At 44.8% G+C, this 72,089-nt stretch overlaps 1 protein-coding gene, 2 long non-coding RNA genes and 2 pseudogenes across 3 annotated transcripts; all 5 read right to left on the bottom strand.

Annotated features, from left to right (window-relative positions):
- Positions 1-11,797: 11,797 nt before the first annotated feature.
- Positions 11,798-13,336, bottom strand: LOC136551479 (uncharacterized). Its single transcript, XR_010782577.1, has 3 exons — positions 13,281-13,336; positions 12,857-12,973; positions 11,798-11,839 (listed from the first exon to the last, which is right to left on the bottom strand). It is a non-coding gene; the product is annotated as an uncharacterized lncRNA (long non-coding RNA).
- Positions 13,337-37,146: 23,810 nt separating this feature from the next.
- On the bottom strand, positions 37,147-42,141 carry LOC136549677 (protein HESO1-like). Its single transcript, XM_066541054.1, has 10 exons — positions 41,910-42,141; positions 41,689-41,720; positions 41,189-41,377; positions 40,396-40,575; positions 40,115-40,299; positions 39,915-40,010; positions 39,478-39,523; positions 39,267-39,373; positions 37,993-38,094; positions 37,147-37,895 (listed from the first exon to the last, which is right to left on the bottom strand). The coding sequence occupies exons 1-10, from the start codon at positions 41,972-41,974 to the stop codon at positions 37,299-37,301; spliced, it is 1,599 nt and encodes a 532-aa protein (XP_066397151.1). The 5' UTR covers positions 41,975-42,141; the 3' UTR covers positions 37,147-37,298.
- Positions 42,142-44,361: 2,220 nt separating this feature from the next.
- On the bottom strand, positions 44,362-49,199 carry LOC136549676 (uncharacterized; annotated as a pseudogene).
- A 530-nt stretch (positions 49,200-49,729) lies between these two features.
- On the bottom strand, positions 49,730-51,921 carry LOC136549678 (uncharacterized). The gene is made up of 3 exons (XR_010781994.1): positions 50,522-51,921; positions 50,127-50,269; positions 49,730-50,009 (listed from the first exon to the last, which is right to left on the bottom strand). It is a non-coding gene; the product is annotated as an uncharacterized lncRNA (long non-coding RNA).
- Positions 51,922-66,185: 14,264 nt separating this feature from the next.
- Positions 66,186-70,357, bottom strand: LOC136548487 (sialyltransferase-like protein 2; annotated as a pseudogene).
- Between the last annotated feature and the right edge of the window lie 1,732 nt (positions 70,358-72,089).

The following is a 72,089-nucleotide window of genomic DNA, read 5'->3' as shown; positions in this document are numbered from 1 at the left end:
TCGTTTGGTGATGACTTCATTGTGTACCTTGTAGATGACACTCCAAAAACCATCGCTGAGGCTTATGGATCTCCTGATGCTGGCTATTGGAAGGAAGCAATCAGAAGTGAGATGGATTCCATAATGTCTAATGGGACTTGAGAGGTTGTTGATCGTCTGTACGGGTGCAAACCTGTAGGATGCAAGTGGGTGTTTAAGAAAAAGCTTAGGACTGATGGTACAATTGAAAAGTACAAGGCGAGGCTTGTGGCCAAGGGTTACACCTAGAAAGAAGGCAAAGATTACTTTGATACTTACTCACCAGTTGCTAGATTGACCATGATTCAAGTACTACTATCCTTAGCTGCCTCACAAGGTCTTCTCGTCCATCAGATGGATGTTAAGACAGCTTTCCTTAATGGAGAGTTGGATGAGGAAATTTATATGGATCAGCCTAATGGTTATGTAGTAGAAGGTCATGAAGGAAAGGTGTGCAAGTTGTTAAAATCTTTGTATGGCCTAAAACAAGCTCCTAAGCAATGGCATGAGAAATTTGACAAGACTCTCACATCAGTCCGGCTTTGTTGTGAACGTGTGTACTACCATTTTGGTGGGGGAGAAGGAGTGATCTTGTGTTTGTATGTTGATGACATATTGATCTTTGGTACTAATCTCAATGTGATTGAGGAGGTTAAGATATTTTTGTCTCAAAGGTTTGAGATGAAAGATATGGGAGTGGCTGATGTGATTTTGAACATAAAGCTACTGAGAGAAGGCAATGGTGGGGTTACACTTCTGCAATCCCATTATGTGGAGAAGATCTTGAGTCGCTTTGGTTATAGTGACTAAAGCCAGCTCCCACGCCTTACGATTCCAGTGTGATATTGTGGAAAAATCGTAGAATCACAAGGGATCAATTGAGATATTCTCAAATCATTGGCTCGCTGATGTATCTAGCTAGCGCTACGAGGCCTGACATCTCATTTGTTGTGAGCAAACTCAGTAGATTTGTCTCAAATCCTGGAGATGATCACTGGCATGCTCTTGAGAGAGTAATGCGCTATTTAATAGGCACAAGCGAATTATGGAATTCACTATGCTAGGTATCCTAGGGTACTGGAAGGGTATAGTGACCCAAACTGGATATCAGATGTTGATGAGATAAAAGCCACAAGTGGATATGTGTTCACACTTGGAGTTGACGCTTGTTTCTTGGAAGTCTTGCAAGCAGACCATCTTAACGAGGTCAACAATGGAAGCAAAACTCACAACACTAGATACCGCCACTGTTGAGGCTGAATGGCTTCATGATCTCTTGTCGGATTTGCCGGTAGTTGAGAAACCTATACTGGCTATTCTAATGAACTGTGACAATCAAACAGTGATTGCCAAGGTGAACAGTTCCAAGGATAATATGAAGTCATCAAGACATGTGAAGAGGCGGCTGAAGTCTGTCAGAAAAATGAGAAACTCCGGAGTGATAGCACTGGACTATGTCCAAACAGCTAAAAATCTGGCAGATCAATTCACTAAAGGTCTTTCATGAAATGTGATAGACGAGGCATCGAGGGAGATGGAAATGAGACCCACATGAGAGTTAAGTCATAGTGGTAACCTACTCTATTTGATCAGAGATCCTGTGAACTAGAGTGGTGAAACAAGCTATTTGACTAACTGAGAAGGAGAGTACTATTGTAATAACCCACTCCGTTGGAGATGCAATCTCTCCTAAATCAGCATGGCAGGTTGGTAAACACCTTAATGTGATCCGAGTGGCTTAGGCAAAGATGTTAACCTGCAGAAACATCTTTTGAGGAACACACCTATATGAGTTTGACTGCTAGTCACAATCTATGAGATTGGGTAATCTCTAAAGACTCATGAAAGGCCAAGAAGTATGACTTATATGCTTCAATCAGAGGAGATGCATTTTGCAACATAGTATCGGTAAAGGACTTAAGTGAAACTTGTTCGCACAAAACTGACAATTCAAGGCATAGTCCATTGTTTAGTTGTGGACAAATGTAGCTTATGTTCTAGGTGGATGTTCAACCTTATTCAGGTCTCCATCGAAACACCGGTATATCCAACAGCAGTGGTACAAATTCCCAAATAAGCCTTGGAATTTGGTGGGGATTGTTAGAATAATTGGGCTGGCCCAATTATTTAATTAATCAAATAAATCCCAAGGCCCATTAGTTGTGGTAGTTACAAATAAAATAAAATAAAACCAACTTGGAAGTTGAAAGGGTCTCTAACCAACTTATAGGGTGGAGTTGTGCCGAACCTGTTGAGAAGTTGAGAGAGGGATAGCAGGATGCCACACGCGCGCTCACTCGCCGAGCCATGCCGAGACACGGCGACGTGATGTGTGGGCTGGGCGTCAGGTTTTGCAGTTATTTTTATCACAGTTTATGACTAGTGACTGAATACTCTTTTAGTGACAAATAACCAGTAACAGACAATTGCTAATGGCTAGCAGTTACCAGAAACTGACCATTTGATTGCTGCATTAACCTGGGCATCCAAGGGTCATCTGGTGCCTATAAGAGAGGTGCTATCTCTCATTCTTTCGCGTGAGAAAACACTTACCACCAGAGCTTTTGTCCACTGCTGCGCTGCATTTTTTACACCTCCGTTCCGGCAATCTGTGTGCACTGGACTTCGCCGCAAGAGCAGGCCTCCGAAGCTGCGCTCTTCACCAGAGACTCTGCACCCGAGGAGTAGAAGGGCGATCAAGTTTTTGGGGGAGCGCGACTGCTCACTGTTCGTCTACGACTACTTTCCGATGACGCATCTGCACTGCCTCAGCTCTACACTGCGTCAACTCTCGAACGGCTACATCGAATAGGCTCGACTACCAATGTCGGGTAACGGCGCATTCGGTTCCTCCGGAACTGGATCTGCCTCAGGGTATTTTCTAATGAACTTTCTTGTTCATTGCGTATTTTCTGTTGTTTCCATCACATGCTTTATGTTGGTCGCTACAAACACAAATGTTTTTGTTTCTGCTCATGCTATCGTTTATGTCATGTTTTATTCTATGTTTCGGATTAAACTGAACCGTAAAATGCCTCTAATTCCATCATCTCTAATATCGATACCCGACAGTAGATAATTGTAACATTTCACTACTCAAACAAGATATATATGTTTTGCATCTAAGAAAAAGATACTAAGGGGTTGTTCGGTTAATCATCAATTCCCCTCAATCCCATCTAATCTGTCTGAGTTGGGATTAATCAAACGAGCCTATGTATTTAATTGTTTTGCTTAGTGCATTAGTTAGATGCAAATACGTATAATAGCGTGGTACACTATTAGCGCGGGCTGCTTGAGGTGCCCTTTGGAACGCGAGAAATTTTCTGTTTTCTGTATTTTTTATGAAAATAAGCTGATTTCTTTGAAAATCCTGTATTTTTCTATGAAAATAAGCTGATTTCTTTGAAAATCCTGCATTTTTCTATGAAAATAAGCTGCTTGAGGTGCCCTTTGGAACGTGGGATGGAATAGTCTACAAGGGAGCAAGGTGCCGGCCGATCTAGATCTTCTTGTAAGCTTAACTTGTTCAAAGCTGAGCATGCGTTCATCATTACCATATGCATGCATGCGTTGGTGTTGACGCAAGGTCAAGTCAAAATTCTAGAGACGAAGACTTCTTGCATGTACGAAACCATCAAAGACTCGAACTCCATAGTCGGTCGATCGACCAGACCAGCACGTTACAGTTGCTCCACGGAGGAGAGTCTACGTGAGCGTGATTTCCTATTTCCTGCTGAGCCGAGGCATCATCCCGACACAGGCAGGGCCGCAGGGGTAGCACGTGCCAAGAGGTCAATACTAGTCCCCGGCCGAGTGATGAAGGGACGAGAGCTAGCTGCCATGCATGCAAAGACCACATCAATTCCATATTTTTTCGCATTCAAAGTCACCAACCATACTTTTTTTCTACATAGTACTGAGCGTGCATTCAAACGAGAAACGACGTGCTCCTAATACCACATCAATTTCTCTCTCAAGCTAGCGATTGTTTATGGGATGGCCGGATGGGGTTTTTTTTTATAACTGGCTTGCATTAAATTTAACAGCAGTTTATTGAGGACTCCCAGAGTACAGAAGAGAGTGCCAATTTTGTTGGGCACTGAGCAAGGTGTCTATGCTGAGCAACAATACAAGTGAATTCAGTTGATACTGCATCAGAAACTGAAAGCTTGATGAGCAAGAGAGTTTGCCGTGCTGTTCATTGCTCTTGGGATCTTGTGGACCTTGAACTAGGGTGTTGTAATGCTTTTGATATTCCAGTGAGGAGGGTTGGACAAGTCCTTGGAGCTGAAGAAGTTCGTCATATTCTGGTTGTCAGTGAGGACACTGAGTTCATGTTCAATTGCTCTGTCAGCAAGGCAGCGAGTGTGAGTGCTGTACTACGTTGCTTCCTCCATTAACACTGATTCTGCTTTGGGAAGTTGTGCTTTGATATAAAGACTAAGAGATCCAAGTTTGATGTTGCCTGTGGATGTAGAATTAAGACTCCTACCCCTGCATGCACATCTTACGGTGTAGGTTCATGGCTATATAGCGCCAATGTAGACAAATTTTCACTGGCGATTTGTATAAAGACACCGCCAGTATAGATATACCTATTTGTACCGGCGGTTCACCTAACCTACCACCATGGGCGACCAGCTCAGACAACCACCAGCAGAAATATAGGTATTTGTACTGGCAACAACTTAAGGAAACCACAGTGTAAATGATTTTAGGCTGACGGTTTTCTTAAGCTGTCTTGGTTGGCAGTTTTCTTAAACCGCCGCCAGTATTATTCCATAAATACATTCTTCTTCTTCGAGCAGCACTGTTCAGACCAAGCCACCTTCCATGGTGATGTCCATAGAGATCAAAAATTGCAAAATACAAGAGTGAGGTTTTGATCTTCATTTCTTTCAAGGATGTTGCTCAATCATGCCTAACCTATGCCTTTTAGATAATTAGATCTAGGTTTTCATAGTTAGCATGGAGAGAGAATGCATGTGTTTGGGTATTTTAACACCATATTAGGTAGCTTCAAATGTTGCTTCAATTATATATCATCGATTTCATAATTTATGGATCCTAGGACCACCATACATGAATACTCCTTCTGTCCTCAAATATAGTGTATTCTGACCATTCTCAGACAAAATAAGGGAGAGTGTATCAACAAAATCTGGTCAGCAGTCTACCGAGGGGTATGTCCATGGTAGTAGATGAATCGGTGGATGTGCGCGAGATACGAACTAGATGGTAATACAAGCACCGAGACACAAGATTTAGACAAGTTTGGCCATTAGTGTGATGTAATATATCATATGTTCCGATGTATTGCATTGAGATATGTGTAGATGTCCACCAGGGGATCCATGTCTCTCCTTATATACTTTGGAGGGGTAGGGTTATAAGGAAAATATCCTATTTGATATTACAATATCTTCTTGTAGCCTTGCGGTGCACGCCGACCAGTGTCGTGCGCCGCACGTCTTGATCTTATGGGTTGTGTCACCTCTGATGGTGCAGCACATGTCTTGTCCTGTGGATACTGGGGGGTCATGCCCCCACAACTAGTCCCCGAGCGCCTTGTATCCGCTTGGCGACGCCGTCCTTAGCGAAATGTAGCCATTTATACTCCTTAGTCAATAAGGAGGGTAAATTAGAAAAAAAGCACTACATTCACTGTCAGGTGAAGTGTAGCCACTTAGTCCCCGAGCCTGCTAGAAGATAAAGAAATAAATCTTGTAGCAGGATCAAAGAAAATAAATCTAAAAGCTTGACAATGTCATCTGTCATGTACTTATCAAGACCCCAGACGTGTTGCCCAAGATCAGCACCCTGATCTAAACAGCATGGAGCAACTTGAAAGCACAACGATGAGACATAGTAAAATCCAAATGCCAAGGGAGTCCCCAGCTTAGTTGGCGACTATTGCACGATGAATCCAAGCACCGAGGAGTCCCCAGCATAGCTAGCAAGTCCTCAGCGTAGCTGTTGATGAAGCCGAAGCGACAAGCAATCTGATCGGCGGTGAAGTGAATGCCTGAGCGGAAGTGAGCATCAAACAGTCCGACCAACTGATCGGCGATGAAGTCCATGAACCGAACGGGCCGACCAGACCAGTTGGTCGGCGGTGAAGTCCGAGTGCCAGGTGGCGCGACTACCCAGACGATGATCCTCTTGTCCTTCCAGACGGATCCAGTCCCCGAGCGTAAGCTCGTTGACTGAAGCAGGCCCTGAAATAAAAATATGTAGAACAGGGTAGTTCATGATGTAAAATATATGAAACACGGAGAAAAATCAGAAGTGATGGAATAGCGTATGCAGCTTGGCGATTAGTTATAGATGAATATTATGTTCGTTTTTGGATGAAGTGTTTATATTTAATATAAACCATCCGAACAATAGTTTGTAGCTGAGTCTACAACCCTGGTTAGCCCATTAACCATAACACAGAGCGCGGAGCCCGGCGCCCGTGTGCGTGTAGGAAAAATAAAGCGTCGCCAAGGAGCCGCTGCCGATCATGCGTAACGCAGAGAACAGACGTTCGTGCACGTGAAGGAAGAAGCCGGAGACAGGGCCGTCTCTGGGGACATCCGAGCGTCAACATGACTCGGGGATTTATTGAGTCGAAAGCATGTGTCATCTTTAAGATGGTATATGCGGAGAAAAAAGTCGTTTGGAGAAAAATTATGGAGAAAACAGCATGGAGCGATATCGGAGACGTATGAAGATTAGAGAATATTAAAGCGTGACTTAGCTTGATTGACGCTAGGTGGAGTAGAGGAACCGGCAAGTCATGATGTCCGAGTAGATAGGTGTGATTTGGATAGCTCGCTTGACAGCTCGGATGGCTCGCTTGACAGCTTAGACGGCTCGCTTGACAGCTCGGATGGCTCGCTTGCCAGCTCATATGGGTACGCGGAGTTGTAGGCGAACGGGCGTAATCGGAGCCTGACGAAGTCAATCCGCGTGGGGAGGCGAAGCCCTTGAGCGCGTCCGACCGAGGCAAGGGCGCAGTCCGAGATCTTCCTTGCATGCCTGAGATACGTGAGGTTGCTTGCATGGTGGTGTAGATCCAGATGTATATGTGCTTGTATATCTCTTCAACTACTCCAATTAGCTTGCACGGCCGATCAACATCTTTGGGGAAACACTGCTCCACATCGTGTTATCGCCGGCCGCCTTTCCTGATTGCTGGTTGTCGTGATCTGCGGAAACGATCTTGCATATCCGATCAGAAATCACGAGCAACAACAAGATGCGATTAGGTTTCTCCCAACCGAAATCATGTAGACATATAGATATATCTGGAAGTATAATAACAATATTTAATTAGTAAGCGACTTGACTTAGCTTTCTTAGATTGCTTCACTCTGATCTTGTTGTCGCTTGTTGCATCTATTGGAGGCGTATGGCAAGGCATCGGACTCCAGCACGTGCGGCCGTTCGCCAAGGAAAGCAATCCGCTGTGTGCCAGCGTCAAGTTGCCGCCGAATGCCGAGTTGTCGGCGACGTTGGTTGAAGAAAAGATTCCCATCTGGTTCGTCGTAGAATCAACACGCACACCCTCTACCTGGCACGTCAGCTGTCGGGTTACCCAAGACGATGGTTGGTGGGCTTCGGCATATGCAGAACTCAACGGTGAACACAGAGACAACAATTTATACTGGCTCGGTCTGCCGGAATAGCGTCCCTACGTCCAGTCTGGGTGAAAAAATATATTGCACCCTGCGCTTAGCGTTTAGACCGTGAGGTCTATTCCTCTTTGCTATGTCAATCTAGAGAGCCATGCCCTCCTTTATATAGCCTAGGAGGCAGATCTTCTAGTCGGTTATAATATAAGAGTCATAGTAGAATTATAGGATAGTAATGTTATTGGAATTACATATAAAGTATTTTTAGTCGGACTAGATCTTCTCATTTCCTTCCTTGTGGGATCCCGGGGACCAACGTTCATTTACTCCTAGTCAATATCGGTGACTGACATCCTCGATGTACTCAGACCGAACTCATCGTGCTCGGATCGAACTCATCAAATTCAGAAGCAACGCGTGGCTACCTGCACTGGATAGGCTAGTGTCATCTACTCCACCACAATGATTAAAGAAAGCAAGCTCGGGAGTCGTCCAAGTTATGGGAGCAAGCAAGGCAAGGTGCACATGTATGTATATATAGTCATACAAACCACATCGGACTCTCAGACCCTGCTGACTCCATCTCGACGACTGAGTTTGACTCCAACTCGGAGAAGCCGATGGGCTTCTCGCTCGGCTACTATGCACCGACTACGCCTTGATGGGACATGCCCGAAGCCTTCGCCTCTCCACGATCCACGCACTCGTCCGACTATGGCTCCACGTACTCGTTGGACTATGACTCCACACACCGACTAAGCTAGAAGCAAGCCGTCTGACTGATCTTCGGCTACATCAAGCTTTCCGACTGCACCAAGCTGTCCGACTGCATCGAGTTGCAAGCGAGCTGTTCGAGCCACAAGCGAGCCGTCGAGCCCACATCCATCTACTCGGATACTAGGGCTCACCGATCAACTACTCGGCCACAGCGACCGACTACTCGGCCGTGGGTGTCCGGCTACTAATCTATGCTGATCCACTACTCGGCCACGACAACCGACTACTCGGCCACAAAGGTCAAGATGACGCTTGGGGGCTCTCAAGCCCAACACACCAAGATCGCACGCTGATTCCTCCACGTGGCCGTCAATCAAGCTAAGTCATGCTCACTACGTCATATAATATTTGTAGGGGCGGCTCTAGAGGCTTTGTAGGGGCGGTTTATCCAGCCACCCCTACCTAAGCGCCTCTACAAATTATGTATTTGTAGGGGCGGTTCCTAAACCATCCCTATAAATCGATTTGTAGAGGCGGCTGTAGTACCAGCCGTCCCTATAATACCTATTTATAGGGGCGGTTTAGTCTAGAACCACCCCTACAGTACATTTTTCCACCAAAAAAAATTTAAATTTACAATTCAAATTTGACCAGAACTTATATTTTTCATGCACAAATCCATCATGACTTATATTCTTCTGCGATTGAACTAAAACTCAATGACAATACACATTTATTTATACCAGATTATAACAAATATTCCATGGCTTTTAGGTGGACAGTTTAGTCCAGATAAATGAAACAACAAATTTCATCTATTAAACTTTCCAGTAATCATAATAACATTTCATGATGACTATGATTTTTATGTGAAAGACCACAGAATAACAAAATCAATGGCGCTCAGATCTAGCAATCGAACATCACAAAATCAGAAGCTTCTAATAATCCTTCCACTTGCAGAGTTGCAGTCACACATCAGGTCAATGTAGCACTAAAGCAGACTGAAAACGGAATTCGTAATTCAGCATGTCACACATGACATATCTATTTAAGGGCAGCAACAGTAATAATTCAGCTTAAGCTAGAAATCGGATGCATACTGGAGCTGGTGGCTGGACTGAGACAGAAGTACTTTGTTCCCATCATTACTGCATACAAGAAAGATGCTTTTATCAGCAAACCAAGTTATACGGTTGGATTTGGTACTCTCTAGCCAGGTACTCAAGTTACCTGAGAGCAATAGAAAAATAAAATTATAAAATTAGGAATTCAGACCACACTTACGTTGCAGGCAATAGTGCTATTATTTTAGATATCCAATGTAACTAAACAAATAAGGACAGTAATCAAATACCTGAGTACAAGCATAGACCTTTTCTGTACCAAATTTTAAATCGTTGGGAAGTTTTATGGTAAAACAGTACCACTGTATTCAGTATCACTTAAAGTATTCAATTAACCCTATTTGTTTCTGCACTATGCCAACATCAGGGTACAGATAGATAATACTACATGACTAGATTCCACAAGTTGAATCCAGAGTAGGTGGTGAATCTACTAATAATTAAACTTGATCAGGAAAATTTTGAGACCATGAGATGTAAGAAGACAGTTACATAGCAGCCTCTCACATTATTTGCCCTCTATCTACAGTGAAGTTGGTAAAGCATCCCATACCCAGGCTCAAGCCCTCAAGCTCGCAAGTCATGTGAGTATCCCTAAGGCCATGTTAGGTTAATCCCCTCCACAATCCGAACAAGCCCTAAAGCGTTCGGTACTGTCTTGTATTAAGATAAAGCAAAAAACCTGTAACCTGTGGTCAAGTTCCTTTTTCCTACCATGGCGTTATTATATAATGGAATACAATAAGAATTGATATTTCATTCAGTATGCCATCCAAGCATTTTTTTTAGATGCAGACAGCTTGGCAAAACTAGGGGTACCCAAATCCAGCAGCATGAACATATCCAACACTTGCTAGTTTATTGTGTTCACAGGACAGATATGGTTTGCCATGTTTCAGCAGGTCAGGTTGTAATCAGCGGCTCCTTAGCCTGGAATAAGGATTCTCTCTAGCCTTTCCATGTCATCCTTCTCTTATCAGTTTGTGGAGCTCAGGCAGTAGTGCCTGTTTGGTTTACGCCCTGGGAAAGCTGCCTAGCCCATACAACAATCCTAGGCGTCCAAATTTGAGTGCCTGTGGTCAGATCTAGTTGCCTGGCATAGGCAGCTTTTTTTAGGGCTGCAGCCAAAGATGTGTGGGTGCTTGTTTCACCTTTTTAATGGCACGAATCTTACAGCTCTCTAGCGTGTTCACCGCGGGGGGTAATTTAGCATCAATTGGATTCAGTAGAAGTGTGTCCAGTAAACATGTAGTGGGCCATATGTAAATATCCTTCTGTATGAGTTCAAAAGATTAGGTATGATATTTGCCCTTATACAAGTACAGAAATATTGAATTTCACTAGATAAATCCCATCCCCTTACTAGCCACAATACTAGAACAAAAGAGGACCAATAGTGGATAAAACTAGCAAAAACTCTCCAAAAGATTAGTACTTTATCAGAAAAACACATATGGCACGCTGATGTTGCATCTTACAACTCAGACATGAAGACACTCCACATGGTTTTTGTGCTCATTAAAACCAATCGGCGCTGAGATAGGAAATAAAATAGTAAAATAGGAGTGTTCATGTAGCATCTTACCACTTGTACAAGGAGGCATTTCAAGTATGGTTTCTTTGCTCGACGTAACCGCTCAATTGTAATCCTGAGGTAGTGCTCAACCCACTGATCCACGTTACCTTTGCAATTTTGAAAAACCACTTCAATGAGCTTGGGAGCAGGTTCAATATCAGAATCTTCCATGTTTTTGTCCATCATAATCTACAAGCAATGGCGCTTCTCAGCAAAAGTAGTAGCGCTAGTATTGTCCAGAACATCAAAAGTTAATGAATCACTCTAATCAAAACTTACATATTGTAGTGCATTCCACAGGCTTTGCTGGTAAGCAACCAACAGCTGCCAAAGCACCAGAATCATCATCTTCATCATCAGTTTCTGAACTAGCCATACATCTCAGAAGGCAGCAGCCTATCATTTTAAAGCAGCATGTTTTATAAGATGGAAAACATTTACAGAAGAATTTATAGTATAAAATTTATGGAAAAGGACCTTGGAAAGAACATACCAAATTCTGGCACAAACCTAGCGCATAAGGTGCCATCTCTTCACCAAATTTGTCAACAATGGTTTCTAAGGTGAACACAAGATCCTCATTCTCAACTTCATTCATCAGCTTAAAAAAATCTGTTTAACAGACATGATGAGCGAGAAGATTAATTTATAATCAAATTACTAGATTAAACAGATATGTTAATCCAGAAGATTAATTTATCATCAATTTACTAGACCAAAGGTAACTATTTTCATACCATCAAGAAGCTGAGGAAGTATAGGTCGAATCTCATTTAGATCTGCAGAGATGAAAATTATAATCATTATATGAACTGGTGTCCACAATTTAGAACTAGAGATACCTAGATCATATCTGAAGGTCCCAGGAAGGAAAACACCAACCAAGCACCTACTACTGATATAAAAATACATCAAATGCTTTCATTTCATTAATGTGCACCAGGCAATTCTGTTCATTTGATCTAATAGTACTCAATGGTTTTTTATTGATTCACGACACTTACATTGCAGGCAATAGTGCTATTTTTTTAGTGAAACCCTCTTCAACTATCGTATAATACCCCTATGTTGAAAACTTGCATTGTAGGCAATAGTGCTATTATTAGTTAATTACCCGTGTTGCTTCTATCATGCTTTCCAAATTTTGTCTTTCTTAATTTTGCTTTGTTTCACCCTGCTAATAATGTCTAAATGAGCATTCCAATAAAAACTGTAGTTTTCAACAACAGAAAGAAAATTGTAGTTTTCATTGGGTGCTATAAAACAAATACAGTTTTCAAGTTCATAAAAATAGATCAAATAAGAAGACAAGCATTTTATTGCTGTTCACTTGACATGATTTCATTAAGCAGCAGCATATCATTGTTTCTGTAGACAGGAAACGAATATGATACATAAAAAATACATGAATCAATGACAGTAATATTAAAAGACAACAAATTGTGTTCTCTAGGCTGATATTAAATGCATTTTGTTCCATCAAATCAAATGTATTCAGAATGACCATTGCAATCTAATTCGAGTATCAGGGCAGGTATCGTCTAACCCCAACCAATTAGAGCACTCAGGTCTGGATAGATCGTGCATCCTATAGATCTATCATTTACGCATCGATCCATTGTGAAAAGAGAAATATTAACAGAGCATTCTTTCACAACCGAATTGAACATATCCACCAACGTAGGAATCGAACACGATCCAACAACGTATGAAGGGCACATGACTGGGGCCACCGATGGTGGGGATGGTGGTGATGATCTCGCCGAGCTTGAGATTGTAGAGGATGGTGGTTTTACCGGCGGCGTCGAGGCTGACCATGAGGATCCGAATCTCCTTGGCGAAGAGCCGGCTGAAGAGCTTCCCAAACGCGAGCCCCATCTTTCCCTCTACGGTGGCCCCCCTTCCTTCACCACCTGCACAATCATCACCACGTTCATTCATTCATTCATTCCCCACTCAAATCTCTCCCCTTAAACCCTAGCCACACAACGGATCGCGAGCCACATCGGCGCGTCCAGGCGAACGGCGCCGCAGATCTGAACCAACCCGATCCAGCCCCGACCGCGCGGGTTGGTCGGGCAGATCACGTGCTCGCTGGCCCCCTGGAGCGGAGGAGATCGGGAACAGAGAGATCTGAGAGCACGAGGGGGCTCAGATCTGGATCCGCCGAGGACAGGGAGGGAAAGGGGGAGGGAAGGGTGGATCAGGGGGCAGGCTCACCTGCGCTGTGTGCTGAATGCGAAATCCGGAGGAGGAGGAATTGGGGATTGGGGGCGAAGGAGACGTAAAGACGGGAGGGGGAGATATTAACGCCGCGCTTCGTGCCGGTTGGCGGGGTGGGAGGCACACCGGCGGCCACCGGCGAGGCGTGAGCCAGCGGCGAGGGACCGGCCGGCACAAAATGACGCGATGGGGGGAGGAGGAGGTGGAGACAGGCGGCCGCAGCCGCCGCCGCCCTGTCCGCGTCGAGGGAGAGAGGGAGCAAAGAGGAGAGAGACTAAGAGAGGCGGGGGAGACAATTTTCTTGAAGGTGGCCGCTATATACACAGCTAACATTTGTAGGGGCGGTTGGTGATTCAGCCGCCCCTACAAATGGACACAGCAGGGGCAGCTGGTAATACCAAATCGACCCATTTATAGGGGTGGCTCGTATCACTAGCCGCCCCTACTGTGCCATTTGTAGGGACGGCTGGTCTCGTGGGTCCTGAGAACGCCCACTGTAGAGGTGGCTCCATCACCAGCCGCCCCTACAAAAAAATTGTCCCGTTGCTATAAACGTTTTTTTGTAGTAGTGGCTTTAATATTTTCTCAAATATTCTTTACTCTTTATATATCTCCAGATATTATGCATGTGCCTCCACGGCCATATCTTAGTTGCATTTCGACTACCCATACAGCTCCGAGCTTGTAGTCGGAACCAAACCAAACGGATGTATAACATGCACTGAACACACATTCTCTTTTTTCGTGCAGCGCCGACTACTCTAGTCTCCTCTTAACGGTTGTAAAATTACTTGAATAATACGAACTCATATTTGTGACGCATTTACTTACACGGCTCACACGGTCACAGTCATGAACCTCACGACTATAAGCCGGAGGTACAAGTGCTTACACATATGGGCTCAACTACTTGAGAAATTTACGCGGCCTAACAAGAGCAAGATGCAAAAATTTATATGTATTTCATAATACTGGGATCCGCTCCCAACCTATTATTTTACATGCATGAAACCTGCTCCTAACTTAATATCCTAGATATCAATATCTATAAATTTTTGTATATTTATTTTGCAGGGACCAGATCTAAACCATGCTGCTGGGTGAGGTACGCGCCTCGGCAGACTACCTTACTCGGCCACCACGCCGCTGGATGAGACACGCACCCTCCGCGGGCTGCTTTACTCGGACTCGACAGCGGCATCATGTAGCGGCGCCTTACACTCAACCAGCAAGCAAATAAGGAGCACACGCACGTGGGATACAGGGGCATGCCTTATCCTGTTAAACTGACGCCGGAAACGAGACGGGGCTCAGCCGAGCTGCCAACAGCAACGCTACCCTTCCCAATGGGGCTGCATCCAATAGCAAACAAAGGAAGATACACGGCCTACAGCAGCATGTAAGATGACCACAAGATAGCAGCTTATTCGACTTCACTCCAACTACGCTCGAATTCAAGGATAAAAGACCAAATTTACAAGCTTTCAACCACTCGACGACAAGCGGTCGTTGATCATTGCCTTCAGGAGATTACTCGGCTGCACCCTTAAGGACATCGACAAGATCCTATAATCGACTACTGAGTAGTCGGATTGTAGGCTCGGGGCTACGGGATATATATCCTTAGAGGATGCATTCAAATTTCTTCGAAAAGAAATTGCAAATAAGACCCTCCAACTCTTTGTTCCAAACAGCAAGAGGCTCAGGGGCTACACTCAATGAGTGCACTTTTTTGAAAAGTGCACACCACTCGAAGATTTCAAGAAGCACTACATGGTTTCTCTCAGAAAGCACTTGGACGAAGCTTGTTTCTACTCGGCAAGACCTGCAGGAACAAGAAGGCTTCCAAGATCAGCGCTCGGGAGCTTGTGGGACATAGTCTCCGGGTACCCCGTAAGGAAGGGAGAAGATCTAGTTCGACTAGGAATTCTCTACATATAATTCTAGTAACATTGCTATCCTGTGATCCTACTATGACTCTTACATTGTAACCGACTAGGAGACTTGTCTCCTGGGCTATATAAAGAAGGGCAAGGCTCCCTAGATTGACATAGCAAAGAGGAATAGACCTCACGGTCTAAACCCCAAGTGTAGGGTGCAATATATTTTCCATCCAGATTGGACGTAGGGACGCTATTTCGATGGACCAGACCAGTATAAATTATTGTCTCTACGTTCACCGTCGAGATCTGCATATGCCGAAGCCCACCAACCATCGTCCCGGATAACCCCGTGACGAGTTGCAGGTCATCAAACACCGACAGAGTGCAATAGACGCTTGTACCCCTCACTTAACTTCCTAATAATCTATTGAAATCTAATTCTATTATGCATGATTAAAGGGTGAACTCACAGTCCTCTTATACGAAGTATGGCAAGTACATAAATTACTTTTCTTATACAAAATAATCATCTATTTTTATTTAAGTAAACATTATCTTCTTGTTCCCCGAATGCACTATATTTCTGGACAAATTCAAATGCTAGAATGTACTGCTCCCTCCATCCTCAAATATAGTGGATTTTGACTTAAAATTTATACTGAAATATAGTGTATTCTATATAATGACTATGCCTAGATTTGATAAAGTTTGTTTAAAAGGAAACCATAATTCCATGAGAAACTCGTTAATTGGATATAATCTATGGGTACATGTGTCATTGAGTGTTCTCTTAAGTTGTCTTAATTTTTTTAGAATGTACTATATTACAGGATGATGGAGTATATTTTAGGATGGAGGGAGTAGGGAAAAGGTCGTAAGATGATGAGTTTCTTTATTAAAATAGATTAATTAGTTATCCGTATCTATATATTAAATTATGTGTTGTGATTGTAATATCTATTCATATAGAATATTATTTGAGACAATTGAGCAAATATTTTTTCTTATGCATCACTCTTTCTTACGTCAATCATTTGAATAATTTAGGGCTAGCTTGGCAGAGCTCCACTCCCAGCTACTTCAGATCCCTACTAAAGGCTTAAAATGCAACTGGATGATAGTGGAGAGCTTATGAGAATCACTTCTTCATTTACACTACAACCTTAGAGCTAAAAAATCTGCTCTCCACCACTCTCCATTGCTCCCCATTTAATCACCACTAGAATCACTTTAGAATGGATTCTCACCTACTCTCCACTCTGCTCCCACACCCGAATTAAGACGTGAAATTCAAAAATCAGGAAGAAGAGCAATGCCAAACTAGTTCTTAAGCTAATTAATGTTATTTTTGGATTTGAATTAATTAATCATCGCGAGTGGACTCTTTTTGCAATTTAAGATGTAAAGGTCATGGATGTACAATTTTATCAAACTTGATTCAACCTATCGGTTGGAGGTTGATAGACTTATTAATATCGCAAGAGGCCTACGTGAAGACAGAAGATAAAGCATATACATTGTTCGTGCATTGGCTGTAAGAACATTGTTGTATTTACTGACGCAGAACAGTTCATTGCCCAATTGGTTTGCCGATGTTTTGATTTGGACCAACCACGGAGAGGGTAGTTCTATTTCTTATGCAATTGGCAACCCAGACAATACCGCCATTGAGAGACGAGCTAAAGGGGAGCCCATGCAGCCTATGCGTCAGCTAAGTTTCGGAATGCCATCAGGTTCCTGGTTAGGGACGAACTAGACATTACAATCTCTATTATTGGAAGATGGTGCTTAAGGGGGGAAAGTCTTCCTTATGGAGTCAGCCGAGGAGAAAATTTGTTTCCCCAGAGGTTCTGAATGACCTCTTAAAGGAATATTCGATGAGGCAGTTGGCAATCAGCTTCCATAACCGGAGATCCAAACTGAATACCAAGTTCGTGAAGAAAGGACTACACGCTACAAAGATGTACGACAAGATACAGAAGTTCAGTGGCAGGTCTTTGTTTGGCAGAAGAGCTCAGATGAGTTCTTATGTATTAGTCAAGCCAACTCCTAGGTTGTAAAGAAGAAAGTATCACCATCGCCTTGTCATGAGTGGTTACAAGCTCCAAATTCCGAAATGAAGGCACGAGAAGAGGCAATGAAGGCAGCCGAGTTGTCGGTGCTATTTGATGGCCTTGAAGAAAGGAGCTCCAACTATCTACGTGCTTGAAAAGCACAAGAAAGTGATGCTGGTTTGTCATGAATAAATCCATTGACTAAGGAAGCAACCAATAATATAATGGCGATAGCCGCTAAGGAGAAGGAAGGATCATTGGAGCCCTAAAACGGGAGAGGGACATCCTTAGTCAACAGCTTGGCAACCTTGAGCACCCCAGTCACGTCCAACGCATCTCCTCGAGGTTGAGTTGTTAAGAAGTGTTCCCTAGGTGGACAGACATGTAAACAAACGTGATCGTTATAAGGAAGCTATGGGAGAGTATTTTAAGGACGATGCTAGGGAAGACTTTAAACAAATGAGGATGTCTCGTCAATAGAGCACGCAGCAGCAGTAGCCACAGTAGCAGTTGGTCATCTGACAACCCTTGGAATCTTCTATCAATCCGAGCAATATCGGACTTACGGCAAACAAGGAGCGATATCTAGATGATGACATTGTTGGGTTAACAGCTTGCTCGCTAGTTATAGCATATGGTATATGGTATCACCAATGTTCAGACGTTAGAAGTTTCCACTAGCTTGGCGATTCCAGGCCGCACGTTTCATTTTCAACCTAGTACTGATGAGTATGCCAGGGTACAAGTGCTGACAGTCGTGTCAAGCCATCAAAACGACTTGTTAGACATTCTTACTTTAGAGAGGATCATGAACCTCGGACAAGCTATCAACAAGTTCATACTCTGCCCTCAATGAGATATCAGGTTAAATGACCCCATTCCTTCGACGTCGCTTCTCAGATCGTTAGAGTAAAGGCTACTGTGTCTTGAAGAGCGAGAACAAAATCGACCCTCGTCACCAACTCAAAAGGCACCGACCATAACCGAGAGGTAAGAAGCATCGAAACCCAAAGAGCCAATACCTAACCCACCATCACCGACCAAGAATCCACTCTCCCTAAGCGAGGGACAAGGGGCTCAAGAACCTAAAAGCCCAGAACCCAAAGGAAAAAAGATCCTATTGTGCCCCCAAAGGGTTATGATATATAGCTTATAGGCTATCTATGGAGTTACCGTACTGAAAGGATCAAGATGTCCAAAGGGGAGTGAATTGAGCTAATTCTAAATTTTCTTGCAATAAATAAATCATACGGTTAGTCCAATTAACCTCTTGTGCCTAGAAAAGTGTTTCTATTAATCTAACGCACAAAGGACTTGCAACCTATGTTTCAAACTTACTCTAGCATGGCAATTCTATGAATGTAAAAACAAGTATTGAATTGCTCAAAGTAAATGCTCAAAGTAAATAGAGAGAGAGAAACGCGGCGATGTTTTGCCGAGGTATCGGAGAGTCGCCACTCCCCACTAGTCCTCGTTGGAGCACCCGCGCAAGGGTGTAGCTCCCCCTTGATCTGCGCAAGGATCAAGTGCTCTCTACAGGTTGATTCTTCGACACTCCGTCGCGGTGAATCACCCAAAACCGCTCACAACTTGAGTTGGATCACCCACAAGCTCTGTCGGGTGATCACCAAGCTCCCAATCACCACCAAGCTGTCTAGGTGATGGCGATCACCAAGAGTAACAAGCACGAACTCTCACTTGACCATGCGAAGTCTAATGAGAAGATGAATGCATATTTTGCTACTCTTGATTCACTAATGAGGCTACTCTCTTGGATTCTCAAATCTTAATCACCTCACTAGGACCTTGCTCTTCTTGGCACTCACAAACGTGTTTCTCAGCTGTTGGAATGAGCAAAAGTAACTCCACACACGAGTGGAGCTTCTATTTATAAGGCAGCCTGAAAAACGAACCGTTATGTGCCTCTGCGGGGTGACCGGACGCTCCGGTCATGTTGACTGGATGCTCCGGTCAGTTCAACCTGCACACCAGTGATTAAGTGTTGACTGGACGCTGACAGGGTCCGATCACCACTGACCGGACGCGTCCAATCGCATTAAACCCTCACTGGAACCTTACTGTACTCAACCAGATGCTGAACCCCCAAGGTCCGGTCAGTACTGACCGATCGCGTCCGGTCGTAGAATTCCTTCTCTGGAACCTTACTGGAGTCGACTGGACACTGGCCCTCAGCATCTGGTCACTCAACCACTCAGCGTCCGGTCGCGCCGAACGCAATCTGCTTGATCAAATGAACTGACCGGACCCTGCAGCCAGCGTCCGGTCCGACCGAAGCCAGCGTTCGGTCACCATTTGACCCTCCATTCACTTCCAACTCTCGATTATATGTGAATAAAGTTCGCTCCAAAGGATCTTAGGCATATGTAGGAGTTACCTAGTGCTAGTTTTAACAAGTGTGCACCACATCTAACTCACTAGACTCATCTAGGTCAAGCTACCCGTCCATACCCCCCTTAATAGTACGGCCAAAGGAAAAACAAAGTCGTAACTACTCTAAGTGTCTCTCCAACTCCAATCGACACTTAGAACTAGTCATCCTTAACCTTGTCATCCATCCTTTGAAAACTGAAACAATTTCCATCGTAGGGGAATGACCACCTTGATTGCCCAATCGATCTCCATTACCATGACCTAACTTAATTGCCTCTACAAAACACACGTTAGTCATAGTAATCTTGTATTGTCATTAATCACCGAAACCCAATTAGAGGCCTAGATGCTTTCAATCTCCCCCTTTTTGGTGATTGATGACAATACCACCTCGAGTATGTGAAAGAGTGAGCTTTTTGACATGCTTGGTTCATATAAGCTTTTGTCAATAAGAACAAAAGAGTTAGGCAAGCTTATATGACCCAAGCCAACACAATGTACTCAAAGGATATGAAATAAGCATGAGTACAAGTAATAAAGCTCATTTGCATCGGAGTAAAGACGCGGAAGCAAAGGCAAATGAGCATAACACAAGTGATATGACATATAAAGAAATTCAAAGTAGAGAGCACACATGTCAATATCACAATCACGTAGATATCACTATCACATAGATATAATAGTATGCATGAAAGTAAACACACGAATGCATAATAGTAATAGTGTATCACACAAATAAAACTCCAAATGTATATAATAGACTAATAGCTAACTAGGCTCCCCCTGAAAGACGCTCCCATGAGTCTACATACTCGAACCCTGTCCCCCTTTGGCGTCAAACACTAAAACCTAAGGGTCGGTCAACGGGGGCTGCAGCGGATGAGCCGGGCGCTGAGGTATGAGGGGCAAGCTGGAACTAGGCGCCATCATCATCTGTCCCTAAGCTTTGTACTAACTGACCCTCTATGGCTAGAAGCGTCGCTAAAGAGGTCTGGGTCTGAGCTGGGCAGGTGCTGCCTGTGATGCTGCTGGTATGTCTGTCGTAGGATCTGAAGATGCGACAGAAGAAGAGAGCCTCTGAGTAGTCACAGCGACGGGAGCTGCTGTAGAAGGACCTGGGGCATACAAATGTGGCGGTGTAGGCATCCCTATCAACCCGCTAAAAGATGCTCCAAGACTCCTAGAGACTGACATGTTATGCACAAATAGCGAGGGTGACTGATCCGGTGTGAAGCCCGTCTAAAGTGGTGAAAAACGTGGGGCTACCACTAGCGAGGAGAACCACTAGGACACCTGTTCTGTGGTGGAAGCAAACAGAGCTGGAGGCTATCCCTGACTCTGAAGCCCACTGGGCTGTACTGCTAGAGTCGTCATAGTGGTAGTAGGCTAACCAATCTAGGGCAAAGGCTATGGCTGTGGGGCCCCAATGGCTGTCACTACATGCTGCATGAATCCCAAAAGCTCCTACTGCATGAGTAACTGTTGTTGATGCATCTGCTGCTGCTACTGCTGGAGGACCTGCTGCTATCGCTGGAACTCGTCCTGACAAGCCTGAAACTGTGCAAAGTTAGCAACGGTCTCCTAAGCCTATCTAGCCTAATCCTGCTACATCCGCTCAAGGATAGCAATCAAAGCGGGGTCCGTCTATGGTGCAGGTAGAGCTGAGCTGGAACTGCCGGCCTCTGCATCATGTCTGCGTGGAGACATCTAAGGAATAGGCAGATAGTTGTCATCTGAACTATCACTAGACTCACTCCTCTCCTCCTGAGCCTCAAGCGGCTCCTCCTCAGTAGCAGCTATGCCTCTGATAATCTCGTCCTACCGAGCTACGGACTCTGGTACATCTGGATGACGGTGATGCTGAGTGGGTGCCTGTGGTGTGCTATGCCTGATCCTCTATGCCATGTTATATGCTGGAAACTCTGTGGTGGCACCTCTATACTCTGCAACCATCTCTTGTGTCCTAACTTGCACAGCCTTGAGAATAAGGAATGTGATCCAATGTGCATATGGAAGCTACCTACGACCCTTGAAGCCCTCAGCTATAGTATCCTCCATCTCTGATAGAAGGAGGTCTCAAATATCAAACACAGTCTGCTGTATCAGGGCATTGAGGAGCCAAAGCTGGAGGTGAGGTCAAACCCTCTCGGTATCCCATCCTAGGAAGTAGTATCCTAATGATAGCCTCTAGCACTCTAGCTATAGGAGTAAGGTCACTGGGGTTCCTCCTTGACCCCTCACCAAAGGGCTCCTTGAAGCAATGGTGCACAAGATCTATAGGGGGCACCATACCACCATGAGGGTGCCTGGGAGGCTCTTGCTGTCCATAAACATACCTCAAGTAACCTGATAGGTTGCTCCTGCAACCTCAGTATCTCCTTGACCCTATGACTCATCATCCTATAGTCTCTGCCTCTGAATGCAAAGTGTATAAAGTTATGATGCGGGTCAATGTAGAGCGAAGCATAGAACTGTCGAACCCAAGATGGTACATACAATCCTGTCCGTCCAATCAGATCTGTCAGCCCCGGTAGATAAGCAAGGTAGGGGCGAATGTGCTCTCCAGCTACTGCGACTATAGCCTCTATGTTGTAGACTCTCTGAGATCTGAAGACTGCCCCACTGTTCAGATATGCATTATAGAATTCTTCATACAGTGGCATGTAGAAACCCTCTGCTGCTCTCTCATCTCTCCTGGGTGGAAACCACACATCAAACTCCACAAAGCAAAGCTGCCGAACCTACTTGGCCATGGCATCCCTCAAGTCAAGGTGGGTCACTGGAGGCGAACCCTATGGTCTGGGTGGTGGACGTGATCCCCTCCGCTGTGTCGGCGGCCTCGGTGAGACTGGAACACGGGTACGACTAGACCGGCGTAGCTATGGCTGGGGTGCCTGCTCGGTCTCCTCGGCGTCCTCGGCCTGCTGGCCCTCCTGAGTCTGCTGTGACGGCTGTCCCTCCTGTGTCTCCTGAGCTAGCTGAGGCTCTCCTAGTGGGGGCTGCTGCTGTAACTCCTGCTGTGACTCCCCCTGAGGCTGAGGATCCACAATGGCAAGTCGTCATCCTGCCATCATGACAGTCCTAGGTGGACTACCATGAAGACTCTCAATATGCTCAAGTCTACCCTGTGCCTCTGGTGACAAATGATCTGCAATGACAACTCCACTATGGGCACCTCCTCTCTCTGCACGCTCTGCGGCCTCTACAACTGTTGCTGCTCTCGATGTCTCTGCATCAGGGAACTTTCGCTTCTTTGATGCAACCTTCTTCGTCGCCTTGCCTTTAGTACCTATGGGCAAGCGAGGCGGAGGCCTCTGATCATCATCTCCTAGACCACCACCAACATTCTTGGTGCGAGCCAACTAATCTGACTAGAACCACTGCCGCTGACAAGATCAACTGTCCACTAACACTTTCGAGGTTTGGCCTCGATCCATACTCACGAGCTTGGCTCCGAGTTAGCTGTCAACTACAACTGACACCTCAATGACACCGACTCGCTGCACGATGGAATAGAAGGATATACAAGTAAATATGATATATCTAATAGATGTGAAACCCTATGAGAGCAAGCAATTTAGATGCGAAATTGAAGCGAGTGGCTTGCTACCTGATGAATCGGCGATCCGAGAAGAAGAGAAGCGACCCATGGGGAACCATCGACTCGGCTAGGATTAGAGTTCCGACTCGACAAAGATTGGCGACACAAGCGATGAATCGATGGCCAAGAGGATGAAGGACACAAGCTCGGCGATTGGGGCAAGTGCAATGGCAATGCTGCTGTGGTGGAGCTTGGCTCGGTGGAGAGCGGCGCTGGTGAGGCTTGTGGAGACTAGGGCATGGCGCAGCACTAGGACTAGGGTGCTTGTCGGAGAGCAGCGGGCATGGTGGTGGCTCTGGATAGGGTGTTGTGCGGGAGCACGGCGTGGCAGCACGAGGAGCGGTGGTGCGAGGGCATGCTGGCACGGGTGAGTTCGGCGGTGATGCTCGGGCACGGCGGTGCGAGGAGCTCGGCGCGGGCTATCGCAGATGCGGCGGCTAGAGTAGAGGCGAACACGGTGGCGCGGCAGAGAGGTCGGGCGTTGATGATGACGTGAGCAAAAACTAATTAGGTCAGACCACCAGTGATTAAGATTAAATAGGGTGGCCCCACGAGTCAGAAAAGGAAATGGGGAAAGAAATCTGAGTCGCGCACGATTTCTACTGATCGGACGCTCCGGTGGTAGCGACCAGACGCTACCACCCAGCGTCCGGTCAATTCCAGAGAGGTCCAATTCCTCTAGAATCATGACCGGACGCGTCTGGTGGACACCGATTGGATGTAGCTAGAGTCCGGTCAACCTAGCCTTCATCTTCTTCACACGACCAGACGCAAAGACGTCTTCTGACTGGACGCTGAAAGACAGAGTCCGGTCACTCCTTCGCAACGAGTTCACCTCCTGTGAACTGACCGGATGCTGGACTGTAGAGTCCGGTGCAGCGTCCGGTCACTCTTTTCTAGCAAATCTTCAACGTTCCTTCACGCTTCCTGTTCCCAATCAAGTCCCAACTCAAATAAGATCCAAATAAACACCAATTGAGACTGATGTGAGTGACCTCTCTCAAACCCTCATATTTTTCAAAATATTTTGCCTTAGGCTATAATTCTTTTTAAGAAAATAGGCAATAAGAGGGCAAATGGAACAAAACGACAAAACAACATTCATGCATATGCAATACTTGTAAGTAAATCTAGTTGCTTGTCAAGTTTGATCCAAGGTTAAGCTTCTTCACACGCTTTTCGGCGGTTATCTTAACCATGTTAGACAAGCCCTATATGCATTATAAAGCGTTAAACATGTTGTATATTACAATGCAATGCAAGGGACAACACAAGCTCAATTTTTAGTGAAGTTGCTAAAATCAAGCACATTGAGCTCATTCCGCAATCTACAAAATGTAGCCTCATCTAGCGGTTTAGTGAAGATATCCGCTAATTGATCTTCGGTTCTTACACCTTCTAGTGATATATCATTTTTAGCAACATGATCTCTTAGAAAGTGATGGCGGATATCTATGTGCTTGGTGCGAGAGTGTTGAACCGGATTATTTGCAAGTTTTACCGCACTTTCATTGTCGCACAAAAGAGGTACCTTTTCTAGAACTACACCATAGTCTAGCAAAGTTTGTTTCATGTATAATATTTGTGCACAACAAGCACCCGCGGCAATGTATTCCGCTTCGGCGGTGGACAAAGCCACACTATTTTGCTTCTTGGAGGACCAAGACACAAGTGATCTACCAAGCAAATGGCACCCTCCGGATGTGCTTTTTCTATCAACTTTGCAACCGGCATAATCCGAATCGGAATAGCCAACTAATTCAAATATAGCTCCTTTGGGATACCAAAGGCCAATGCTTGGTGTGTGCTTAAGATACCTAAGGATTCTTTTTACGGCAATTAAATGTGTTTCCTTAGGATTAGCTTGAAATCTAGCACACATACACACACTAAACATGATGTCGGGCCTAGATGCGGTTAAATATAACAAGCTACCAATCATGGAACGGTAGAGAGTTTGATCAACCGGGTTACCTCCCTCATCTAGGTCGAGATGTCCATTGGTAGGCATTGGTGTCTTGATTGGCTTACATTCATCCATCTTGAATCTCTTGAGAAGATCTTTTGTGTATTTCTCTTGAGAGATGAAGATGCCTTCTTTCATTTGCTTGACTTGAAAACCAAGAAAGAATGTAAGCTCACCAATCATTGACATCTCGAACTCCTTTGACATCAATTCACCAAATTCTTTGCATGAGTCTTCATTTGATGATCCAAAGATGATATCATCAACATATACTTGACAAATGAAGATATGCCCATCAAGCTTCTTGGTGAATAGTGTGGTGTCGACCTTCCCAATGGTGAAGCCCTTCTCAATGAGGAAGTCCCGAAGGCGCTCATACCAAGCTCTTGGGGCTTGCTTAAGCCCATATAGTGCCTTGGACAACCTATAAACATGATTAGGATATCTAGGGTCTTCAAACCCGGGAGGTTGATCAACATAGACTAGTTCATTAATAAAGCCATTTAAAAATGCACTTTTCACATCCATTTGATATAGTTTCATTTCATGATGTGATGCATATGCAAGTAGGATACGGATGGCTTCTAATCTTGCAACCGGTGCAAAGGTCTCTCCAAAATCCAAACCTTCAACTTGGGAGAACCCCTTTGCAACTAGTCTTGCCTTGTTCCTCACAACAACACCTTGATCATCTTGCTTGTTGCGGAACACCCACTTTGTTCCAATGACTCTTGCACCTTTTGGTCGCTCTTCAAGAGTCCAAACTTCATTGCGAGTGAAGTTGTTCAACTCTTCATGCATGGCATTGATCCAATCCGGATCTTTAAGAGCTTCTTCTATCTTGGTAGGCTCATAGCAAGAGACAAAAGAGTGATGAGCAATAAATGAAGCAAGTTTTTGAGATCGAGTCATTACACCCTTTGATGGACTCCCTATGATGAGATCTTGTGGATGATCTTGTAGGAGAGGTGTATTTCTTCTATTGACCACTTGAGGAGGAGGTTGTGGAGCATCAACATCTTGTGCTTGTACCACCATTTGCTCATGGGAGATATGAGTATCTTCATTTTCTACTCTCCCATCTTTTTCACCATCTTGTGGCACACTTGATGAAGAAGGTTGATCAATGACTTGTACATCATCTTCATCATCTTTTGGCTTGATGTCTCCCACCAGAATATTCTTCATAGCCTCCCTCAATGGTTCATCACCTACATCATCAAGATTCTCATGTGCTCCTTGGGAGCCGTTAGATTCATCAAATTCCACATCATATGTTTCTTCAACCAAGCCGGTGGCATGATTAAATACTCTATATGCTTTGGACTTTGATGAGTAACCAACAAGAAAACCAATATCACAACAGTCTTTGGAACTTCCCTAGGTGTTGCCTCTTTTTGTAGATGTAGCATTTGCAACCAAACACCCTAAAGAAGGAGACGTCCGGCTTCTTCCCATTGAGCAACTCATAAGGTGTCTTGCCAAGGAACTTTTGAAGGAATAGGCGGTTGGATGCATAGCATGCGGTGTTGATTGCTTCCAGCCCATAGAGCTTCGGGGGTGTTGTACTCATCAAGCATTGTTCTTGCAAGAGTGATCAATGTCCGGTTCTTCCTCTCAACTACACCATTTTGTTGAGGAGTATAAGTTGCGGAGACTTCATGTTTGATTCCAACTTCATCACAATAAGCTTCTATGTTTGTGTTGTCAAACTCTTTGCCATTATCACTTCTAATCTTCTTGAGCTTCACTTCAAATTCATTTTGTGCTCTCTTGGCAAACTTCTTGAAGCAAGATGCAACTTCGGATTTGTCATGAAGAAAGAATACCCATGTATACCTTGAATAGTCATCAACAATCACAAGACAATAAAGATTTCCTCCCAAACTCTTGTATGTTGTTGGTCCAAATAAATCCATGTGAAGGAGTTCTAGCACTCTTGTGGTTGACATGAAAGCTTTGGTTGGATGAGTATTTGCAACTTGCTTGCCGGCTTGACATGCACTACAAAGCTTGTCCTTCTCAAACTTCACATCCTTCAACCCTCTCACCAAATCATTCTTCATAAGCTTCTTGAGTGAGCTCATCCCAACATGAGCAAGTCTTCTATGCCATAGCCACCCAAGTGTTGTTTTGGTGAATAGGCAAGTCTTCAAATTTGCATCTTCGGAGGTGAAGTCCACTAGATATAAGTTGTTGTATCTAAATCCATTGAATATCACTTGATTATCATCTACCTTGGATACAACAACCTCCTTCTCGGTAAACAAGCATTGGAAGCCAAGATCACACAATTGTCCAACGGATAGCAAGTTGAAGCTCAATGAAGCAACATAAAGCACATTGGAGATGGAATGATCATTTGATATTGCCACTTTGCCCAATCCTTTAACCTTGCCCTTTGAGTTATCTCCAAATGTTATTCTCTCTTGTCCATCTACCTCTTCATCTAGTGAGGTGAACATACGAGGATCACCGGTCATATGTTGAGTGCAACCACTATCAATAACCCAATGACTTCCACCGGTCTTGTAGTTCACCTACACACAAGAGATTCAAGCTTTAGGAACCCAAACTTGTTGAGGGCCCTTCACCTTCTCAACAAGTGACTTAGCCACCCAAATCTTCTTAGGCCTATTCTTGTTAGGGGGTCCTAAGAACATGACTTTCATCTTTCCACTAGAATCCTTTCTAAGCATGTAGTGAGCATTGAAGGCAAAGGGTCTAGCATGCTTGGGCAAGGGTTGTGGTGGTGGAGTTTGGCACTCATGAGCAAAGTGGCCTTCTTGTCCACACTCAAAACATCTCTTTGGCTTTGGCTTTGGCTTTGATTGTTGTTGTTGAACTTGAGCCTTCTTCTTCTCTACACTTGCCACATATCCAATGCCACTTCTATCCATCTTCATGACGGTGTTCATGAGTAGCTCACTTTGGAGATGCTTGCCTCTTGCAAACTTGCTCAATCCCATCTTGAGATGCTCTTTCTCCATCTTGAGCTTCTTGTTCTCTTCCTTGAGAATATCATTGTTCTTCTCTTCCTTGAGCTTCTTGTTCTCTTCTTTGAGCTTCTCATTCTCAAGGATCAACTCTTCATCATGCTCAAGAGTTTCTAGCACAATGGTGTTGTGGCTTTTCATCTCTTCAAGATCTTTCATGAGCTTTTCATTTGTATTCTTGAGCTTGACATATTCATCATAGTCATTGCACTCAACCACTTTCTTGCCTTTGCCACTAGATCCTTGCTCAATGCTCTCATCAATCAAATCATCACATGATGTAGCTATATCAATCTTAACAACATGGTTAGTAGCATCATGTGGCTCATTTGGTAAAAATTCTTGAGCAATAACAAGAGTATCATAATTGATCTTTAGAGTTGTATGTTCATCTTTTAGCTTGTTGTGGCTAGTGATGAGCTCATTGTGCACCCACTCAAGTTTATCATGTTTATCTTTAAGCTCTTTCTTAGAAGATTTGAGCTCCTTGAGTTTGGATGATATAGCATCATTTGTCTCTTTAAGCTCAACATTAGCCTTTTCCAATGTATCGCATTTTGCTAAGAGTGAATCATTTTTAGCATCAAGCTTTTCATTTTTAGCTCTACTCTTTCTAATGATCTTAGTGTATTGTCTTAGTATTTTGACAAGATCATCATATGAAGGTGAATCATCATCATCGCTATCGCTATCATCATCACTAGCTTGCTCATCATCACTACTATCATCATTATTAGTTACCTTGCGTTCACCCTTGGCCATAAGGCATAGGTGTGTAGAGGATGATGGCGATGGTGGCGGTGAAGATGAAAGATCAATAGCAATGGCGGCCACCTTCTCATTTTCACTATCATCATCGGATGATCCACTAGATGAATCAATGTCCGTGAGCCAATCACCGACGATGTAGGCCTTTCCACTCTTCTTCTTCTTGTGGAAGTCCCTCTTTTTGCCATCTCTCTTCTTGTATGGCTTGTTCTTCTTCTTCTCATCTTCATCTTCGTTACTTGAGTCATCTTTCTTGCCCTTGTTCTTGTTCTTGAACTTGTCTTTCTTGGGCTTGGTGCATTGATGTGCTAGATGACCAAGTTCACCACAATTGAAGCAATCCATTTCGGAGATTGGCTTTCTTCTAGAGCTTGTGAAGAACTTCTTCTTCTTGCCATCGAACTTGATGCCACTCTTGTTTAGCTTCTTTAGCATTTTGGCGGCTTTCTTCACCATGAGAGCAAGATCTTCATCTTCATCTTCTTCATCACTTGAGCTCTCATACTCAAGTCTTGCTTTGCCCTTATCTTGGCTAGCTTTGAATGCTATGTCCTTCTCTTTCTTCTTGGTAGAGGATGAGCCATCTTGTGGCGTGATGTGCATGTACATCTCATGAGCATTGATCTTTCCCAAGATTTGTGTCGGTGTAGCGGTGGAAAGATCACCTTGGTGTAGCACGGTCACAATATGCCCATATTTGTCAATGGGGAGGACACTCAAGATCTTTCTCACAACGTCGGATGGTGACATTTGAGTAAGTCCAAGCCCATTGACTTCCTCTACAAGAACATTCAAACGTGAATACATCTCATTAGCACATTCTTTGGGAAGCATCTCAAATGAATTTAGCTTTTTAATCACAAGATGATAGCAGTTCCTCACGCTCACTCTTGGTTCCCTCATGGAGCGCACAAACGTCCGACCATAGTGCATGGGCGTCTTTGTGGTTCCTTACGCGGTTGAACACATCTTTGCAAAGGCCTCTAAAGATGGTGTTTCGAGCCTTTGCATTCCACTTTTCATAATTAACCTCATCGCCTTGTAAGTGTGTAGCATCCTGAGGTTTTGGGAAGCCTTGTGTGGCGGCTCTAAGTATACCAACGTCTAGAGCTTCTAAGTACGCCTCCATGCGGATTTTCCAATATGGAAAGTCATCTCCCTCAAAGATAGGAGGAGGTCCATCCCCGTGAGACATCTTGCTCTAAGCGATTAAGCTTAAAAACGTGAGCACGAGGCTCTGATACCAATTGAAAGGATCAAGATGCCCAAGAGGGGGGGTGAATTGGGCTAATTCTAAATTTTCTTGCAATAATAAATCCTACGGTTAGCCCAATTAACCCCTTGTGCCTAGAAAAGTGTTTCTATTAATCTAACGCACAAAGGACTTGCAACCTATGTTCCAAACTTACTCTAGCATGGCAATTCTATGAATGTAAAAACAAGTATTGAATTGCTCAAAGTAAATGCTCAAAGTAAATAGAGAGAGAGGAACGCGGCGATGTTTTGCCGAGGTATCGGAGAGTCGCCACTCCCCACTAGTCCTCGTTGGAGCACCCACGCAAGGGTGTAGCTCCCCCTTGATCCGCGCAAGGATCAAGTGCTCTCTACGGGTTGATTCTTCGACACTCCGTCGCGGTGAATCACCCAAAACCGCTCACAACTTGAGTTGGGTCACCCACAAGCTCCGCCGGGTGATCACCAAGCTCCCAATCACCACCAAGCCATCTAGGTGATGGCGATCACCAAGAGTAACAAGCATGAACTCTCACTTGACCACGCGAAGCCTAATGAGAAGGATGGATGCACACTTTGCTACTCTTGATTCACTAATGAGGCTACTCTCTTAGATTCTCAAATCTCAATCACCTCACTAGGACCTTGCTCTTCTTGGCACTCACAAATGTATTTCTTAAGCTGTTGGAATGAGCAAAAGTACTCCACACATGAGTGGAGCTTCTATTTATAAGGCAGCCTGAAAAAATGAACCGTTATGTGCCTCTGCGGGGTGACCGGACGCTCCGGTCATGTTGATCGGACGCTCGGTCAGTTCAACCCGCACACCTAGTGATTAAGTGTTGACCGGACGCTGGCAGGGTCCGATCACCACTGACCGGACGCGTCCGGTCGCATTAACCCTCACTGGAACCTTACTGTACTCGACCGGATGCTGAACCCCCAGGGTCCGGTCAGTACTGACCGGTCAGCGTCCGGTCGCAGAATTCCTTCTCTGGAACCTTACTGGAAGTCGACCGGACACTGGCCCTCAGCGTCCGGTCACTCAACCACTCAGCGTCCGGTCATGTCCGAACTGCAATCTGCTTGATCAAATGAACTGACCGGACCCTACAGCCAGCGTCCAGGTCCGACCAGAGCCAGCGTCCGGTCACCATTTGACCCTCCATTCACTTCCAACTCTCGAATTATATGTGAATGAAGTTCGCTCCAAAGGATCTTAGGCATATGTAGGAGCTACCTAGTGCTAGTTTTAACAAGTGTGCACCACACCTAACTCACTAGACTCATCTAGGTCAAGCTACCCATCCATACCCCCCTTAATAGTACGGCCAAAGGAAAAACAAAGTCCTAAACTACTCTAAGTGTCTCTCTAACTCCAATCGACACTTAGAACTAGTCATCCTTAACCTTGTTGTCCATCCTTTTAAACCGAAACGATTTCCATCGTAGGGGCATGACCACCTTGATTGCCCAATCGATCTCCATTACCATGACCTAACTTAATTGCCTCTGCAAAACACACGTTAGTCATAGTAATCTTGTATTGTCATTAATCACCAAAACCCAATTAGGGGCCTAGATGCTTTCACGTACCAACAACTTAACCCTTGCAACGGGCTCTAACGAAAACTAGGGAAAGCTTGAGCTTCTCAATACCTCACGAAACACCATCATTGCGGGGATTACATACTCTAACTCAATTTGTGTTTCCCTTATGTTGTGTTTGGTTCAGTGGATGGTAATGCAAAGGAAATGAAATCAGATACCATTGTAATGGGAGTGGTTCGATCTTTATCTAAAAATGGAAATAGGATCTGATAATACTTAGCGTGATCGGCTAGGGCTGGCTGGCTGGGCTGGCTGGCCAGCCCCCTCACATGGACACTATTCATATGAACCAGCCAACAGTACTTCTCTCTCACATAAACGAACCAGCAACGATACGAACCAGCCAACTGAACAGGCTGACTGATTACAGACGGTGGGAAGCAAACAAGTGTAACGGTAATACATAATGGTTGCGTTACATTTGAGGCAACCAAATGGCTTGTTACTTGAATTCCTTGACTATGTGTTTATATTTTCTAGTCTAGCTTGCTAGGTTGGTTAATAGGATTAGAACAGAGTGCAAAACTTTTTTACGTTAAAGATAACAATACTTAACAAAACCGTATTGCACATTTAGATAGTATTTTGCATAGGTTTTGATTGGTAGGTTTTAGAGCTTATTAATTTTTTAGTTGCCTAATTCAATGTCATGGTCCCTTCGGTGAGAGAAGAAAAAAAACTAACACTTGGGTCAAACAAGAGCAATGAAAAGTGCCTCAACACAAGAGAGAGCCCCACATTAAATCTAACCGCAAATTCCACCTAACCGCTACTAGAGCTGCTCGTCACCGGACACTCTTCTTATCAAAGCAGGGAGCTTTGGCCAGCAACCAGGCCATCCACGTCGCCCCGAAAACCGCTACCCGTCCGATCCTCCGATCCACGGCCCCTATTGCCTCCACCTCCCGCTACAGCACGCCACGCCCGCTACGAAGCCCTCGGCGGCTCTCCCCGAACCCGACGCCCACCTCCTCTCCGCTCTCTCTCTCTCTCTCTCTCCCTCTCCCTCTCCTCTCTCTCCCTCCCTCACTGTCGGCTCGAGACGCGGCTCAGCCAACGGCGCGGGACGACCTCAGCGGTGTGGCACGCCCTCCGCGCGACGGCGGCCTCCCTCCTCCTTCTCCTCCTCCTCCACCACCATAGCCACCACCACGCCACTTCCTCCTCGCGACGCAACGCGGCCGGTCGCGCGGCCTAGGGTTTTGGACCTCCGTCGCCGGTCGCCCCCACGCCCGCGCGGCCAGCCAGGGGAGGCCCTGACGCGTCGGACGCCTCTGGCGGCGGAGGAACCTCCGTGGTGGCCGTGCATGAAGACGGGGAGGTCAGCTCAACAACCTCGGCGGTGGATCTGAAGCGGCCGCTCACGGGGCCCCTCCCGGTGCCCGATCTGAGGCTGGACCACGCCGTCCACCTCGCGCAGCCAACGGAGTCGATAGATCTACGGCGACCAGTCGGATCCAGCGCGAGCCCTCCCCGTCTCCACTACATCCGCCTGCATGGCCTCCACCGATGGCCGGTGCGCGGCCGGCACGGTGGCGCACGTCCACCAGCTGGCCCCCGCTGCCCCCCGCAGGTGGCCGGGATGCAGCTCCTTCGACCTTGCCTCGCAACCGGAACTCAAGCTCGCCCGCCGCATCGGCACCGGCCATCGGTATAATGGAAGTAATTAGGAGGGGGGTTTGCTAGGTTACAAAGAATTACTTCCTGGTCCGAATTTCTCGGTTGGTTATCGCCCACCAATTGGCAGTTTGTGGAATCCTGGATGGAAAAGCTCAGAAGTGTTCATAAACTCATGTTATTTCAGTTGTTGTACATATAGCAATAAGGTTAAATACTTGCTCACTTCTTTTATTTAAAAGCCTTGATCTGCTTCTATGAAATTCCAGTACCGCACTTCCTTGGTTGAAGCTAAAAAATATGCATGCACGCTGCTTTATGCCATGTACCGCGGCACCATAGTGAAGTTTCCCCAGAAGTACTTAGGCTCATATATTATCTTAGTTAACCTGATAAATCAGGTTTCTTGCTTGTGTTTAGCATCTTTTTAGGACTTCTGTAACAAGAGCCTCAGAACTCATCTTGGAAACTCACAATTGGCAGAAGCATTGGATAGTTTGATATATATATTAAGCTGGGGAAATAAAATTTTTTAGCTGTATCTGATGAGGCTGTATCTCGTATATGTGCAGGCTGCGACTGCCCAGATTGCAACCACTCGAGTGGTTGCACTTAGTTATGTACACAAAGTATCTGAAAAGATGACTGTTTTTCATGTCATATTTAATGCTTACATCTTTTTTCGCTTGTATAGCAGCTTCATTATATAACCGATTGTGTGCAGGTTTCCCTTGCATCTGATTTCATGTACAATCAAATGACACAGGATCTAACAGCAAGCTTTGGTTATGATTATATGCTGAGACAGGTATCCTTGTTAGTTTCACCCATTTGTTAATTTTTCCATGCTTCAAGCTGTTAGTGTAATGCACGTGTTACATAAAACGCTTGAGGGCCTCCATTTTTTATGAGTTGGGTTATGTCACATGAATATCAAGTGGGTCTTTTTGGCTAAGAACTTATATTGTTCTATGGCCTTAAGATATTCAAGTTAAGTGAGGATCACATGAATATTAAGTGAAAATATATTGATTATCGAATTTGCAATGTCCATTGAGGGGGAAACTGGATACCAATGGCGTAGTTTCTGCTCTTTTGGAGGAGCGATTGACTCTGGCCGTCACTTTCCAGTTGTCTGCAGAGGTCAGTTTGAGAAACTTACTCTACTATTTAGTACTCCGTATGTTTGTTTTTATATGGCGTGTGACAAATTAGTGAGCTAATTTCCTGTCTTACTTGCAAGGGGAATTTCACAAACACTGGTTCAAACTGCCCTTGCAAACATAGTGGAACCAAATGGAGACGACAGGAAGTGGGAGAAGAGACCTTGTTATTTAGTATAGTGTTAAATGTAAGGGCTACAATAACTGGTGACAAGTGCACTCCATGCCCAGCCCTCCTCCCCTCAATCACTGTTAGTTAGAGTTGCTTACAGTTCACTTAGGAAAGGATGTTGGAGACATCCAAAAACTTAGCTTTCCAGTTTTTTAGGAGTCTATATGGCCACTCGGCAATTTCAGCCGACGACCCCAACTTTGAACCATTGAGTGCACAGATAGTTTGGTTTCATGTTCTGGGTTTGTTGACTCTAACCAGCAGTCTATATCTGGTTGTCTAGAGACTTACATGCTTTATATTTTATATGCAAGTGGAGCTTATTTGCTTCCATACGCACTGTAGCTTTAAATCTAGGAACACCCGACGCGGCCTCCTTACACAGCTCCGCGCCTGCTCCTCTGCTCCGTGAAACCCTAGGTGCCTGTCCTCGACTGACCCCCACTACGCATCGCCTCTTCCTCTCCGGCAGTGGCGCCGATGGCTCAACTTGGCGGCAGATCCGCGGTGCCTCACCCCTCCACCCGTGGTTCCGCGGCGACGGAGGCGGGTCACCCCCTCCTTGCCTCTCTCCTGGTCCACAGAAACCCAGCCACCAGGTATGGATGGCTATGGCCACTTCCCCTACTCTGTTTGTTCTCCATCTACAATGCTTGTTTTGCTAGATTTAAAGCTTCATTTATTCGGATTTGTTACCGGAGATGGATGAGGGATTAGAGCCAAGTGTTTAGTTTGCTTCCTTTCTTAGCTTCGTTTAGCGCCACATGGATTCCTGTTGTTACCGGTGATGACCTATGCACATTGTTGCTGCTGAGACTTCATCGTTCTGTGACTTTGGGAGTTTTACCTTTTACTGATGTTTCCATATTGTTACCTACCTAGCTAAATGCCTTCACTCAGATATTTTAAGTTCGTCTGTATTTTGTTCCATATTTTGCTATGTTCTTCTACCATGTTTTACTTCTGTAAATCCAAGGTTTAGTGGAAGAGTCAAATACTTCGATGTTGTAGATCATGTGTAGGTGACATACTACATATCTGGAATATCTTCAGGTAAATTATTTCAGAGCATGAAAATCTGATTCTATAGTTTTAAAGACATGACAAGTAACAAGGAAAATGGCCTATTCATACTTCTTTTGTTGTTTTCCCTGTTACTATGCCCAAAACATTCACCTGGTCAATAGCCTGTTCAAATCGATTTACAGGATCCATTTTTCCCTTTTCAAATATAGAATGTGCATTGCTGATATAGGTTCAATCTCACATAGCCTGTCTTTTCCTAATTTCCTGATGGTGTCACTAGATTCCTAATACCAGTACTGCTTATAGATGATCTATCCCTACAAAGTACCTCATGTACCGAGTTTGTGGACATTGATGCTTCATAGTACCATTCCTTTTCAAATATAGAATGTGCACTGCTGTTTTTTGGTACTTTGTTATCGATGATATTGTTATCACAGGGAACTCTTGCTTGGTATATTTGAGTCTGGTTGCTTGGACTAGCCAATAATGTAGTAGGTATAGATCTTTGGACGTGTCTGTTTTATAATCTTTGATTCTATATACATGTATAGGTCAATTAATGATACACTTCTTATATTTTGATAAGGTGCACAGTTTAAATAACCGTTCAAGTTATTTGATCAGTCATCAGGGTGATGAGCTTTTATCAAAAAACAGTAAACATCCCTCTTGCCGCAGCTACGTTTATCCTGTGTCGAGACTATAAATCAGCATTTATCTACATGTTTTAGTTGCTTTATAGAATAGTTTCCTCATTGATATATTTGTCTACAGATAGAGTACCTTTTGTAGCTCAACCATCTAGCAGGAAGCTAGCACGGTCTTGAGGGTTATGAGACAATTATATTTATTTTAATAAGAGATTAAACATTCTGTATAAATTAAGGATGTACGATGTTAAGATCTAGAAATAGTTAGTTAGTTGCTTCTGTATGGATTTAGCATATTCAACCAAGCTCAGATGCCTCATCACAGTTCACAAATTGACTATTTTTATTCCAAAATTGTTTTTCCCAAGACCTACTGTACATAAACTTAGCGCTAAATTTATGGCTAATGGCTTAAATGCAGATTTCATGGGTGTAGGCAACGAAGAGGCAAATACACGAGTAAGGTAAATGTCATTTCCTTCTTCCAATTTCTAATCTCTATGTGACTCTAGACAAAGAAAAAAAAAATGCTTGATGGTCGGTGTGAAAACAGAGACTTTAGAATATTTCTCATGCAAAGTGAAGACCTGAAATAGCTTATTGCATTGGCTTCTATGTTTTTGCTAGAAAATATCATCTACCACATTAATCATTTAATGTTTACAATTCTGAATGGTTTTACTGTATTAAATATAAAAAGACTCAAATCTTTTGGTTCTTGTGCATCACACATCTACATTAAGCTCCTAATATTGTTTCCATATAAATATTAATCATGTTTTTGACCTGCGCCTTAACCAGGTGATTGGCCGGCGCGCGCGATGGCGCGCGTGATGCACTAGTTATCATTGTGCCGGAGCTGCTCGGCTCCATAAGCTCCGCTACATGACTGCTGACATGTATGCTGGTGTGGAGTCGGCAGAAGCGGACCTTTTTGCTGTATGTGCACTAGTTGAGTTGAGCTCCATTGATTTAAGTATATTACTTGGTGGCTTGCCCAGTATTCCCTTGCCAAGGTGAGGAGCAACAGATGGAATCCCACGCGATAATCCATAGCCAAAACCAGAAGGAATGATTCGAGGCCATCGAATAATGGGCACAAACTGATGAATGCTAGACTGTTGGCCGGCCACTCGATAATGGAGCGCGTGAGGCAAGACCTTGTTAGCAGTGGGTAACGAATCACTGCTAGTAGCACTACCACCATGCTGTGCACTCTTCTGGAACACACATCTTCCCTGTGGGGTCAGTCCCCACTTCCTTTTTCTCTTGACATGCTCCAAACGAGGTTTGCTGACTAATTCATCTGGGCTAAGCCGCCCAAATAAAAGGGTCCTCAGCTTCATTGAGTCCATTTTCCCTCTCATGAAATCTAACAAGTTCAAAGCACATTCTCTAAGGCATTTGAAAATCTTCTGCATCTGCACCTTTCCCACTGACCTTGCAAAATTTTGCGATCGGTCCAAGAAATCTTCAACCTGCATAAACAGAAGCAAAATTAGTGTTTGTGTGCTTTTTCAGGGTAAGAGTCTAATCTTTTGCTACTTGTTAGTGCTCGATACACAAATACTTAACACTTAAATTGCCGGCTCCTTTCTTCCAGGTCTTGGAGATCCATGATGCTTCAAAATTGCTGGCGCACAGCCCATGCTCCCATAAACTCTCTGCTGATAACAGCTGCAGGACAAGGCCAATTTATGGCCCTTATCAGTGAACACAATCATTTCCAATAACACATTCAACAAAAAAACAAAACCTGATACCATTATAAAACAAGTGCAAACTAATACTTCATTCCAAATTATAAGAGTTTTGACTTTCTAGATATATTGCTTTTTACTATATATCTAGACACGATGTATATCTAAGTGCATAGTAAAACTTATGTATCCAGAAAACCTAAAACATCTTATAATTTGTAATAGAGTGAATATAAAAAAAATAAATCACTGTTACAATTTGGTAGTATGTGGTGGAGCAACAAGAAGTTTTTTATTCATAATTGTATGACCTCTGCAGCCTTATGGGGCTTAGAAATGGTATTTGTTTTCAGAAATGCAGTGGAGTATAACGACGTTTATCAAAATGTTGCAAGATCTGACTCAGAAGATAAAGGCGCTCAAAGATCCGGCAAACTCTCATGTGATAATCTTAATATGAGGTGCTTCTCTCCACGGCATGTGGGCTTTATTGCCCTGGACAGCGCGGTGCATGGAGGTACTGGTATTGAAGGTCTTGAGGGTGGCAAGTTTCAAGAGGTGGGCCTTCGTTGGTGCTTCTCTGAAGTCTGAAGTTTAGCAGTAGTTCTGTGGTTCAGGTTGTAAGCTTTGCGTTTCTGTCCTTGATCATGTGGATAGTTAACATGTGGTTATGGTTTCCTGATTGCTTTGTAAACTTTAGACGGTTGGGGATGCTGCTGGTTCTTGAACTTGAGTTGTAAACACTTCTGGTCTTTTGATTTTAATTGAAAGGCTGGGGCATGGCCCTAAAACTATAAAACAAAATTATTGGCCAATGCAGTACTGACAAAAAAAAAGGAAGCTAAACTAGCTAAAGTTCAGGGGTATGGCACAATTAGTGCCTCAGACCATAGTTCATGGCTAAAATGAACAAGTACAGAAAATAACATGTCAACATGGGTACATACTGAGATTTGCTGCAAATGTAGTTCGAGCTTATCTAAATCTCCTATTTGTTGTAAAAAAAACTATGTACAGTAAACATGTGTGTATGAGAAGAGCTCATCCAACATACCAAGGAACAACTATAAAAACATGTTCATATAGATTCAATTATGGCAAGTAACTTCAACCACAAACATTAGGAAGATGAACCTTATAGTTACTCACTTTACTTATCAATGATACAAACAGTTCAGCCACAGATTCTTTATTTTTACTCCCAAAACCCTTAAACAGTAAAGCGTTCCTCTCAACACTTGTGCAGTCTAACCCATCTGCAAGAGTAAGAATATAGAAATTATCCTTGGTTTCAGTGGAAAAGTTAGCAGAATGATGCCAGTAGAAGGAAAAACAAAGAGCAAGCATGATAGAAGTTAACCTTTTAACAAGTCAGAGAACGCAGGCAATATTGGAGGATGCCGGGTCTGCACTGCACATTGATGTTTATATTCTTAGCCATGTATCTAATGAGCTGCTACTCAAACACTACCATAAAGGTAAATGGAGTAAAATCCAATTTCTGGTGCATAAAATGCAATAGCATGAAGTGTAGGAATTCAGACTGAAGAAGTGTAGCAGAAGGATATCTATCATGTTTTCTGAACTAGCATAAATCTTATCCAGAATTTGTCGATATTAAAGGAGATAATTTATAATTTCCCCAATAAGTTTTATTTGATTTTCTATACAAATGAATCCAAAGGTTGTGTCTTCAAATACAGATTGATTAGTAGGTCAATTAATCAAAACAAAAGGTAATGGGACAGTTACTTGCAATTTAATAACCAAACCAAAATAATAATTAACCCATGGTACCTGCAAATGAAAAGCAACTAGTGAAATAATTGACATGGAGCTCATTGTTAGTTGTCTTGGGCTATTCAAATCATGTACCTTAGCCCAGAACTTAACCTGAAGAACAAATGGGAAAATGAAAAGATTGTTGTCACATAGTTTCAATTCGGCACATAGCTTTGCTAAGTTACTAATTAGAAAGAAAACGAAGATTGCATTACCAAGTAACTTAGTATCTGAAACCTTTCATCAAGTGAGGAAACAAATTTGATGATCATTGACCTTGTCATGCCATCTTTATTTTCAACCGAAATATCACATTCGATCCCTGTACCACAATCAATAGCCTTCAGTATAGGCACCCTAGCACTTACAATAGGTAAAACCCCACAGAAAATTCCACTCCCTGCATGGATCAGAAAAGAAAAGGTTGAATATATTTACAAATATCAATGGGCATGCAATGAATATCTGAAAATATTCTGTCTGGGGAAATACTTACTCTGATGAGAATATAGAACCTTGGAAAATTTCCTGATAATAGAGATCATTTGCTTGCGAGTATATCGCTCATCAGTATTAGCACTGAAATTGATAGAGAGGTCCAGGTCACTATGAGGAGTAAATAAATCCATCGTGAATGATCCAAATGGTTCCACAACCGGAGACCCACTGTTGCTACCTGATATCAGAGTTAAATAAAGGTCAAATCAACATGTAAGAGACGAAGTTCAGTGTTCCAATGTGATTGGTACATGATTTCCTGAACATCTACAAGTACAAGAGTCCACACAATGCTCTGTGTCATTGCTCAGTGAGTTTATCCCCAATAGAGTTCTGTACTTTTAGGAGCCGATTGGCAATAGATCAATACAAAATCTATGCATTCCCTTTTCATTTTGGAAAATTCTCCATGTTTCCTAATACTTAAACCAGTACATGGTGAAACAACAGGTGGTGCGTGATGATATATCGAATTACCTGAACATATTTGATGCAACAGGCCAGGATATAAACTACTACTATCAGCATTGTGTTGGTATTACACCCCAGAATCACCTAGATTTTCCTCCATACATGGAGTGACTGATTTCACAGACTCAAAAATGAAGAGAGTTTTTGAAAAATAATAAAACTAAATGAATAAAGAGACTTCTCAGAGAGAGAGCAACTGCAAATTTTATAATTAATCACCAGTCAGCATCCATATTACTACTTATCAGGGATGAATTTGGAGGCTAGAAGTTGATGACTATATTCAAATAATCGATAATGTGCAACAAATGGAAACATACCAAATCTTCGATTCACCATCTCCCTGAAGACATCAACCAATGTGTTGCGCTGGTCATAGTCAAGTGGCTTGGGACGTAGAATGGCATACGCCTCGAGAAGCAACTGATTGAGCGCTGGAAGCAGACAGGGATTGACTGATATTGCAGTCAACTCCTCCAGCTCCAGACATTCAGCGTGCCTGCTTAACACTGCACAGGAGAAGACCAGAACCGGTTATAATCTGCCAAAACCCACACCGTAGGTCGCACTAAAACAAATCCGGGATAGATCGGCAGTTGCATCTGAAAAAAAAAAAGCAAAAGAGGAGATCTGCTTTGGCTGTTTGATTTCTGGAGCGCAGGGTCCAGCTGTCCATGGAGGCATGAACCGGCAAAGCAGGCCTGGCATTGCTTCTCTAATGTAATGACTTTAATTAAAACCGCGAGCATATGTTGGGATGGGAGCAAAGAGAAATGGGAGGGGGAGGGAGCAGCAGGCAGAAGGAACTAGTAGGAAGTACCTTGAGAATCCCATGTGCTTGCCTCGCTGCACCTGCAACATGGAAGAGTGAAATCAATGCCCACAACAGTAACAGCGTCAAGCGCGCGCGATGCAGAAATGCGATCCCGATTCCCCGAGCACCCCGAAAGAGAAGGGAAGGGAACCAAATCGATCGTCTCCCATGGAGTAGATTGAACTCGGGGTCGCGGGGAATCGGAAGGGTTTGGGGGAGGGACTAACTGAGAGGAGTCGGAGTCGGAGTCGGTGTCGTCGGACACGGAGGAGCTGGCCGCCAGAGTCGCCATGGCGAAGGACCACTGCTCGCCGTGCCGTGCCTCGCCTCTCTCTCTGCTTCAATTCAAGGTTGGACGGCGGCACGGCGCTCCTTTATTTAATATATAGGATGGGCCCGGTCGCAGCCCACAGGTGCTCTCGCTCGCGGCCGAAATCTGCAGGCCTCCCGTGCTCCTGCGATGGAAGCCGCTGGTACTGGGAGTCTGGGACCACCAGTTCGATGACCGCGGAGGCGGCAGCGAAGTAACACCGGAGATGCTTTAGGCCTGGTTTAAATTAAGAGCATAAAGTTTCGGGACGGAAGGGTGTTAGGGCGCGTTTAGATGCGGAAATTTTTGGCTTTTTGGTTACTGTAGCACTTTCGTTTGTATTTGACAAAAATTGTCCAATTATGGACTATTTAGGCTTAAAAGATTCGTCTCGTCAATTACAGCCAAACTGTGCAATTAGTTATTCTTTTTACCTACATTTAATGCTCCATACATGTGCAGCAAGATTTGATGTGACGGAGAATCTTGAAAAATTTTGGATTTTGGCTTGCATCTAAACGGGGCCTTATACGGGTTATTCGGTCCTAATAAAAAAATAAATTATAGAATTCGTCAGTAATCCACGAGACGAATTTATTAAGTCTAATTAATTCATCATTAGCACACATGTCAAATCATAGACTAATTAGGTTTAAAAGATTCATCTCGCAAATTAGTCGCAAACTGTGTAATTAGTTATTTTTAGTCTATATTTAATACTCCATGTATATGTCAAAACATTCGATGGGATAAAGAGTAAACTTTAGGGGAGGAACTAAACAAGACCTTAGTCCGACAGGGCGCTGGCTTTCTAGCCTGCGGATTAGCTCGGCCTGCTCCCCCTCACGCCTAAAAATAACGAGCGCAGTATTTTTCTTCCTTGGCCAATTGCTACGCCGCAATGCCTGCACCGACCACCGAGCCCCGCTCCTCTTCACATCGCTCCCCGACGGCGCACTCTCTGTCTCCCCCGCACCTTTTTCATCCTCTATTTTCACCACATTCGAGCGCTGACGGACGCCTTCCTCCCTCTCCACCGCGCTCACCGAGCATCACGTAGGTGTGCAAGCACCCGGCACCACGTGTGGCCAGGCGGCAGGAGAGGGGCCGTCGCTGGCCAGGCACAGGCGCAGCTGGCCGCCGCCAGGTCGTGCCACCATCCTCACCCGCCGGCTTACCGGAACCGGTCGTTCCCCCATCTGTTTTGTGTCGTCCGGAAGAAGGACGAACAACACATGTTTCAAGAGTATGAAGTGTTTTAGATGTTCCATAGGTATGTTGCAAGTGTTTCATATGAATGTTACAAAAGTGGATTGGGATGTTGCATATGTTGCAATGGTTGTACACGTATGTTACAAGGTTCTATTTCCAATGTGTTTATCTATTTTTTCGATGCATGTTGCAAGTCTGGATGTTGCATATGTTTCACACATATGTTGCAAGTGTTTTATCTATATGTTACGTATGTTTTGCAATGGTTTTCAAATATTTTTAGGTATTTTCTCAAGTGTTTCAGACCCATGTGTTCAAGTGTTTCATCTGGCTTTTCAGACGAATGTTTCAAATGATGCATTTGTATGTTTCAAAAGTAGATCTGATGTTGCATTGTTGCAACAGGACCTACCTACCGTAGCCACCCACAGCAGCTATTGAGGCGCCTCAGACTTAACGCAGGTGGCAAAGGGGCGCAAGCGGTCCCGCCCGCAGTCTAGCAGCGCTGGCGACGTCCAGGCGGCGCAGGCCCTGTATGGGCGCAGAAAACGCACGCACAACAAGGGCATGCAAGAGCAGGGGGAAACAAAGACTATATTCGCTTCTCTTATAATCCGTCTTTTTCAGCTTGTTTTTTTAACCGGAACAATATTTTTCTTTCAGCAAACCAGTTGGAGCTTGTTTTTTCGGCGAAGCGAATGGATCAAAGGGGACGTGGTGGCGCAGACAGCAAATATCACTGCAGAAAGGTGGCGACGAACCCAGACCGGGAGGGAACCGAAGAGGCAGGCGCCGCAATGTCTCTCAAGACAAGTGTAAAAGAAACTCACTAGTGATAATGTTCCGTACAGTTGGATCAAAAATATAGGTCAGGCTTTGTTGCCTGCACTCTAATTTTCCACCTCGGCACATATGAATTGAAGTGATTGAAGTGCAGCCAAACAAGATCTCAGTTGTCGACTGAGAAAAAAAAATCAAGCATCTGGGAAGCATCTCCCATGATACAGAGCACCACTTCCACATCCATCTACGAACTAGAGACCTGAAATATCATGACCACCACCATATCTTAAGTTAGCCAAGACCCACATCAAAATCACACAAAACATTCCAAGGCGGACAAGGCCAAGCCGCACACCGTGCGGCACGAACAAAGATACCAGTAATTTCCTCCTTTTCTCATGTTTCAACCACCCCAACCACCATTAGTCGTTGACTCGTTGCGGAACAAAAATTAGCAGTGACCCAAGTCCCAATCAGAGAAGACCGCCGCCTCCCCGTTCTGCTGCCACACCCAAAACCATACATTACTTACAATAGGGCAGGCAGACCAAAACAAAATGAACCCAGAAAAAAAAAATTAACCAACGCATTAGATAGAGAGAATGAACAAAATTGAATACAATCATACACCACCCGTTAACAACTCCACACTGAGACCAAAAACAATTCAGGCTTCTTCTATCTTCTTGCCGTCTTCCTTGTATCTACATGATGAAGTATGCTCGGATCACCTCGATTATGGGTGCGCGGCACAGAGGGCATTTCCCTCCACCTCGAACCAATTCGTTCGCGCATTTTGAGCATGTGCACATGTGCCCACATCTGATCAGTAATAAATACAAAAAACAAGTTCACAGCTACTACCAACATATATACTATGAGTCAACACTCCCATCCAATAAATAATAGAACATTGTTAATGCGAGCCAAACCTGTACAGAAGGGAGTCAATTGGAGTCTCACAGCATATGCAGCAGGTTCCTTTTCTCACATTTATCCATTTCGAACCATCGTCAATTATTTCTTTACTTTCACCACCTGAAATATCAATTATGCATATAGGTGGATGTATGGAAAGTGAAATGCAATACCAGTACCATATATGCAATACCAACTCAAGTATGACATAGTTACACACATTATTAACTTAATTAGTATATAATGCTTCCCTTGCTCTATAGATGCACCAAATCAGCATTCCATAATATCACAAACAAGTGCTTTGCAATTCAATGGAACAGATACAAGTAATGTGTTTGGGGTACCTTATTATCCTAAACTATGTGCCAATTTGAAACCATAGTCCATAGCATAAGATGTTCAACATCCTAGCTATATGTTTCAAATAAGATAAGCTATAGTTAGCATTTGCATCTTATGTTACTATATGATTGATACACACGGCTATGCCAAGACTTAAGAGGTCAGCCATCAATTTTCAGAGCTGACATTACATACAAATGCATAAGGAATCAAGGATGCTCAAAATTGCTTCCCTGACTTTTTCTCAGTTCATACAAGTAACAGCACTGTAGGAAATGTAGCAAACATGACCATGCTGATTTACTAACCTTGCTCCCCAATGAAACGATTCAAGGCTGCTGATACTTCTTGCCTTACAGAACGCTGCAACTCTAGCTGCATATCCATGCAAGCTTCCAACATCCTTTGCATATGGCTCATGCCTTGCTGAAGTCTAGCCATATCAGCTCTTAAATCATTGATGGCCTCCCATTCCTGGACAGAAAAAACAAAATAAATATGAGTCCTTTGCCACACATAACATATAAGCTATTCCCCAAACTTAATCTAAATAGAAGAGTTGAGTGCATTAGCCTACTATAAACACAGCCTACCAAATATGGTTTACAATTCACCATAAACAACAAATGTATTGTATTCCAAGCACCAAAAAGATGAATTGAGCAAAGAAAAATATTAATGTACGTGTGGTAAGGATATCAATGGCAATAGCTCACAATATCAGAAGATGAACGATGAATGTTTTGTCTGATCCAATTATTACGATGCAACTCTGAATGCCAAAGTGGCTGACGAGGAGGCATAGGTGGAGGTGGTATCACTAAAGGAGGCCTGTTGACGGTGTTCTGCAGTTCCTGGTCCTCATCATCTCTTTGCTGCTCCTGATTTTGATCTGGTGAGAGAGGGGCAGGAGTTGTTCCTTCCAGATCCCAAGGGAGAGGACCACGACCTTGCCGTTCAACATATGCCCGAATAAGCCGATCCAAGTTTTCACGAAAAGCACTGTGAAGAAGATTAGAAACGCTCCTTCTGCATAGTTAAGACAATTTTAGTATTTATACAAACACCAAATAAATTGCTTGTAACAACTTTCTTTAAGCAAGAAACAATAACCTGCTTAGAAGTTCCCTCAATTCTGTGCTGTACACATTATCATCATCCCCAGGGATGAATGTATTAGCTCTTCTAATAAGAGCAGCATCGTGGTCAATTGGTTGGTCAGAATTATTATCATGCCAATTGTCTGCAGTATCATTAGACTCGTCATCATTATGCCACTCTTCATTTACTTCAGGGAGATGATCATCACTCTGCCACTCATCATCAACTTCAATAGGACGATCATCTCTACTCCATTCCCCATGTGATTCCTGAAAATGATTATTGTCATGCAGCTCTTCAAGCACTGCAGGAAGATGATCACTGTCATGCTGATCTTCTTGCGCTTCAGGAAGACTACCATCGCTGATGGACTCTTCAAGTCCTTCAGGAAGATGATCAACACTGGTTGACTCTTCATTTGCTTCTGGAAGATGATCGTTATTATCCTCTTCAACTGCTGTCCCCTCACGAGAAGAGATGTTGTCATGCATTTTCATGCCAACTTCTTTCAGATTCCTCTCCAATCACAGCATGGGAAAATTGTTGCCAGTCTCTTCTCTCATGTTCCAAATCTTCCTGACTTTCTGCTTGACTATGAGATCCACAGAAGACTTCAGCAATGCTAGGGCTGCCACTTTCAAATCCTGATGTTGTTGCCGTACTGTCAATTTGCTGAAGACTGATATTCTCACTTGTCCGCTCATGTCTCTCCTGAGTAGTTTCAGAAGGTCTTAATTCAGAACGATCATTTGTAGATAATTCAACATCGTGAGCTGAAGAAGCATCCACTTGACTATCTGCTTGACCACGGACAAGATTCTCCGATCTGAAGCGGAACTCTTCTCTAGTTATTAAAATTAATGAGTATTATTATTTTACTTAGCACATGATGAAACTCAGCAGCATTACACAAGTACATTTTAATAGCACTAACAAGATCTGCCCATATAGTAAGTGAATGCACCAGCTTGTGATTGCTAAACGTGATCAGAAGAGAGAGGGTGAATAAGTAGATGACACAAGTAATCAATTGACTAGCTAGCTAACAAGTTGATATAACTAACTGATATGTTAGGTCCAAACCACATATTAAAGAATGTAATCACATCATCAGACTAGCTGTGGTGGAAACGAGTCACAGAGCTCTTTGTGATGTTGTGATCAGTTTCTTTGCGTCCATTAATCAGTGGAAGTGGTAAAGTCTAACAGTGGGATGGATGCAATTTCATTGCAAAAGTAATAAATTTGGGTTCACCCGCTATGGAACAAAAATATATCTCCATACTAGCAAAATGAGCTAAGCTACACATTTATGTGTCTTACGATAAAATGACACCATGCGTCTAATATGGCAAGGAGGTAATAAGATGGTAAAATGGCTGAATAGCTCTCAAAGTTGCAAACATTTACGAATAGAACTCTGGTGTTCTTTTAAGAAAAGATAAAATCAGTCCTTTGCCTACATTATTTTGACATAACAAACAACCAAAATAAGGCTAGAGGAACTGATGTGCAAGGATGACATGATGATTAGCACTTTGGAGTTAGAAATGATAATATGAACAATAATCTGAAGCTGAGCACTGACTGCTCGGTGAATTAAAGTTTACATTACTAACAACACAAGCTTTTTATCCTTTATCAGCATCATATAACAGTACAACACTTATTATGTTACCATTTTTTATGTGCTACTAGTATCTTTCTGCTTCGAAAGGCAGAACATTTGCAAACTAACAGAAAAGCCAAGTGCAGCAACAGCTGAAGCAATATTAAGCATGATGAACTCCTTAAAAGATGTAACCCCTCCAACTACAGCATCAGAATGTAGCAACAGTGAACCATTGATATACATCCATTTATTCCAACAGAAAAAAAAAGAAAAAGAACCTATATATATCCATTAAGCAGCAGAAGCAGCCTCAACATTCTTTTCTCAGCACGCGAGCTGATACATACCTCAAACCAGAGACAGGATGACGTTGTCGCAGCTGGCCAAGCTCCCTTGCGGCCACAGATGGGGTTCTCCTCTCCTCCGGCAAGCCGCCGTTGCGTAGAAACCGACCCCGGAGCAGCGCCTGCAGTAAAGATGGTAATTCTGATCACGTCAGTCAGATATATCTGACAAAGGCAAAGTAGGACAGTCATATTGTCACAAGTAATGGAACAGTGAGTTGAGAAATGAAGAAGCACCGACGTGGATTCTGTTGCGGTGCGGGAAGTCGGAGACGGCGCGGTGCTGCGAGAGGCGGTGGAGCTCGGCTTGGCGGTCGGCGGCCATGCGCATGACGAGCTCGAGGCGCGCCTGGCGGCCCCGGATCCGGGGAGCGTCCCTGCGCGCGTGTTCAGGGACGGGGGAAGGTGGGGGCCCGGCGTCGTCGTCGCGGTCGCGGGCAGCCATGTGGACCCACTCCCTGACGAGACGCACACGGTCGCGCTCGATCTCGCGGAGCCAGGAGGACGAGGAAGAGGAGGCGCGCGAGATCTGCACGGCGGGCGCGCGGCGGAGGAGGTCGGGGGAGCCCTCGCGGCTGGATCCAGCGTCCCAGTCGCTGTCGCTGCGGGGCTCGGAGGGCTCACGGCGACGGCGCGGGGTCATATCGATGTCGGGAACAGGGGGAGCTGGGGCTGGGAGAGGGACGTCGCCCATCGCCGCCGTCCGCGATGAGGCATGGGGCGGCGGGAAGCAGCTGCTGATTGGATTGGATTGGATTGAGCTAGAGCGAAGTCAATCCCCACCCCACCAGAGTCCCAGCATCGGAGGAGACGCCGACGGAGGGGAGAAGGTGGAGTCCAAGCAAGCCCGTCCAATTCCCTCCCAACGGGGAGACGACACCACTCGCCACGGCTAAAGGGTTTTCCATTTTCCATTATTTTTTATTTTTTCTTTCAAATATATAGGATAAGAAATTCTGGAGGGAAACTTAAAATTCTAAAACTAGATTCCCAAACTATTATTATGTTTATTGTTGTGCCTATTTAGATACGCTATATCCAGAACAGGCCATTCCAAGTGTCAAATAATTATTTAGACCTCCACTCTAGTTTTCAAAATTTTATACCTTATAAAATTATGATTATAATATGAGAAAAAATCTCGAGTTGGCCATCCTTGCTCGATAGCCAAGGAAACCAAATACTAAAATGATTGGAATAAACTTCTCTAATATACTCCCTCCATCCCAATTTGTAAGTCATTCCGAGGTTTTAGCAGAGATTAAGGTAAGGTGTAGATAGTCATTTCTGCCCCTCCGCCAATAAAGTTAATGTAGGCAACTTGCTGGTGACAGCTAGCACATGAAGACAATTTTAAATAAAGTACACGAAGTAATTACACATTACGCACACCAACAAATTCAAATCTCTCTCTCTCTGAAACGAAACCTCCGATCTCTCTCAGAAACGCAACCTCCGATTTCAAATCTCTCTCAGAGTATCTTCCCGCCAGTGCCAGGAAGCCATTGCGCCAGTGCGAGATCCACTTCTTCACGTCTGCCCACTCATCGGTGAGCCTAGCTGGCCACCCAGCCTCACTGGATTTGTAGCAGAATTAGAGCTACGTGATCACCAGGTGAGCTCCCCAAGCCTGATCACCCCCGTCCAGCTGACCTCCCTCTAGTTCTTTGCATCCAAGCCAACTCATCAAATGTTGCATCATCTACATCAACAGGTGTGAAATTGAGTGGTTCGATCTGCAATTCATCTCAAATGGCAGAAACTGTTTTGCTAGACCTTAATTGTACACCTCCAGAAGACTCAGACAGTGGAATCATACCTAGAGAAGGCAATTTTGCAGCCCACGAGGATGCCAACACTCTAGCTCAAGATCAAGGTGGTGACTCTAGTTGCTGCAGGTATAAGTTCTGCATCTGCCTCTTCCTCACTCCTCTATTGGCAGGCTTGATGTGTTAAAAATTACTGGAATGTGACTGATGAGTTAGAAATGTTGATCTAGCCAACAAATACAAATACAATATGCTCATGGCTAAATAACATCATCATGTTGTCCATTTCTTGTGCTCTTACAAAAATAGCATGTTGGCTTATCCATGAGTGAGTTCTGAATAGCATGTTGGCATGTTGTTGATTAAATCCTTTAGTTGTTTAATGTCATGAATTAAAAAAAATATTAATCTGAATCAACCTAATTTTCAGACAGCAGGATCATACCTGGAGAAGACGATTCTGTAGCCCACGAGGATGCCAACACTCTAGCTGAAGATGAAGGTGGTGACTCTGTTGCTGCAGGTATAAGTTCTACATCTGCCTCTTCCTCGCTCCTCTGTTAGCAGGCTTGATGAGTTAAAAAATATGCTGGAATGTGACTTATGAGTTAGAAATTTTGATCTAGCCAACAAATTCAAATCCAATATGCTCGTGGCTAAATAACATCATCATGTTGTCCATTTTCTTGTGCTCTTACAAAAATAGCATGTTGGCTTATCCATAAGTGAGTTCTGAATAGCATGTTGGCATGTTGTTGATTTATAATCTTTTAGTTGTTCAATGTCATGAATTAAAAAACCCATTAATCTGAATCAACCTAATTTTCTTCTCTTATTATTACACTTGCAGATGTGGTACCACAAATGAGGTTAAGGAGATGGTTAACTGATGCTCAGAGATACGCTGTGTACACATCTTTGCATGCCAAGAGCAGAAATGGGAAACTACCAAAGAATGCAACAAAGGAGGTTGCTACTTTCTTTCATGCCCATATTCGAGTTATCCAAAGGATCTGGAAATGTGCATGTGAGCATATTGCTCTAGGACAAGAGGTTGATGTTTCTAACAGAAGAACAGGTCAAGTGGGTCGTAAGAAAGTTCAACTTGATCTCTCTCAAATGGCCACAATTCCACTAAATAGAAGATCCACCTTAAAGTCACTAGCCAAATCCTTAGATATCAGTGAAAGGATCAAGATGCCCAAGAGGGGGAGTGAATTAGGCTAATTTTAAATTCTCTTGCAATAATCAAATCCTACGGATAGCCCAATTAACCCCTTGTGCCTAGAAAAGTGTTTATATCAAACTAATGCACAACAACCTCGCAACCTATGTTCCAAACTTACTCTAGCAAGCAATTCTATGGATGTAAAACAAGTATTGAATTGCTCAACGTAAATACTCAAAGTAAGTGCTCAAAGTAAATAGAGAGAGAAAGGAACGCGGCGATGTTTTGCCGAGGTATCGGAGAGTCGCCACTCCCCACTAGTCCTCGTTGGAGCACCCGCGCAAGGGTGTAGCTCCCCCTTGATCCGCGCAAGGATCAAGGGCTCTCTACGGGTTGATTCTTCGACACTCCGTTATGGCGAATCACCCAAAACCGCTCACAACTTGAGTTGGGTCACCAACAAGCTCCGCCGGGTGAACACCAAACTCCCAATCACCACCAAGCCGTCTAGGTGATGACGATCACCAAGAGTAACAAGCACAAACTCTCACTTGACCACGCGAAGCCTAATGAGAAGATGGATGCACACTTTGCTACTCTTGATTTGCTAGTGAGGCTACTCTCTTGGATTCTCAAATCACACACACCTCACTAGGACCTTACTCTTCTTGGCACTCACAAATGTGTTTCTCAGCTGTTGGAATGAGCAAAAGTTGCTCCACTTACGAGTGGAGCTTCTATTTATAAGGCAGCCTGAAAAACGAACCGTTATGAGCTTCTGCGGGATGACCAGACGCTCCGATCGTTTTGACCGGACGCTCCGGTCAGTTCAACCCGCGAACAGTTTTCAAGTGATGGCCGGACGCTGTCAGGGTCCGGTCAGTACCGACCGGACGCGTCCGGTCGCTCTTGGATGCTTACTGTAAACGACCGGATGCTGGATACTTAGGGTCCGGTCACCACTGACCGGACGCGTCCGGTCACTCTTTCCCAAGTTTGGACCCTTACTGGAGTCGACCGGACGCTAGTCCTCAGCGTCTGGTCACACGACCTTCCAGCGTTCGGTCACACCAGACTTGTTCTTCATGGTCAAATGAACTGACCGGACCCTGCGGCCAGCGTCCGGTCGCACCGGAGCCAGCGTCCGGTCAGTGTTTGACCCTCCATTCACTTCTAACTTTCGAACATATGTGAATGAAGTTTGCTCCAAAGGATCTTAGGCATTCATAGGAGCTACCTAGAGCTAGTTTTAATAAGTGTGCACCACACTTAACTCACTAGACTCAACTAGGTCAAGCTATCCGTTCATACCCCCCTTAATAGTACGGCCAAAGGAAAAACAAAGTTCTAAACTACTCTAAGTGTCTCTCCAACTCCAATCGACACTTAGAACTAGTTATCCTTAACCTTGTCGTCCATCCTTTAAAAACCGAAACGATTTCCATCGTAGGGGCATGACAACCTCGATTGCCCAATCGATCTCCATTACCATGACCTAACTTAATTGCCTCTGCAAAACACACGTTAGTCATGGTAATCTTGTATTGACATTAATCACCGAAATCCAACTAGGGGCCTAGATGCTTTCAATCTCCCCCTTTTTGGTGATTGATGACAATACCACCTCGAGTATGTTATGGAGTGAGGTTTTTAGACGGGCTTGATTCATATAAGCTTTTGTCAATAAGAACACAAGAGTTAGGCAAGCTTGTATGACCCAAGCCATCACAATGTACTCAAAGGATATGAATAAATCATGAGTACAAGTAACAAAGCTCATTTGCTTCGAAGTGTAAACACAGAAGCAAAAGCAAATGAGCATTACACAAGTGATATGACATATAGATAATGCAAAGTAGAAATCACACATGTCAAATATCACAATCACGAAGATAGCACTATCACATATATATAATAGTATGCATGAAAGTAAACTCACGAATGCATAAGTAATAGTGTATCACACAAATAAAACTCCAAATGTATATAATAGGCTAATACTAGATAACTAGCTCCCCCTGAAACTGGCTCCCCCTAGGTCTACATACTCAAATCCTCTCCCCCTTTGGCGTCAAACACCAAAACCTAAGGGTCGAATGGCGGGGCAGCAGCGGACGAGTCAAGCGCTGAAGTACGTGGAGCAATATGAAACTGAGCGCCATCATCATCTGACCCTGAGCTCTGAACTGACTGACCCTCTGTGGTAGGAAGTGTCGCTGAAGTGGTCTAGGTCTGAGCTGGGGCAGGTGCTGCCTATGAAGCTGCTAGTATGTCTGTCGTAGGATCTGACTAGGCGACAGACGAGGGGAGCCTCTGAGTAGTCATGATAGCTGGAGCGGCTGTAGACGGACCGACAGCATGCATATGAGGCGGTGTAGGCATGCCAGTCAACTCGCTGAAAGATGCTCCAAGACTCCTGGAGACTGACGTTTTAGGCACGAATAGCGAGGGAGACTGCTCTGGTGAGAAACCCATGTGATAAGGAGTAAACTACGGGGCTACACCAGGTGAGGCTAACCACTGGGACACCTGTACAGGAGGTGAAGTAAACTGAGCTGGAGGCTGTCCCTGACTCTGGAGCCCGATGGGCTGTACTGCTGGAGTCGTCGAAGTGGTAGGAGGCTGTGCAAGCTAGGGCGAAGTCTGTGGCAGTGGGACCCCAATGGCTGTCACTACATGCTGCATGAATCCCATGAGCTGCTGCTGCATAAGTAACTGCTGGTGCTGAAGGAGCTGCTGTTGCCACTGAAACTCGTCCTGATGAGCCTGAAACTGTGCGAAGTTGGCAGCTGTCTCCTGTGCCTGTCGTGTCTGATCCTGCTGCATCCGCTCAAGAATAGCAATAAGAATGGGGTCTGTCTGCGGAGTAGGTGGAGCAGAACTGGAGCTACCGGCCTCTACATCGTGTCTACGTGGAGGCATCTGAGGTATAGGCTGGTAGTCGTCGTCAGAGCTATCACTATACTCGCTCACCTCCTACTGTGCCTCTAGCTCCTCCTCCTCAGTGGCTGCAATCCCTCTGATGATCTCATCCTACTAAGCTGCGGACTCTAGCATGTCGGGACGACGGCTAGGCTATCTAGGTGCCTGAGGAGTGGTGTGTCTGATCCTCTATGACAGGTTGTAGGCTGGGAACTCTGTGGTGGCACCTGTATACTCATCCATCATGCCAGGGGGCTTATCAAGCACAACTCTGCGGATGAGGAACGTGATCCAGTGAGCATAGGGAAGCTACCTGTGACCCTTGAATCCCTCAGCTATTGTGTCCTCCATCTCTGAAAGCAGGAGATCCCAGATATCAAATACTGTCTGCTGCATGATGGCATTGAGAAGCCAGAGCTGTAAGCGAGTCAGGCCCTCCCTGTATCCCAACCTGGGAAGCAGTGTCCTCCTGATGATGGCCTCTAGCACTCTCGCTATAGGAGTCAAGTCACTGGGGTTCCTGCTCGACCCCTCACCAAAGGGCTCCTTGAAGCAATGGCGCACTAAATCTGTAGAGGGCACCAACCCTCCATGAGGACGCCTAGGAGGCTCCTGCTGTCCATAGCAAACCTCATGCATCTTAACAGGCTGCTCCTGTAGCCTCAGTATCTCTCTGGCTCTACCACTCGTCACTCTGTAGTCTTTGCCTTTGAAAGCAAAGTGAATGAATCTGTGATGAGGATCGATGTAGAGTGAAGCATAAAACTGACGGACCCAAGATGGTACATATATGCCCGTCTGTCCAATCAAATCTGTCAGTCCTGGCAAATATGATAAGTATGGCCGAATGCTCTCTCTGGCTGCTGCCACAATAGACTCTATCTGACAGACTCTTTGAGATCTGAACACTGCCCCACTGTTAAGATATGCATTGTAGAAATCCTCCTGCAGTGGCGTGTAGAACCCCTTAGCTGCTCTCTCATCCCTCCTCAGAGGAAACCAGACCTCAAACTCAACAAACCGCAGCTGCTGAACCTGCCTGGCTGTAGCGGCCCTCAAGTCGAGGTGAACCACTGGAGGCGGACCCTGTGGTCTAGGTGGAGGACGTGATCCCCTCCGCTGTGTCAGTGGCCTCGGTGAGACTGGTACATGGGTCCATCCAGAGCGGCGAAGCTGGGGTGCCGGCTCGGTCTCCTGACCCTCCTAAGTCTCCTGGGCTGGCTGAGGCTCTGCTGGTGGGGGCTGCTGCTGTGCTGACAGACCCTCCTCAATGGCAACCCGTCGTCCTGCAAACGTGGCAGTCCTAGCTGGACTACCGTGATGACGCTCAACATCCTCAATAGCAGCTCTTAGTGCTGGTGAAACCGGCTGATCTGCAATGACAACTCCACTACGGGCACCACCTCTCTCGGCACGCTCTGCGGCCTCTGCAACAGCTACAGCTCTCGCTGTCTCTGCATCAGGGTACTTCCGCTTCTTGGATGTCACCTGCTTGGTTGACTTGCCCTTAGATCTGGCTGGCTGGCGAGGCGGGGGCCTCCGATCATCATCACCTAGGCCACCACCAACATTCTTGGTGTGAGCCATCTGAACTGACAAGATGGTGAACTACCGCTGATGAAGATCAACTGTCAAACTGCCGCTTTCGAGGCTTGGCCTCGATCCTTACTCGCGAGCTTGGCTCCGAGTTGACTGCCAACTGCTAGACGAAATACAACGGAACCGACTCGCTGCACGATAGAATAGATGGATATACAAATAAATACCATATTGCTAATAGATGCGAAATCCTAATAGAGAAAGCAATGTAGATGCGAACTTGAATCGAGTGGCTTTCTACCTGACGATCAGCGATCCGAGAAGAGATAAGATGTCACGCAGGGGATCTCGGAACCGGCTAGGGTTAGGTCAAACGCCCTGAATGCAATGGGGAATCAGTGCATTGAGAATTTGATCTAGGTCACAATTGTGGAGATCAAGATTGAAAAATAAAAACTTGCCTTACCAAATCAAGGGGATGGTAGGGCTAGGGCACTTGGTGTGATGACCGGTAGCCTTGGCAACGGCGGAGCAGTGAGCTTGGGCACGAGGAGGCCGGTGCGGTGCTGTAGAGGCACGGCAGGCTGGAGCACGGCGGCGCTGCGAGATGTGCTGGCGCGGGTGAGGCTCGGTGGCTGCGATGGGCTGGTGTTGGCATGGTGGTGCGCGAGGCCGGGGCACGTAGCTCGGCTGCGGGCTCGACTGGAGCGCGGCGGCTATGGGCGCGAGGTGGGCAGTGGCGGTAGAGGAGACTGCAAGGGCTCGGTCACGGAGATTTGACAGCGCTAGTTAGGTCAGGGAAGAGGAACACGAAGGCGCGGTTAAATAATCCCCCTAACGCGACAGAAAAGGAAACCGAAAAGAGTCCTGAAGTCGCGCGAGATCCACTGACCGGATGCTCCGGTGGTAGTGACCGGATGCTACCACCCAGCGTCCGGTCGATTCCAGAGAGGTCCAAATCCTCTGGAATCGGGACCGGACGCGTCCGGTGGTCCATGACCAGACGTAGGCAGGGTTCGGTCAGTACAACTTGGTCTTGCTTCGATCGACCGGACGCTGAACCCTTCCTGACCGGACGCACAGACGCAGCATCCGGTCACTCCTTCAGTAGCAGTTCACCTCCTGTGAACTGACCGGACGCTGGACAACAGCGTCCGGTGCAGCGTCCGGTGCACCTTTTCCAGCAAACCTTCAACCTTCCTTCGCGCTGCCTGTTCCCAATCAAGTCCCAACTTGAATAAGATCCAAATAGACACCAATTGGGACTGATGTGAGTGACCTCTCTCAAACCCTCATATTTTTCAAAATATTTTGCCTTAGGCTATAATTCTTTTTAAGAAACTAGGCAACAAGAGGGCAAATGGAACAAAATGACAAAACAACATTCATGCATATGCAATACTTGTAAGTAAATCTAGTTGCTTATCAAGTTTGATTCAAGGTTAAGCTTCTTCACACGCTTTTCGGCGGTTATCTTAACCATGTTAGACAAGTCCTATGTGCATTGCCACAAATTAAACATGTTGTATATTACAATGAATGCAAGGGACAACACAAGCTCAATTTTTAGTGAAGTTACTAAAATCAAGTACATTGAGCTCATTCCGCAATCTACAAAATGTAGCCTCATCTAGCGGTTTAGTGAAGATATCTGCTAATTGATCTTCGGATCTTACACCTTCTAGTGATATATCATTTTTAGCTACATGATCTCTTAGAAAGTGATGGCGGATATCTATATGCTTGGTGCGAGAGTGTTGAACCGGATTATTTGCAAGTTTTACCGCACTTTCATTGTCGCACAAAAGAGGTACTTTCTCTAGAACTACTCCATAGTCTAGCAAAGTTTGTTTCATATATAATATTTGTGCACAACAAGCACCCGCGGCAATGTATTCCGCTTCGGCGGTGGACAAAGCCACACTATTTTGTTTCTTGGAGGACTAAGACACAAGTGATCTACCAAGCAAATGGCACCCTCCGGATGTGCTCTTTCTATCAACTTTGCATCCGGTGTAATCTGAATCAGAATAGCCAATTAATTCAAATAAGGCTCCTTTGGGATACCAAAGGTCAATGCTTGGTGTGTGCTTAAGATACCTAAGGATTCTTTTTACGGCAATTAAATGTGTTTCCTTAGGACTAGCTTGAAATCTAGCACATATACACACACTAAACATGATGTCGGGCCTAGATGCGGTTAAATATAATAAGCTACCAATCATAGAACGGTAGAGAGTTTGATCAACCGAGTTACCTCCCTCATCTAGGTCGAGATGTCCATTGGTGGGCATTGGGGTCTTGATTGGCTTACATTCATCCATCTTGAATCTCTTGAGAAGATCTTTTGTGTATTTCTCTTGAGAGATGAAGATGCCTTCTTTCATTTGCTTGACTTGAAAACCAAGAAAGAATGTAAGCTCACCAATCATTGACATCTCGAACTCCTTAGACATCAATTCACCAAATTCTTTGCATGAGTCTTCATTTGATGATCCAAAGATGATATCATCAACATATACTTGACAAATGAAGATATGCCCATCAAGCTTCTTGGTGAATAGTGTGGTGTCGACCTTCCCAATGGTGAAGCCCTTCTCAATAAGGAAATCCCGAAGGCGCTCATACCAAGCTCTTGGGGCTTGCTTAAGCCCATATAGTGTCTTGGACAACCTATAAACATGATTAGGATGTCTAGGGTCTTCAAACCTGGGAGGTTGATCAACATAGACTAGTTCATTAATAAAGCCATTTAAGAATGCACTTTTCACATCCATTTGATATAGTTTCATTTCATGATGTGATGCATATGTAAGAAGGATACGGATGGCTTCTAATCTTGCAACCGGTGCAAAGGTTTCTCCAAAATCTAAACCTTCAACTTGAGAGAACCCCTTTGCAACTAGTCTTGCCTTGTTCCTCACAACAACACCTTGATCATCTTGCTTGTTGCGGAACACCCACTTCGTTCCAATGACTCTTGCACCTTTTGGTCGCTCTTCAAGATTCCAAACTTCATTGCGAGTGAAGTTGTTCAACTCTTCATGCATGGCATTGATCCAATCCGAATCTTTAAGAGCTTCTTCTACCTTGGTAGGCTCATAGCAAGAGACAAAAGAGTGATGAGCAATAAATAAAGTAAGTTTTTGAGATCGAGTCATCACCCCCTTTGTTGGACTCCCTATGATGAGATCTTGTGGATGATCTTGTAGGAGAGGTGTATTTCTTCTATTGACCACTTGAGGAGGAGGTTATGGAGCATCAACATCTTGTGCTTGTACCACCATTTGCTCATGGGAGATATGAGTATCTTCATTTTCTACTCTCCCATCTTTTTCACCATCTTGTGGTACATTTGATGAAGAAGGTTGGTTAATGACTTGTATATCATCTTCATCTTCTTTTGGCTTGATGTCTCCCACCGGAATATTCTTCATAGCCTCCCTCAATGGTTCATCACCTACATCATCAAGATTCTCATGTGCTCCTTAGGAGCCGTTAGATTCATCAAATTCCACATCATATGTTTCTTCAACCAAGCCGGTGGCATGATTAAATACTCTATATGCTTTGGACTTCAATGAGTAACCAACAAGAAAACCTATATCACAACGTCTTTGAAACTTCCCTAGGTGTTGCCACTTCTTGTAGATGTAGCACTTGGAACCAAACACCCTAAAGAAGGAGATGTCCGGCTTCTTCCCATTGAGCAACTCATACGGTGTCTTGACAAGGAACTTTTGAAGAAATAGGCAGTTGGATGCATAATATGCGGTGTTGATTGCTTCCACCCATAGAGCTTCGGGGGTATTGTACTCATCTAGCATTGTCCTTGCAAGAGTGATCAAAGTCCGGTTCTTCCTCTCAACTACACCATTTTGTTGAGGAGTATAGGTTGCGGAGACTTCATATTTGATTCCAACTTCATCACAATAAGCTTCTATGTTTGTGTTGTCAAATTCTTTGCCATTGTCACTTCTTATCTTCTTGAGCTTCACTTCAAATTCATTTTGAGCTCTCTTGGCAAACTTCTTGAAACAAGATGCAACTTCGGATTTGTCATGAAGAAAGAACACCCATGTATACCTTGAATAGTCATCTACAATCACAAGACAATAGAGATTTCCTCCCAAACTCTTGTATGTTGTTGGTCCAAATAAATCCATGTGTAGGAGTTCTAGCACTCTTGTGGTTGACATGAAAGCTTTGGTTGGATGAGTGTTTGCAACTTGCTTGCCGGCTTGACATGCACTACAAAGCTTGTCCTTCTCAAACTTCACATCCTTCAATCCTCTCACCAAATCATTCTTCATAAGCTTCTTGAGTAAGCTCATCCCAACATGAGCAAGTCTTCTATGCCATAGCCACCCAAGTGTTGTTTTGGTGAATAGGCAAGTCTTCAAGTTTGCATCTTCGGAGGTAAAGTCAACTAGATATAAGTTGTTGTATCTAAATCCATTGAATATCACTTGATTGTCATCTACCTTAGATACAACCACCTCCTTCTCAGTGAACAAGCATTGGAAGTCAAGATCATACAATTGTCCAACGGATAGCAAGTTGAAACTCAATGAAGCAACATAGAGCACATTGGAGATGGAATGATCATTTGATATTACCACTTTGCCCAATCCTTTGACCTTGCCCTTTGAATTATCTCCAAATGTTATTTTCTCTTGTCCATCTACCTCTTCATCTAGTGAGGTGAACATACGAGGATCACCGGTCATATGTTGAGTGCAACCACTATCAATAACCCAATGACTTCCACTGGTCTTGTAGTTCATCTACACACAAGAGATTCAAGCTTTAGGGATCCAAACTTGTTGAGGGCCCTTCACCTTCTCAACAAGTGACTTAGCCACCCAAATCTCCTTAGGCCTACTCTTGTTAGGGGGTCCTAAGAACATGACTTTCATCTTTCCACTAGAATCTTTTCTAAGCATGTAGTGAGCATTGAAAGCAAAGGGTCTAGCATGCTTGGGCAAGGGTTGTGGTGATGGAGTTTGACACTCATGAGCAAAATGGCCTTCTTGTCCACACTCAAAACATCTCTTTGGCTTGGGCTTTGGCTTTGATTGTTGGTGTTGAGCTTGAGCCTTCTTCTTCTCTATACTTGCCATATATCCAATGCCACTTCTATCCATCTTCATGACGGTATTCATGAGTAGCTCACTTTGGAGATGCTTGCCTCTAGCAAACTTGCTCAATCCTACCTTGAGATGCTCTTTCTCCATTTTGAGCTTCTTGTTCTCTTCCTTGAGAATATCATTGTTCTTCTCTTTCTTGAGTTTCTTGTTTTCTTCTTCGAGCTTCTCATTCTCAAGGATCAACTCTTTGTCATGATCAAGAGTTTCTAGCACAATGGTGTTGTGACTTTTCATCTCTTCAAGATCTTTCATGAGCTTCTCATTGTCACTCTTGAGCTTGACATACTCATCATAGTCATTGCACTCAACCACTTGCTTGCCTTTGCTACTAGATCCATGCTCAATGCTTTCATCGATTAAATCATCACATGAGGTAGCTATATCAATCTTAACAACATGGTTAGTAGCATCATGTGGCTCATTTGGTAAGAATTCTTGTGCAATAATAAGGGTATCATAATTGATCTTTAGAGTTGTATATTCATCTTTTAGCTTGTTGTGACTAGTGATAAGCTCATTGTGCACCCACTCAAGTTTATCATTTTTATCTTTAAGCTCTTTCTTAGAAGATTTGAGCTCCTTGAGTTTGGATGATAGAGAATCATTTGTTTCTTTGAGCTCATCATTAGCCTTTTCTAATGTATCACACTTAGCTAAGAGAGAATCATTTTTAGCATCAAGTTTTTCATTTATAGCTCTACTCTTTCTAATGATCTTAGTATATTTTCTTAGTATTTTGACAAGATCATCATATGTAGGTGAGTCATCATCATCGCTATCGCTATCATTATCGCTAGCATGTTCATCATCACTACTATCATCACTCTTAGTTACCTTGCCTTTGGCCATAAGGCATGGGTGTGTAGAGGATGATGGCGATGATGGCGGTGAAGATGTAAGATCAATTGCAATGGCGGCCACCTTTTCATCATCACTATCATCATCGGATGATCCACTTGATGAATCAATGTCCGTGAGCCAATCACCGACAATATAGGCCTTGCCACTCTTCTTCTTCTTGTAGAACTCCCTCTTTTTGCCACCTCTCTTCTTGTAGGGCTTGTTCTTTTTCTTTTCATCTTCATCGCTTGAATCATCTTTCTTGCCCTTGTTCTTGAACTTGTCTTTCTTGGGCTTTGTGCATTGATGAGCTAGGTGGCCAAGTTCGCCACAATTGTAGCAATCCATCTCGGAGATTGGCTTTCTTCTTGAGCTAGTGAAGAACTTCTTCTTGCCATCAAACTTGATGCCACTCTTGTTTAGCTTTTTTATCATCTTGGTGGTCTTCTTCACCATGAGGGCAAGGCTTTCTTCATCATCTTCATCACTTGAGCTCTCATACTCAAGTCTTGCTTTGCCCTTGTCTTGGCTAGCTTTGAATGCTAAGTCCTCTTTCTTCTATGTAGAGGATGAGCCATCTTGTGGTGTGATGTGCATGTACATCTCATGAGCATTGATCTTTCCCAAGATTTGTGTCGGTGTAGCGGCGGAAAGATCACCTTGATGTAGCACGGTCACAATGTGCCCATATTTGTCAATGGGGAGGACACTCAAGATTTTTCTCACAACGTCGGATGGTGACATTTGAGTAAGTCCAAGCCCATTGACTTCCTCTACAAGAATATTTAATCGAGAATACATCTCATTAGCACTTTCTTTGGGAAACATCTCAAAAGAATTTAGCTTTTTAATTACAAGATGATATCGTTCCTCACGCTCACTCTTGGTTCCCTCATGGAGCGCACAAACGTCCGACCATAATGCATGGGCATCTTTGTGGTTCCTTACACGATTGAACACATCTTTGCAAAGGCCTCTAAAGATTGTGTTGCGAGCCTTTGCATTCTATTTTTCATAGTTCACTTCATTGCCTTGAAGTTGTGCGGCATTCTTAGGTGTTGGGAACCCTTGAGAGGCGGCTCTAAGTATTCCAACGTCTAGAGCTTCTAAGTACGCTTCCATGCGGATTTTCCAATATGGAAAATCATCTCCCTCAAAGATAGGAGGAGGTCCATCCCCGTGAGACATCTTGCTCTAAGCGATTAAGCTTAAAAACGTGAGCATGAGGCTCTGATACCTATTGAAAGGATCAAGATGCCCAAGAGGGGGGGTGAATTAGGCTAATTCTAAATTCTCTTGCAATAATCAAATCCTACGGATAGCCCAATTAACCCCTTGTGCCTAGAAAAGTATTTATATCAAACTAATGCACAACAACCTCGCAACCTATGTTCCAAACTTACTCTAGCAAGCAATTCTATGGATGTAAAACAAGTATTGAATTGCTCAACGTAAATACTCAAAGTAAGTACTCAAAGTAAATAGAGAGAGAAAGGAACACGGCGATGTTTTGCCGAGGTATCGGAGAGTCGCCACTCCCCACTAGTCCTCTTTGGAGCACCCGCGCAAGGGTGTAGCTCCCCCTTGATCCGCGCAAGGATCAAGTGCTCTCTACGGGTTGATTCTTCGACACTCCGTCACGGCGAATCACCCAAAACCGCTTACAACTTGAGTTGGGTCACCAACAAGCTCCGCCGGGTGAACACCAAACTCCCAATCACCACCAAGCCATCTAGGTGATGGTGATCACCAAGAGTAACAAGCACGAACTCTCACTTGACTACGCGAAGCCTAATGAGAAGATGGATGCACACTTTGCTACTCTTGATTTGCTAGTGAGGCTACTCTCTTGGATTCTCAAATCACACACACCTCACTAGGACCTTGCTCTTCTTGGCACTCACAAACGTGTTTCTCAGCTGTTGGAATGAGCAAAAGTTGCTCCACTCACGAGTGAAGCTTCTATTTATAAGGCAGCCTGAAAAACAAAAAGTTATGAGCTTCTACGGGATGACCGGACGCTCCGATCGTTTTGACCGGACGCTCCGGTCAGTTCAACCCGCGAACAGTTTTCAAGTGATGACCGGACGCTGTCAGGGTCCGGTCAGTACCGACCGGACGCGTCCGGTCGCTCTTAGATGCTTACTATAAACGACCGGACGCTGGATACTCAGGGTCCGGTCACCACTGACCGGACGCGTCCGGTCACTCTTTCCCAAGTCTGGACCCTTACTGGAGTCGACCGGACGCTAGTCCTCAGCGTCCGGTCACACGACCTTCTAGCGTCCGGTCACACCAGACTTGTTCTTCATGGTCAAATGAACTGACCGGACCCTGCGGCCAGCGTCCGGTCGCACCGGAGCCAGCGTCCGGTCAGTGTTTGACCCTCCATTCACTTCCAACTTTCGAACATATGTGAATGAAGTTTGCTCCAAAGGATCTTAGGCATTCATAGGAGCTACCTAGAGCTAGTTTTAACAAGTGTGCACCACACCTAACTCACTAGACTCAACTAGGTCAAGCTACCCGTTCATACCCCCCTTAATAGTACAGCCAAAGGAAAAACAAAGTCTTAAACTACTCTAAGTGTCTCTCCAACTCCAATCGACACTTAGAACTAGTTATCCTTAACCTTGTCGTCCATCCTTTAAAAACCGAAACAATTTCCATCGTAGGGGCATGACAACCTCGATTGCTCAATCGATCTCCATTACCATGACCTAACTTAATTGCTTCTGCAAAAGACACGTTAGTTATGGTAATCTTGTATTGACATTAATCACCAAAATCCAACTAGGGGCCTAGATGTTTTCAGTCAGTGTTTCGACATTGCACAGAAAGTTCAAGCTGGGTGAGATAAGACGCCACTCTAGTACATTGAAGCCACACTTGAGAGAGAGCAACAAAAGGGATAGACTGCAGTTCTGCATTTCAATGTTGGATCAGGAAACTCTAGGGCATGTAGAACCTAAATTTGTTGATATGCAGAATATAGTGCATATTGATGAGAAATGGTATTTTATGACAAAAAAGGGGAAAAATACTACCTGACGCCTGAAGAAGATGATCCTGAACGCACTATTCAGAACAAGAACAACATTGGTAAAGTCATGTTCCTGACCGCTGTAGGTAGGCCAAAATATGATGAGGAAGAAAATTTGACATTTTCTGGAAAGCTCGGAGTATGGCCATTTGTGAAAGAGGTGCCTGCGGCAAGGAGGAGCCAGAACAGAGAAAGAGGGACCTTAGAAACTAAATCTATCATAGTCAACCGGGAGGTGATGAGGTAATATTTGCTTGAAAAGGTTATCCTAGCCATCAAAGATAAGTGGCCACAAGAAGACGCAGACAAGACTATTTTCATTCAACAAGGCAATGCTAGAACCCATGTTCGTCCAAATGACCTAGCTTTTCTTGAAACTGTGGCGACTACTGGTCTAGACATTAGACTAATGCAACAGCCAGCAAACTCCCTAGACATGAATGTTTTGGATCTTGGTTTCTTCAACTCTATACAGTCCTTGACTGATTGTGGAAGTCTAGAAACTATTGAAGATCTAATTCATAATGTGGAGGAAGAGTTTGAAGAATATGATGAGGTAATTCTGAATCGAGTATTCCTAAGTCTACAATTGTGCATGAAAGAGGTAATGAAAATTGGAGGAAATGGGTACAAACTCCCACATGAATAAGCAACGCCTAGAAAGAGAAGGGAGGCTATCTCTTCGGTTGTCATGCGAGAATGGTCTCTATGCTACTGCACTAGCCCATCTAGCACAATTCAGTTGAGTATCTTAGTGTGTTGCTATAAGAGATTTTTGTAAAGATTATGCTAGCACATTTTCAGAGATTATTTTTAATTTATAGAGAGGAACAAAATATTGATTCAGAACCTATGTATGAGTGACAATACTTATCTGCAATGTCACTCCAAGGTGGCCTCATTCTCTCACTGATCTTTTAGCCTGCACATGCAAGAAAGCAACATTCCACCATTATTTTTCAATCATCAATAGTTTCTCAGCTCAATTTTCAGTCATCAATAGTTTCTCAGCTCAGAGTTAATTCCTGTGTTTTTTTCTTACTTTTTCTGCTCTTGTGGATATCATAAATGAGCTTCTCAAACAATCTGCTACAGTATCATACTGAACTAACAACAGTGTATGTAGATTGGTAAACTAAGCATCATTGACAGGAATAAAATAATAACATGGGGGCTACACACTAAGAATAGTTGTTTTGCTGGCAAGATGAAACTCTAGACTGCTATAGAGTATCATAATTCTACTTCACACTGACCAGTATGAAGCACCAAGGACTATCGACAGTCATAAGCCATAGAAAGCACCAAGGATCACCTCTAATTTTTAATGTCGTTTTGTTGCCTACTTTGACACTTTGAGCTTTAACACTTTGAGCATGGATAATGCAGGAATCATTTTATGACAGTCATAAGCCAGTTGTTCTGCATTATTAGATTGAATTGGAAGTCACAAAACTTTAACGGCAGAGCGGAGTTGCTTAATTAGCGCAAGATATTCTTGCTGACAGACAGAACAACCAGAGTTTCAGACATTCATTCAGACATGTCTCTACTTCTTCAGGTCTAAATCGTCTGATGTACTGAAAACTGAATGTGACCAAGTTTTGAAATGGAAAGTGACCTTAGTGAGCTGGGTGAGGAAGTTGGGCGTCACTGGCATGTCAGGCCAATCTGGTACTTCAGAGTTTCTGTCCAGAGAGGACTCTACCTCAACATGCAGCGAGCAGCGTACACAACAGAAGCAGCGGCCATCAAAGGATAGTAGATTGTCGTCTTGCAGTAGTCCATCAGCGCAAGCTCTCCGAAGAAGAGTATCATCATATAATGAAGCTACATCCACATCCATGCCATATGAACAGAACACATAATTCAGCATCAAGGCACACCAATGAAACACTAGCGAAAAACACCATCTAATCCGAAACACACAAATTCAACATACATACCAAAAGTGTGCGCAAAATGTGTCCTAGATTCTCTATCCTCTACCATCCGTATTGATGGCTCCCTCGTACTGCAAAGCATTTGTTTAGATACTCCATACCCGAGGCCAACCAGCTCCTAGTAAAGCAACCCCAAGCACATCTAAGGCGTCAGTTCAGAAACCACCTCACCTCACCTTGCACGCCCCGAGCGCCATGACCACCGCCTGTAGGCCCGACGAGTAGTGGAAGTACCTCTCGTCGTGGCTTCGGGTCCAGTTGCTGGGTGGCTGCCCTATGGCGACCACGAAGCAGCGCATTGAGTAGTACTTGGCGATGCGCGCGCACAGCACGTTGAGGCGCGTGTCGGTGATGAGGAGCGGGAACGGGGACTCTGGCGTGGCCGTGGCGTTGCAGATGAGCGCGTCGAGGAGGTGCACGGGCTGGCAGACGTACATCGCGAGCGGGATGGCGTGGCCGTAGGGGTGGCAGCCGCATCCAGGCATGGTGACGGCGGAGCGGACGACGCAGTGGTGGAGGATGTTGGAGTTGACGAAGGAGATCCCCATCCGAGCGCCGACGTCGCGCGCGAAGCCTGCGACACGGGCGTTGTTGAGGCGGATGATGGGTCATGCGCGTCGATCTGCGTGCCCCGGCAAGACCCCAGGAGGATGTCGCTGTTGGCGAGCAGCGCCGCCGCCTCGGCTAGGATCTGGTCCCCGCCGATGTCGATGGCCGCGAGGCACCAGAGCAGCGCGTCGCTGCCCCCAGTGAACCGGGACACGCCTATGGGGAGGGGGAGGGATAGGTAGCGGCGAAAGGCGAGGATAGGAGCACGAGCGCGAGGAGGAAGAGGACGGACGGGTGGCGGCGGCGCTTCATCTCCGTGGGCGCGGGGGCGGGCGGCCAGATCCGCCTGCCATTAGTAGGCGCGGTGGGCCGATAGTGGCCGCCGACATGGGGAGCGAGGTGAGGTGGGGTGGGGGAGAAAGCACCACCTCGCCGAACCACGCGCCGCCCAGGCCAAATCAGTGAAAAGATGAAGTTTTTATCAAACAATACAAGATTCCTAATGAAGATTCGGAGGGGAGGAGGTACGTACACTAAATCTAGATGGGCGCCGCTGCCGTCGCCTTCTGCCCTTCTTCTTGTGCCGCCCCAGATCCAGCTCCTAAGCTGCGACAGCATGAGGCATTTGTGGATTCTAGTTTTGAAGGCACATCGAAGCGCTCGCTAGATTAGAGGGGACCAAAGACGCCGGTGATTTTAGGGGAAGGCGGAGCAAGACGCCGGCGATTTTGGGAAGGCTCGATCTAGATCTGGGGCGGAGGGAGCTAGGCAGTCGACCGGGCGAAAGGCAGGAGCCAACTGAGCGAGCGGAGGCAAGGGTAATTTTGGAATAGACCGAAGCTGAATGAATACGGGACCGTACGACGACTTATAATTTGGGAAAAGTGAACAGGGTCAGAACAACTTACAAATTGGGATGGAGGGAGTATATTTTAGCTAGACTTGAACAGTGACTTAGACTAATCACAGGTTGGTGCCATCTGCTAGAGTTCTTTTACGTTCGACCACTAAAATATATTTATATCCAGAATGAGTTTTTCTTCACTCGATAAATTAGCGTACTTGATATGTTTTTTTTATAATTTATCTATCTACAAAGCTCTGACCTTAATATAGAAAGTTCTAGTATGTGTGCGTATTTAGTGGTGGAGCTTAGTGAGGGCCGTAGTGGGCCTCCCTCCCCCCCCCCCCTTAGCTAGAAAAATTCTTAATATATGTCTTAGTTTTATCACTTTAAGCAGTAATGATATATATTTCATATCATATATTATCCCTTCAATTTTATCAGCCAAGCTCCACCATTACGCGTATTTTTATAATTTATTGTATTTGGTGCACCATCCTACACTATCCTCCCTGCCCACATAGAACCTGAAACATTTAATATTGTGTTTCCATAATTCTAAAGCAACAAGTGTAATAGACTAACTAAGCATTTTCTCTGTTGTTTGTCCACTTGCTTGAGAGAACAACTCCACCATGCACCAATAATGTTAATGTTTTATAATATGAAGTTCAAAAGAGTTGATATTTTTTATATGTTATATTGATTCCATCAAATTATCGTAGGAAGACTATCAGTTTTGTAATGGAAAAGGGTCAAGGCCTAGTTTGAAAAACAAAGATAATAAATCATCGACAAATACTACTTAAAGAAGTCATACAGCTTCAATCGAATCCAAAAGTGTGTATCATACACTCAAATCTGGTCAAATCAAGTATGTTAATTAAGGATAATGCTCTCATTCAACAATGATAAGTACTTTCTTGTCACAATGACTTCCTTACAGAAGGAAAGTGATGAGACATTGAGAGCTGTAGAATATAGTTTCACACAAAGAGCAAGTATAACATACCCAAAGTTATGTGTGGAAACTATATCCACATATTTAATTATTGGTATATCAAATGAATTTGATTCGGACATATAAGTTCTAATGAACTTCATATTATGATTTCAGATACAAAATCATCGTACTGGCCCCGTTTGGCTTGCTGAAACTTGGCTAAATTAGCTGAAAACATTATTCTGGCTAAATTGTTGTGAGAGAAAAACATTGTTCCGGCTAAAAAAAACAAGCTGAATAGTGCAGATTATAAGGTAAGCCGAACGGGGCCACTGTGTAACCAAGTCACACCATAACTCGCTTTGAAAAAAAAGTCACACCATAACTCGAAAGTCAAAACACAAATTGATTTGTGATCCAATTTGAGTTCCTTCCATTCTATAGCCACTCTGATTATGATTGCCAATATGCGAGTGTAAAAGAAAAATATCTTGTGTAATGCTATAAACTTGTTTAAGGATCATTGTCGGTGTTTCGAACCGTCGACTAGTAAATTTATGTTTGCGCGTCTGACCCAAATGGTGTGCTCGGAGGACACAAGGGGTTATACTGGTTCGGACAGAATGTCCCTACGTCTAGTTTGAGTCTGCTCGTATCACCAGTACTTGTTTGTAGGAGTTACAAACGAGCGAGAGAGGGAGAAGGTTCCGAGTCTCTAATAGAAGGATCGAATGGAGTTGAGTCTAGTTGAACTTGTTGAGCCCTCCCCTTCGTGAGGCGTCCTGCTTCCCTTTTTATAGATGAAGGGAAAGGCGCAGGTTACACGAGAGAGAGAGAGAGAAAGCGAGAAGGAAGAAGGCCTCCGAGGTCGTGGCGCCCTTCATCTCCTTTACGCGGGTCCCGTCAGTCCTGTACATGATGATGGGGATGGCTCCACGTCGTGACCCTGTTCGCCACTGGCGCTGCACGCGGGCGACGTCAGCCGGTCGTGGCGCCCCATTCTATCCCGGCGGGCAGCATGGTCAACAGGTACCCCCGACGAAAGTCGTACGTGGATTAGGTAGTATAGCGTCGGCACGCCCGACACTGTTGGCGACGTGAGCCCTCAGGTATGGCCCACCGTGGCTGTGGGTCACATCAAGACGCGACTACTCCCTTTCTAGTGTTAGAAGTTTGAACCTGGGTTCATACTCTTATACCCGTAGTGGCTGGAGGCGGTATGGACCCCCGTCGGGCGAGGCAGATTGCCCCTTCGAGGGGTCTGGCGAGGCGAGGTCCACGCCCAAGGGGTTGGGTGAGATGGAGCCCGCACCCTTGGGGTCGAGCATGACAGAGCCCATGCCCTCAGGGTCAGGCGAGACAAAGCCCGCGCCCTCAGGATCGGGCGAGACTGAGCCCACACCCTCAGGGTCAGGCGAGACCAAAATACGCTCTTGACCATGCAGGTGAGTCAGCGTTCCCAACCAACAGCCTCCTTCCAGGTATCCCTAATACCGATACCCGACAGTAGCCCCCGAGCTTACGGAGTAGGATACTCCTTTGAAGGCTTTTTCAGATGAAAGGACTCTGAGGGCCCTGTTCTCCCTTTGCGGCCCATGGGATGTCTTGGTAGGGTTATGATTCATTTTTTTTGCGATCGAACTCTTTGGGAGCATGCAGCTACGGGTTTGGGGGTCAGAAAAGATTTCTCTTGATTCCGATCCCTCCCTAGGATCCGATCGATTTGCCCTCGATATGTGACCGCGTCCTCGGTTTACTTACGAGTCCAACTTCCCCTGAGCCCCCACGTGTAGTAAGGGTCCGGTCGAGGGGTCAGCTCATCTTGTGATCGTCCTCTCTCAAACGTTTTTTCGACAAAACGGAGGGGCTGAGCCGTGCCATGTTTTCCATGATGGATGAATCATGGTGCTCGGTGAGCTATTAACGGGCTAGTCCGAGTGGGGTCTAGGCTTCCCGTCTATGGGGGTCTAGCATGGGTCAGCTGGTGACCAACTTCAGATTCCTAACGGCCAGTCCATATAGTTCTTGGGTCCGTTCGACCAGTCCTAAGGGCTCATTGCCTTTCTTCGAGGAAAAACCATGGGATGTGCTCCAGCCAAGACACAAACATGGGGCGGGATGCCCGTGGTACTCGTGCACCCAGGTATTGGCCACTAGCAGGCCCATCCCTTACCACCCCTCACTCTAAAGGTGCCCTAGAGCAGTTGTGAACCCGTCGGTGGGCCAACTTTCGAACTCCTGGGCCTTAATGGGCTGTGGGAGCGTTTTTAGCTCTGTATCCCTTCTTACCTACGACGGTTCTTGGCCCACTGTGGGGGCAAACCGTCATCTGGTGCGCTCTTCAAGGGAGTGGCCAGAGGTGGCATGTGCACGATTCTTGGAGAGGTGAAGTGATGGGGTGGGGCAGGCGCGTCGATCTAGGCAGATGGTTCGCCTCTCGCTCCACCGTTCCCTATAAATAGGGGCATTTCCCTTTGTCTCTAATATGCCTGACCGTAGCCTCGTCTTCTCCGCTTCTCCACCGCCAGCGGCTGGATTTCTTACCCTCGCTCTTCCATCACCAGCAAAGCTCTTGTTCTTCCACCCTTGCTTCCCATGGAGTCGTGGTATCGCTCCGACATCACCCACGCACGCATGGAGGGCCTCGTCAAGCGTGGTCTTCTCCGTGGGAGAACCAACGTGGCTAAAAGGGGACCGTGACGCCTAAGAGGGGGGGGGCGAATTAGGCAACTTAAAACTCTAACTCTAACTAAGGCCTCTTTTTTCTATTCTTAGCAAAACCTATGCAAAAGATAAACTATCTAAATGTGCAACTACGGTATTGCTAGTGTATTGCTATCTCTACCACAAAAGGAGTTATGCAAGCAATGTAAATGCCAAAGATAAAGAGTAAGGTAGAGATATGCAAACTTTTGTTAATGACTTCGGTATATGTACCGAGGTATCGAGAAGTGCACAAGTTTCCCCTAGTCCTCATTGGAGCCCCTCGCAAGGAATCCCTCGCAAGGGCCAAGCTCCCAGTCAGGTAACTCTGTGGATAGCCCTGGGCCTTCCCATGCGCAAGTGGGTCTC

The sequence above is a fragment of the Miscanthus floridulus genome, chromosome 4 (assembly GCF_019320115.1).
Source record: "Miscanthus floridulus cultivar M001 chromosome 4, ASM1932011v1, whole genome shotgun sequence".
Classification (NCBI taxonomy): Eukaryota; Viridiplantae; Streptophyta; class Magnoliopsida; order Poales; family Poaceae; genus Miscanthus; species Miscanthus floridulus.
Note: the sequence above shows the minus strand (reverse complement) of the source record. Positions and strands in the feature narration are given on the sequence as shown.

Coding starts and splice junctions, on each gene's coding strand:
- LOC136549677 (XM_066541054.1), bottom strand. CDS start 41,974: ATGGCGACTCTGGCGGCCAGCTCCTCCGTGTCCGACGACACCGACTCC. Junction 39,524..39,914: donor TAGTTGCTTTTCATTTGCAG/GTACCATGGGTT, acceptor TGTGCAGTGCAG/ACCCGGCATCCTCCAATATT. Junction 39,374..39,477: donor GTTCTCTGACTTGTTAAAAG/GTTAACTTCTAT, acceptor TTACTCTTGCAG/ATGGGTTAGACTGCACAAGT.